Genomic DNA, 56,854 nt, shown 5'->3' with positions numbered 1-56,854 from the left:
GTTGATAAGGAAATGAAAAAAAAAATGGACACCATTCAATAGTTGAAATTTTGAAGGGTAGATGGGGAAAAAGGAAGGATGGTGGTTTCTTATAATTGAATTTTTTTTATTTGTCTTTTTGCTAATCTATTTTTAAATTAAGGGCTGTATTTTAAATGGTGGGAGACCCACAAAAAATTTAAAAGAGAGAATGAAACAAGAATTAAGCTTCTATAAATATATAATAAAATATTTATGGAAATAAACCACCCAATAATGTTTTCCATACTAATCTATCATAGATGCTTTTTCAAAAGCCCCTTAGAAAGCATACTAGTAATTTTTCAAGGTTCATAATATTAAACCTTTTAATATATTTTAAAATTTTATATAATATTTTGAACACTCATGTTGTTAAATTTATTGTAAAATCATAATTCACAAGCCACAAACAAAAAAAACTCAAACTTAAGACTTATATAATGTAAATTTAGATTAATTTCATGCAATATTTTGAACATATATACTAATAAACTAACGAGTAATGATAAATAAAAAATCACATATCACATTGTTTTGTACATGCATATTATTAAATCATTGATTAACTCGAAAACATAAGGTTTGTTTTATAATTGTTTTTTAAAATGATTTTTTTTTAAAACAAAAAAATGGGAAAACATATTTAATAACTAAAAAATGTTTTATATTTTTTTTCTTAAAAATATAAAATATTCAATTTTATAAGAATATGTTTTAATTATTTGTAATTATTTTCATTTTTTTTAGGGTTGATTTAAAAAATAAATATATAAATATGTAGAATAATTAAAAATTAAGCAGTAAATATAAAAAAAATTAAACATATTTAAAAATATTAAAAACATTTTAAATAGATTTTGTTTCACAAAACATCAAAAAATAATTTTCAAATATTATTCTTAAAAATTATTTTTTAGAATTTTTTTAAAAAAACAATTATCAAACATTATCTTAATCTTTATCATGAAGTACAAATCATGAGTTAAAGAGACTCAAACTTGAATCAAACTCAAAACCCTAATATGATATTAAACTAAGAATGTAACTCAAAAGATAAACCAACCTAGCAACTAGATAATAAACCCACAAGGAGAATAAAACCAGCACACACATAATAATATCTAATAATGGGGCTAAAGAAAAGGGTTGTCTTTTTGTAAAATTGAATAAGACATGTAAAGGCTTATCCTCAACAAAAACGGTAGGCTTGTAGTATTCATGGAAAAGGAGTAGTTGGGTCAGTGGGTGACCTCCACACTCAGTACTTCTTGTCCCATTTCTAATGTGTGGTCAAGCTTGTTGGGACATTGAATATCTGCGACACTACATATGAATATATATATTTTTACATGCAGCTAGCACCCATGTTTAATGCTCTTCACAAGCTGTCTCTGCCACTCAGTCTATATGTATGGCAGTTCTCCATGCTGGTTTCTTTCTATGGTTGAGAATAAGATTCTATTATCTTTTATTTTTTTATTTTTTGTGGTGGATGGATGAGTAAAAATTGTTTCATGTACCTGTTTGAGAAGGAATAGACAAGTTTTTACAAGGGTTAACCTAGGTTTTAACCATCATATAAAAAAATGGAGAATATTGTATGGATGTTTAGTGTTTACTATAAAACAAGATAGTAGATGCCAAAGTTTGTTTGGATATATTTAATGTTGTTTATTTTTAAAAATAGAAACTTTTGTAAATAATATAAACTTATTTTATTTTTATAACAATTCACACCAATCAAATCATATGGATATTGTCTCGGTTGGATCTAAAAGGGTCCTTATGACTTTAAAATATGTTTACAAAGTTCCCTATTCAATGTAAAATCGTTGTCTCCCCACTAAATTATGAGACCAAACAGATAGATGTTCTTATTTGAGTCAAATAAACCTCAACACTGGAATCATTTGTAATGATTCACTACCAATTTTGTAGATATTATCCGTTTTCGACTAAAAAAAATCTTCATAGCTTTAAAACAAATTTACAAATTTAAGAGGAACTCATATTTATAAAGTACCATAATTTTTCTTCTATCTCTAATGTGGGATGTGGGACATCACAATTTCTTTAAAAAGTATTTTCAAAATTTTTTAAATTTGTGATAGGAAAAAAATTTTAATTGGTCATTTTTTAAAATTTAGTTTTTAAAAATTGTTATATTTTCAATGCAATTTTTTAAAAAGTTTTTATATTTTAGATAAAAATTACTATTATTTTTTATTTTTAAAATAGAAATAGAAAATATATCCAAATGGATACTAAATTTGTCGGGAATGTCTTTGTTATTAAGTTCGAGCATGAGGTTTTATGAAATAAATTATTTCTTTGTATTGCCATTGTTAGTTTAATTTAGAATATTTAAAAAATTATTGTTAACTAAGTTTCTATTATTATAAACATATTTTGAGAGAATATAAGATATTACAAGTGTAGTTTATGCTTATTTTTTTTGTATAAAAGTAAAGTTTTATTAGATTTATACAAATATTTGGGCACATCTTTAAACCATTAATATACGATAGATAAAATATGTTCATCTTTAAAAAGTTGGAATAAGAAATGAATGAATTTTTTATTAATTATTGCATAAAACAAGAGTAAAATATTTATCTTTCAAAAAAAAAATCTTACATTTATAAGAATTTTAATTCTTTTTAATAGAAGATTTTATACCACGACTCCATTCATTTTCACTCACATACTCCCACTTCCTTTTTTTTTTTTGCATGAATACAATATTAAGGTGTTAGTTATTTTTTTAACTTTTTATTGAAAGTAATTTCTTTCAGATTTAAAATAGTTTTTTTTTTTTTTTTACTTTTTGCTAATATATTATTTATTTTTAAAAATTTTTAATTGAATAAAAAATATCAAAATATTTTTATTTTTTAAAAATATTAAAAATAATATATTAATTTTTTTATTACTTAATATTTAATAAAAAAAAAACTTAATACTTAATACTCATAAGGACTAAGTTAAAAAGATAAACAACTCCAAATTCTTTAAACACAATTAAATTTGATATGATATTTTGTACAATAATATTGACCCTACACATTTATTTATTTAAAGTGTCATTCAAATGATTAGAGGGCATAATTGCTTACCCAATGGCCTTACAAAATGCCACAAACTGGCCTCCAACCCACCTACAAAGATACCAATCAATAAAATCCAAACTATAATACATAGGGGGGGAAAAAGGAAAAAAGAATTCAAACAAGAAAGTTAAATCTAGGTTTTAACAACCCAATTAGATATCAGCACATACCACAAAACTCCAATACTTGTGGCACTCCCATGTTACTCTCGATGCACTAAACATTATAATATAGACAAAGAAAGTGACAAATGCCTAACAACTCATGAAGGAAAGAGAATAGAGAGAGATAAGGAGCTTGTAATTGGAGAGGTAGACGGACCATAATTTTGATTTGTCAAAAGGGGTGGTTTTTGAAATGAGTAGATGGAGAATAGGAAGGATAGGTACAGAAGTTTAGGTTTTTGTTTTGATGTGTTGGGAGTGACAACAACATCATTTTGTAATTTGGATTTCATGACATGTGGATTTGTGATCCAATGGAGCATAGGGGGTTTCTTTATCTTTTCATTTTTTTTTTTATATATTTTTTTTTATTATTTGGGGTTGATTGGGACTCTCATATGAGTCAATGGGTGGCTTAAAAAGGACAATTTGGTGCCATGATTTTGTGAGATGTGTCAAATGCATGGCTTGAATAAGGTCAAGATTGAGCCCCTTCAAATGGGTTTGGCTCACTTTTGATGAAGATATTTTTTCTAAATTTAGCATTTTAAGGGTAAAAGGCCTTTTGTAATAGTTTCCCGGTCAAGAGCTAAATTAATATTAATAATATAAAAATTATGTTAAACATAGATAGCTTCTAACATAAGTCAAACAAAATAGGGATTTGTCTTTTAATTCTTGTATTAAATTCTTTGATTAAAAATATTCCGATTATTATATTAAATTCATTTTTAAATCATAAACTCTTTTAATAAAATTATTATGTTTTTTATATAAACTCTTTTTAAAATGATAAACTCTTTCAACAAAATTAATTAACCAAATATAAGAATTAAATTTTTTTCTAAAAAAAAACAATTCATTCTATTAAGAGTCAATCCAAATATAATCTGGATATCTTGCATTCAAGTAGAAGAATATAATGTTGAAGTAGATATAATTCAAAAAAATTAATTTTCTAATTTCTTCTTATTTAAAAAAATAATAATATACCCCTTAAGGATTTGGCCTTTTTTTTTTAATTTTGGAAATGCAAATAAAGTAGAGAATTTATTCTATTTTTATTTTCTATTTAAATTACGTAAATATACATTTTTTAAAAAAATAATTTTGAAGATTAGAATAAAATTTTATCAAAATTTTTATATTACTAAGTTTACCCAAATATTAAAACGAAAATCTTATATCCATTTCATTCCTAGAATTAATTATAGAATACATGATATTTGTTTCTAAATCTAGATGTAGACAAGCCATATGGGCTTGGTTTTATTAATATATTTAAGAGAATTTAAAAATTCAAAGATCTATGTATTTACTTAATATATTTAATTAACAAAAAACTATTATTTCCTACATTTTAAGAAAATTTAACATTTAAAAATTTTAGCACTAAAATTTCAATTTTAGAAAATATTCTCAATTTGTTTTTTGGAAGTGTTTTGATGATTTTATTTCAAGAGACAAAATATCCATGCATGAAAAGCCTGAACATGAGCTAAAATACAAACAAAATTAAAATCAAACTTGTCCAAAGGATGGGGTTGAGGTAACTTCCTTGAAAAGTCATATGAAAAGTATCCAAGATATTATGCACAAAAAAAAAATTAAAAACTAAAACATTATATTAAGACCTTTTGCCACATATTTGTATTTATTTAAATTAATAAATATTTATTGAATTACAATTATTTTTAATAATCATAAGACGTGATTTCATTTTTTCCATAGGTCTCGATAAAAATCCTAGATCTTGAAAGATTATGATAAGAAAGTATCGTTGATTTCTTGATGTTATATTTGAATTTAAAGTATCATTTCTAACAATGATGACGTATTTGTTAACACTAAAAGAAAGTAGAAGCATTAATATTTAATTACATTTTGTTTTGTGATAATGGTCATTTCAATATAAAAGTAATAATGTGACCAAATGATTTAGACTTAAGTGATGTGACCTAACTAATCAAAGTTATCTTGTCCATAAGATTTTGAGCATCTTCCTTGCTCCTTCCATTCTAAACAAAATCTTCTTCACTTTTATCTTTAGACCGAAGATTTTTCTCATTATAATCTTCATAGTATGCTCTATTTCTTCTCCTCTTTTTTCTTTTTCCTTTTTTTTTTTTTTATAAATAAATTAAAACTTTCCACTATGATTATAATTTGTAAAATTGTTTGTTGATTTTATATGATTTGTAATATTATGCATGAATTGAAAATCTTACCAGACATGAGAAAAAGATATTTTATAAAGTTATCATATTATTATCTTTAATCTTATACCAATCTTATATATTTATTATGATGAATGGACTATAAAAAATTTACATTCATATTTTTAATGTGAAGGGAGTTAGATTTCTTATTTTCATTCACAATAATTATTCTAAATCAAAATTTAGGGCTACTTGAATTGAATAATTAAACTCAATATTTTTAGTATACTTGGAGATCTATGTTGCACATGGTAAATTATCTTGCAAAATATTTTTTTATCCCCTTCTCCAATATATTTAGTGTATAATAAATTTTCTATCTTAGTGATATGACGCTTTAAAGATTGTAAGTAAAAATTGGTATTATAATGTTGTTGGATAATAAAATTTATGCTTTCTAGCCTTATGCTTTATAAGGAGACACTTTTAGTCCTCTATTAATCTCCACAATCCTTCTTGGAGAGTGAATAATGTAAACACTCTTTCTTGAAGTCATCTTATATAGCTCAAAAGTATTTTCTATTACATTGATGATACTAATTATCTACATTACAACTTATTAGTTCTTTTTTGTAATAATCCTTAAACTAGAAAAAAAAAAAAAAAACTCAAAATGAATCTTATTTTCCTTAAATGCTTATAATATCTTTCATGGATCCATTTTCTTGCATTTTGAGAAAAACAATTCAAAAAAATGAAAAACCTAAAAAAAAACCATCTTTGTAACTACTTCAATTAAATGAGGTAAATTTATTTTTATTCTTCCATTAAAGAATTGTTCAATACTTTTGAACTCCTTATTTTCTATGGGTTTTTGTGGTTCGTGAGATTCTAATTCTCGTAAATGTGATGGAGGAGATTAATCCCACTTAATAAACATTAAAACATGTAGCTTAGACCGATAAATATCACATGAAATAATCTAGTTTGTCCATCTAGTCTATTTCATTGAGTGTGTTCTTACTCATTCACCTATCTTAAGATAATATTTTCTAAAAAATTCTCATAAAAGCAAGAGAATGGATTTAGGAAAAATATTATGATAAGTACACAAGGGAAAATAAGATTCACATTTATTGGTGCATGGAGGATGCGAGTCCTTTTAGATAGGATCCTAGACGGTTATCTCTGCTCGTCTTGCACAAAGGTATGTCCATATGGGAATCCGAGCATGTCTCTTCGAAGATTAAGTCAAAGAGTTGGTTTGAGCAAGAGAAGAATTTTTCTAGAAAGAAAGCAAAATACATTTCTTAGGATTATGCATAGCTATGTATTCTTGTTCATGTGTAACGTCTATGTGGATGTTTAATGGTGTCTTAACTACGATTGATTACACGTTAATTGTCGCAATAATTGATGGCTTATAATGGCTATTTCGCCTTAACTACTAATGTTTTCCACAATAACTACTTTTTAGCACTCAATTAGTACTTCGAGGTAACTCAAGAGCCACTCTTAGGATCCAACTATTGGGATTATCACCGTCTTAAGCCCCAAACGAACTAGACATTCGCCTTCATGTTTCTATCCAGGCAAGGGAGTCATGGAAGCAAACAACAATGGACACATACGATTAAAGGGTACGAAACCCATAACATTAAGTTTTCTCCTAGTTTTAGGATTACTATTAAAAAAAACCAAATAAAATATTATGAAGATAATATCATCAATGTGATAAAGAACACCTTCCAAAAATATAAGATGACTTCAAAAAAGTATGTTCATGGTATTCACCCTCAAGAAGGAATTATGGAGGCTAGTAAAGGAGAAAAAACCTTCTCCTTATGAAGTAGAAGGGTTAAGGATGGAGCAACCAACCAATCTAGAAAGCATAAATCATATTATCCCGTAACAACTAGGATAAAAAATTTATTAGCCAAAAGGAATTAGTTTCTTCCTTCCTTATTCCTAGAGGAAAGGAAAAGGTTACGTTTTAAAGCTTTTCCTACTCTAATAAAAGATAACTACAAAAATTAAGATATTAGTTTCTCACTTTTGATATGGACAATTTTAATTTTTCCTTTCTTTCTAATTCACATAAATATTATTATCTTTTTCCAAAGGTTCCTTTACTTGAAATTCTAGTTTTCTTTGTATTTCAATTCACAAAATTACTATTTTTTTTTTTTTTGAAAATTTTTATTTACCTGAAAAATCTCATTTTCCTTTTTTTTTAAAAAAAAATCTTATCTTTGAATATTTTTATTTTTTAAAGAGAATAATATTCATATGTAAAATAAGTATTGGTAATTTTATTGACTTTGTTTTGACCTTTAATTTTTTTTCTTTATTTTTTTTTCAACTTTCTATTCATTCATTGACTTGTAAGGGTCCTAAGATTTGCAAGTTAGAACATGGGAGGTTAAAATGTCTTCCTTTTGGGGGCAGGATAGGTATGAGGATGTCACGATAGCTTTAAAAATAGACCTAAATTTAAAAACTTTTCAAAAATGTAAGACATAAATTATAATTATATTTTTTTTTTTACCATGTTGTCATTAAATAAAATTTGTTCTGAAGATAATTTTTGGTCATAGTATAATATTCATTGCAAAAGATTATCTTTTTACAAAAAAAAATAATAATAAAAAGAAACCACAAAACTTATTCATGGTAGAGAGATACCTTGCCATGAATATTATTAGCACTAAAAAGTTCACTTTTTGTGAATTTTTTACTTATGGCTAAAATTAGTTAGTCATAAACTTGTTATAATAGTTAAAAATGACAATGAGATGGGTTTAATTTGTAGGTCTCCTTCTACCACTAATAAGACAAGTATGGGCTGAATATAAATTATCTTAAGTGAATTTGATCATTTTTTTTAAAACCCTAAGTGAATTTGATCATTTTTTTTAAAACCCGAAATGGGTTTGGGAAAGGTTTAAGTTTAACTTTATCTAGTCTCATCCAAATTATATATAATATTAAATAAAAATATTTGAATTGAACTTGTTTCATTTTTTAACCTTTTTAATATATATAAAAAATTTCTTTTCATAATAATAAATTATTAATATTTATTAATTTATAAATTATATTTATTTTTAACACAATTTAAGAGGTGGATTGTGTATAGGAATTTTCTATGTCGGTCCCACTTTATTATAATTAATTTTTTGTTTGGTAGAATGGTAATAGATATATAAGTAAACAGAACGGCGCCGTTAGGATGGATTGACCCATCTCGAATCACACTCTCTTTTGAGACGAAGATGAGAATAGATATAAATGAAAGTGATAAAATTGGGATGGGGTGCCCCGTCCCAAACCAATAGCCTCCTTTTTTTTTCTAATTTTTTTTTATTCAAGTTACTTCTTGATAATCACATAATTATGTGAAATAGAAAATTTTCGATACCGTAAGATTTCTTCTTTTATTTGATTCTTTAATAAAACTATTATTCCTCCATAGGTATTACATTTTTCACGTCAAAGTTTCCAGCTTAAGAAAGAAAACAAAGTAGAAAGAAACAAATTTTTGAACCATATATGCAACTTTTTAACAATTACATCATTTCATTTGAATTTAATTTTAGTCTAAATTACTTTTTCGGATCTTGATTTCTTGAAAAGGGTTGGATTGTAAATATCCATGAATAACCTAAAATCCAATACAAGTTGTAAAATAAATTGTATAATATATATTTTTATTTTTAACCTAGATTCCTTCATATATATATATATATATATATATATATATATATATATATATATATATATATATATATTTTTTTTTTTTTTTTTTTTTTTTTTTTTTTCTTCTCTTTTCCTACTACTTACATTCAAAATCTTATAACCCTTCTATTAGTTAAAATAGTTTTAGGGTTCTAGTTAAACTTATCTTTACCCGCATGAGGACATTAAAAATGAGTATTCATTACAAAATTTATATTTTCATTTTTGTTGTATGACCAAGTGGTCCATGGTACCCCTTCATTAATAATTAGATTTTTTTTTAAGAGTCTTTTAATACTTATTAATATGATGTTTATTTTTTTATTGAATAAAAAATATCAAAATATCTGACTTTTTTCATTCAATTAAATGTAATCTATTGATATCAACCAATATAATTAAAGTGAATTTATTATCAATATTTAGTTTAGTTATATTGATTAATATCAATGAATTACTTTCAGTTAAATAGAAAATGTCAAAATGTTTAACTTTTTTTATTCAACTAAAAAATAAATGTGATCTTAATTTTTAAAAACAATATTTTATATGGTGTAACATTTAATTGAAATATTAGTTTGATATAGCCAAAATACAATATGGCTTTCTGTAGGACATGAGAGTCCATGCCCTGTCTTCATTAAACTTTATACTAAAAAAACCTTCTTTATTCCAAAAATAGTGGTGAATTTCTTCTTTTCTTTTGAATATTGCAACTTGGATGAATAAAAAATATCCTCTTTTAATTTTTATGTAACTTTGTTCCACAAATTGCTTTTTTTTTATTCCAAAAATAGTGGTGAATCTCCTTTTTTTTTTCTTTTGAATATTGCAACTTGCAATAATATATAGCTTTCTTTATTCTAAAAATAGCAATAAATCTTCTTCCTTTTTTAATATTGCAACTTGGATGAATAAAAAAAGCCATATTTTCATTTAATAATAATTATTATTGTTGTTGTTGTTATTACCATATGAGATTATTATTTAACTCAAACATCTAATAATAGTACTCAAGCTAGTCTAAAATATTTATAATCTTCCAAGGTATTAAAATAAATTTTAAAAGAAAAAAAAATCAAGGTTTTATTTTATTTATGGAAATGGGAAAAAAATTCTAGGAAAATATGTTTATATCTTCTTTCTATGAAGAAATTTTTTTTAAAAAAAAATTGTCAATCTAATGTATAACATAGCTACTATTCATAAAATAGCTAGTGCTCATACCTAACAAAGAAAAAAATTTATTAAATAATTAATTAATTAAAATTAAAAAAAAAAAAAAAAAAAAAAAAAGGCATATGAGCATATGCCACTTGCTATTGAAGGAAATGATTCCATGTTCCCCAAGGGCTTTTGTCAAGCTTCAATATTTCCATGTCACTTCATAACAATCCCAAGAAAGCTTTTGAAGTTGTGAGTGCAATCATGCACTTTCTTTGTGCCTTTCATTTTGAGTGTATTTCATGATGGTGTAATGAGTGTCAATCCATATCAAATTAATGAACTTTCAATCCCCTCAAAAATAAACAAATTAGTGATTTTTATTTTATGCTTTCTATCTTTAGAAATATTTTTTTGAATATTTGTAAAAATATATTTTTTATTTTTTAAAGAATAAAAATTTGGAAAAAAAATATATATTGAAATAAGAATTGACAAAGTACTAGGTACCAAACACAAAGAGGTCTATTATATGTATGAATATTTGGATGGCTTATAATAGAGTGAAGGGAGTCGTTCTTTCCCAAGACACATGCTTCTCAAAATAAAATATACTTAGGAAAAAAATGCCGACTTAAAATATTTTGTATCATATTTGAACTAAAATTTTATATGGGCCATGTGGGAAGCTCCCACATCTAGATATGGCAGATATAAAATAGAATTTATACATAAAGTAAAGGAAAATAAAATATTAAAATGCTAGCTGTCTCTCTGTTGTCATTTTTTTTCTTTAAAGATTAAAGATATGTAAGTTGTTGACCTAAATAAGGCTTGCCCATTTGTATTACTTAATGAAAATAAATGCTTTAAGTTGGCAAGGAAGATCAAGGGTTGTTTGGTAATTGTTCTTATTAAAGAATAAAAAAAATTAAATTTAAAAAACATGTTTGATAAATTTTTGATAAAAAAAATATATTACTTTTAGAATTTATTCTAGATGTAATAACTTGTACTCAATTGAGCTCTCATGACTTTAAAACGTATTTATAAGATTAAGTACTTACATAGTGTTAAAAATGTTTTCTCTTATCCAATATAGGATATCACAATTACTCACATGTAAATACAATATCCCCATAAATCGAAAATTTGCTCTATATCATTTGTAATAATTCACACTCAATTGTGTAAATATTATCCATTCTGCACTCAAAGGAACTATCATGGTTTTAAAATATGTTTATATGGTTAAAAGAAGTTTATACTTATATGGTCTTATAAACTTTTTTCTCTATCCAATGTGAGACCTCACAATAACACAAGTTCTCCTTAACCCTATAGATTTTCTTTAAAGTCGTGAATTCCCCTTTAAACTCAGCGCGGATAATGTCTATATGATTAAATGTGAATCATTACACTAAAAATACACTATTTTTACAAAAAAAAATTGAAGTATTTTCAATTGTTTTTTTATGGAGTATTTAATAATTGTAAAGATGAAAATATTTTATAAAGGGTTATATCTTATTATATGTAAGTGTTAAGTAGCTTAATGAAAAAAAAAATTGTTTGGAAATTATTTTTTAAAATAATTTTCTATTCTCCAAAAGCAAACAGATAAAAAAAAAACACATTTGGAAAAAAAAAAGTTTTTTGTTTTTAAAAATAGAAAATATTGTGTTTTTACATAACATTTTTTAAATTATTTTTATTATTTTTTTCATGATTATTTTTAAAAAGTAATTATAAAAATATAAAAAAAAAATTGTTTAAAATAAACCATTACATATAAAAGTTATTTTAAAAACATATAAAGTGGGTTAATGAGGTTCTCAAACAAAATTTTATTATATAAAACAGGTTTCAAAAACTATTCTTAAAAACTATTTTGTAAAATTATTTTTGAGAATACTTCTCAAATAGAGCATAAGTATTAAAAAACCATTTTTTATATTTAAGTTTTCAAATTGAACTTTGTTCTAAAAAAAAATTGAAAACTATTTTTAAGAATCATTTTTTTTTTTAAATAACTTATCACTTTTTCCAAGGCAATTTTGTAATAATTTTTTTAACTTTTATAATGATGAAGGGATTTTTCTCTTTTCAACATTTGAATAATCTCATTTCTCATGCAAAATAAAATAAAATTTATTTTTGAAACCTTAAGTAATTCTTGACTTAAAAAGAAATCAAACCACCTTCCAATTTTGGATGAAAAATAAATTTATTCTAAATTAACAAAGTTTTCAAATTTTTTGAAATAGTTTTATTTTGTCCATTTTCTCTTTATCTCTCAACAAAATTTTGATGTAAAATTTTCTTTTGAATTGTTTAAAATAAATCTAAAAAATTCTTAAACCAAAACGGGAATTCAACCACATGCAATCACTATTTTTGCATCATATTATAAAATACAAACAACACTAAAATCCTAAAATTTAATTAAAAATAAATTTACTATAACTTTTCATAATTCCAACTCTTGTAGTACAACAAAACCAAAATAAACTAACTATTATTACTTGCAAGTTTGCAACAACTTTTTTTCAATTAAATAGCTAAATCATAATTCATAATCTAAATATCCACTACAATCAATAATTTTTATTAGTTTTAAAAAATAAAAGTTTAGGATTTGATGTTATTTTCAAAATTAAGAATCTAAAAGTTAATAAATTAATCCAAATAATTGAACACAAATTCCAATCATAAATCAATAAATTGGAAAACACCCTATATAAAAACTAGTAACAAATCAATGAAACTTACATAAATAAAAATAAATAAATAAATAAAAATTCTAATTTTTTTTAGCAACCAAATATAATTAGGAGCTCTAATTATTACCCAATTGCCAATTTATTAATTAATTAAAAATTAATCATTATAGAAATTTTATTATTGTAATAAAAATTTCTATTTTAGGATATTTGGAAATAAGTTAAATCAATTATTAATTTTTAAGTATTTTTTATCTTAATTATATAAAATAAGAAAAATATATAAATAAGAATTAATTTCACAAATGTTTTTAATATATAAAAACACATAGATTTAATATCACAAATGTTTATGATTTTTTTATTAGTGGAAATGGCATTTTGGTGTAATTGACATAGGAGCTATGATTTTAATTATGGAAAATGCCATAACAAAAGGGATTTGCCAAACCAAATCAATTTGGACTTGGACAGGTCAAATATAGCCTTTGAAATTGGATTTTATCTTACTCCATTTAATAGAATCTTCGATTGAAGTCAAACCCAAGAGAAGGTAATAAAAAAAATCATAATTTAAAGTAATAAACTAATATTAATCACACAATTAAAGAATTTGAACTTAATGTCTTTTAAAACATTTCTAAAAATAAATAAATAAATAAACTACATTTGGGAACTCAAATAAGAAAACTAATTTTCTCGTTATGGTATTATATGCTAGTAAATTTTCAAAATATTCTTTCTTTTTTTTAATTGTTATTTAGAACATGCTAAAAAATTTTAAAACATCTTAAATTTATTTTTAGAACAAATTCTTAAACAACGGTTGTAAATCAAAAGTTTACAAAACATATTTTTAAAATTAGACTATTTTTCATTCTAAAAAAATTAAAATTACTCTTAAAAACAGTTTCAAACAAGTCCTTCATCATTGCTTATCTTCGGGTTAAGGTTGACTTGAGACAAATTTAAGAAATGGGCACCAAAAGACTCATTAATTTCAGCAAGATTGGTAGCTCGAACATCCCTTCTCCATACTTACGGAACAATTACTAAGATATCTATGGATCTTCAATGCCATTGACATGCACAATATGGTGACCCTACTTATCAAATTTCCTTACCAAGTGGGTTGGTGGGAATTTAAGTTTAATTTTGATGATTAACAATTAATTAAATAAAAATATTTTAATGATATTAATTATTAAGTCATGAACAAGAAAGCATGATGATAGGATGTGTGTCAATACAAAATTTACAATTACCTTTTTCCATTTTTTAAAAAAAATATATATATATGATTGGAGATGTGTTTTTTCCTTGTTAGTTTGGTAGCTACTAAGACTTTTCAGGGTACCACACCTTAGGGTGGATGCTGCATTCTTTTTTTAAGTTGACGACTCGTGGTTGCTTTGCTTCATAGAATTGGCCTCCCGGAGGGAATGCAAAGAGTGTTTTGGTGCTTTGCATGAATTTTTTAAAGCAGAGTTTCATTTAAATTGATTTTTGAAAAAATAAAATCATAACACCAACATCGAAAATATGACTTTAACTTCAACTTCAACATACAATTAAAGTCAGAAAATAGCCTTAACCACTTACCTTCACGCTAGGGTTGGACTTGAGAAGAGTCCAAGAAATGGACACTCAAAAACCCATTAATTTCGGTCAGATTGGTTAGGTCCAGAGACCCTTTCTCTACATTTACGGAGCAATAACCAGGACATCTAAGAATCTTCAATGCCATTGACATGTACAAGAAGTTGACCCTACTTTTCAAATTTGTTCAACAACAAGTGGGTTGATGGAATTTTTAGTTTAATTTTGATTATAAAGATATTTTAACTATATTGACTAGGTCATGGATATATTGGAACGATGATTAAATAAGTATACAAAAATTTAGGAACGAATATTTTTTTTTTTTTTTTGATGGCTGAAAGGTGTGCATTTTCCTTGTGAGTTTGGTACATATTGGGACTTTTTATGGTACAATACCTTATAGTGGGTGCTGCAATTTTTTGAAAATTGACAACTTATTCTAACTTTACTTCATAGAATCGTTCTCCTTGAGGGCATGCAAAGAGTGTAATTTAAGGCAAAGTTTTGTCTTTTTGGAGCAATGTTCTTGCCCTCTTTGGACTGATTGTTGAAAAGTCTTTTTTCTTTTTTAACTAAGCTAAATAAAAAGTTTGTATAATTTAACTTATTTTGTTAAAAGAACTTATGACTTAAATAATGATAATATAAAAACTAAAAAAATGTTACTTATCGACAAATTTTATTTTGATTTATGCAAGAAGATGCTTTATATTAAACAAAAAACATAAAATTATCTTAAATGAACGTTTAATAAGCTTAACAATCCCGAAATGTTTAGGGTTGTTGATATATGTCTTATTGTGATTGGTTTAGATTTTATGTACTTATCTAATTTTGTCATGATTGTTGTAATGAAAATATTTGAATTGATAAACGACATGTGTTTAGGGTTGTAGGTGTAGACTTGGTCCATGCCTTTGATGAACCATCAATTTAATCCCAAAAGTCATGCAAAGTTTGGCACCATTTTTTTCAAGTTCAAGGCCTCAATAATTAATGGGGATGCCACCCAATCAACTTTAGTCATATTCTATATTTAGCCATAAAGTTTTACCATTTCTCATCTCATCATTTCTTTCCATTTGTCCTCTTTTAGACTTCATTATGTATTTTTTATATTATAGATACTTATCTCATGCTAGATTGAAGTTGGAAATTTGAAATTTTTGTCAATTTATCTTTAAGATTTTTTCGAAAATTAATGTAAATTCACATAAAAGTCCTTTTAAGTGACATTTATAAAATTAAAAAAAAAAAAACAACTTATTTATAAATAGAGAAAGAAATTAAAAAAAAATTATTCTATTTTATTTTTATTTCCTCGAAAATAAAATAAAAAATATTTAACTTATACATTCATATCAAAACTTTCAAAATTATATGCATCGAAATATAGTTATTTTATATTTTCAAATTAGATTACTTTAATGTGAAAGAAATGGAGTTAATTTTCTTATCTTCTTGAATGTCAGTGGGCCAAGCCGAAACCCCTCCATTTTCCAACCCAAAACCAGCCCAATTCTACAAGAAATCAGTTGGGCCCATTAAAGTGGGTTGGGTTGTTTCAATTGGGTCACAATTTGGACAGGCCCAAGTTCATTCCTCCATGGACCAACAAGCTATGTATATACAATGTAATGAAAATTAAATGAAGATAAAATCTCCATATAATCAATATCATAAATAAGACTAAAAAATTTACATATATTAGTACCTCTTAAGAAAATCATGTGTAAAGCAAATTATAAATTTGACTCAATTATTCTATTTAACGAGACTCGTTATATGCAGGTCGCAAATTTTTTCTTCTACGATTTTTTTAGATGATCAAAAACTCAGAAAAAAAAAAAACTTTTTCCAATTAAGAAATAAATATTTTTGAAAATTCTAAAAGTAAATAATTTATTCATTAAAATAATTATTAAAATTTTAAAATGCTCTTATATATCTTACAAGTAAGTAGGAGAAGGCCCCGGGCAAACTCGCAACCTCCATTATCAAACCCATCTTGATTTAGATTCCAAAATAAATGGATTTTTATGAAATCGAAAATAAGTTAATCTCAACTTATTAGAGTTGATAAAATGAATTCTAATTTTTCATTATTCAACTTTATCATGAGCTGTATTTCCACCAAATTTTATCAATATAAGATTTTTCTAATAAACACAAATTATAAAACCCCAGTACCACCAAGCTTGAGAAAGCTTTTTGAATGCTGAGTAGCATTTTAAGATTAGCAATTTTCAAACATATTTAGTTTTCTATGCTTTTGAAAAGTAGGAAACCCTAATTTTCTTCAATTTTAATGCAAGAAGTAGATTTTTTTTTTAAAAAAATTAAAAATGTCAAAATTATCTTTAATTGTAGTAAACCGTTTTTAAAATATAATTCCCAAGCATAAAACCAACCTCGAAGAAAGTAATTACTTTTGCATTCGATATTATTTCTTCAGAAAAAACTAATTTTTAAAAATATTTTCTAAATTCTACCAAATGTTTAATTTTTTTTTTCCAAAACACTTGTAAGCTAGAAGTGGTAGAAACACAGACAAATGGGCTCTGATAATAATAGCAGCCAATGGACCATTTATCTACTTAGTGACTTTGCTAGCTGGCATTTCCAAATTATATTTTATCAGAATATATTTGTACTAGTTAAACTTCACTTGGGCCAGAAGATTTGACCCAAACCACATTGGTTTGGGCCTAGTTCAAGGCTAGCACATCTAGTCTTGTTTCAAATAAGCCCAACCCCGAGCCCAGCTCATTGCACACCCAAAATGAATCTATTAGGAATGTGATTTTATCAACCTTATGAAAAATTCAAGATTGATCCAACCAAGCTTAATCATCAATTAATTAATTTTAAATATTATCAACTAAAATATGTTTTATTTGTCTTGGTGGGTTGATATGGGCCTAAAATGAACCACATGGCCTGGATCTGAAATGGGCCAGCACTAACTAATCATTGTATTGCTCAACTCAACTTGGACCAATGTGACAAACCAAGTGGCAGCCAAATGCCCAACTTGGGATGAGAGTTGGCCCAATTTTGAATTTTGGAAGAAAAGTGTGATGTCTCATATCAATTAAAGGAAAAAGTTCCAAAAGCTATATATGTGTGGATTCCTCTTAATCTTGTAAATATATTTTAAAGCAATGAGGGTCTTTTATGATCAAATTAGACAATATCTACAAAATTAAGAACAGATTGTTATAAATTATATCAATAATCTCATAAAACACAATAAAGACGTTGTATTACGTTGTATTTGTATAGGAGATGATTGTAATATTATATATTGAATAAGGAAAAAAATTCATGAAACTATATACATATGAGTTCCTTTTAACCTTGTGGAGCGTTTTAAAGTAAAGACCTTTTAGGCTTAAAATGAATAATATCTATACAACTGGTAGTGTCATTACAAAAAGTAAAAATGGTAATAAAATGGTAGATTACCTAATACGATAACAAAGATAAAAAGTAACTAAGTTCCTATTTGGATTGACTTTTTCGAAACCAAAATCAATTATTTAAGCTCAAGAAGAGCTTCTAATTGTATTTAGGCTATTTTAATAAAACTTCTTTTTATTTCCAAAATAACTAAAACACAAAAATAGGTTCGCATTTCCTTATTTTAGTAATTTATATGGAAAGTTGTCACATCTATTTATTTGAAATCATAATTTCTACTTCTACTTCTCTGTGATAAATAGAATATTATTTTCAAGTTTTTCATAACATTTCTTATTCTACTCTAATCACATTCCATATAATTCTTTAACTTTTACCTTTTACCATGATTAAAATATGGCTAAGAGCGCAAAGAAATTTTAATATGTTCTTTCTTTAATATTATTACGCTATTTAAAATACATTAATAAATTTTTAGTTACTTTTTAAATAGAATTATATCCCATTTGGATTAACTTATGAAAATGAGAAGTGCCCTTTTAAGGTTAATAAAAAATTTTACATATAGTTTATTTGGAGTAATTTTTTCTTTCATCTTGTAGTAATAAAAGAAATGGAAGTGGAAGTAACTACTTTTGTAGTTTCAGTGATTTTATTTTTGGAAATTGTAATTGTAAAAATATTTTTATAAAAAATAAGGACAAATTTGAAATTAATTAAAAATCGATAGGAAATTCAACTCTCTTGTACTAAGTATATATACATCATTTTTAATAGAAAAGTGCACGTGAAATGGTCATATTACCTTCTTGTATAAACTTCACTCATCTTATCTAAAACTCTATGTCATTATTGCGTTTTTCTCCTAATCTCAGTAAGAGTCTGTTTGATAGCAATTCTAAAAAGTAAAAAATTTTATATGTTAAAACTATTAAAAATATTTATTATAATCACTATCAAATATACTTTAAATTACAATTGAAAAAAAAATACAATAACACTCTCACAATAAGTAGATATACACTTTTGATAATCAAGTATGAGCATTTTAAATGAGGGTTACACTATAGTATCAAATTATTCTTGAATGAGGTGATTTTCAATGCTAAATCTCTATTAAATGTGGGTAAAGCATTGTATGGATAGCTTTTGAAGTTAAATTAGTTGTCAAACACAGTTTTCCGGAGTTGGATGTTTGCAGAACCGTCCATCAACACATGGAAAAGAGTCTTTATAGGCTTAAAAAAGTACATGCAGACATCCATCTAGACAACCTCATAACCATGTGGACGTCCACCTAGACATTCGCATGTTAGACTATAGTTAAAGCGTCCATTTTTCAAAATTCAACAAAAGGAACAGGACAAGTGGACGTCCACCTGGATGACCACGTGTATTCCCTCTTGCATTTCGATGCTCCAATCATTGATATTAAGGTCCTTAACGATGTTTTAATATTGGTTATAAAATTATAAATAAAATTTTAAAACATTTTTAACCGAGTGTTATAAGTACTTTTCAAGTGTAAAGCATGTCCATTAAGTTATTAAGATTTTTAAATAACCTTAAAGGATTTTTACGTAAAATTTAAGGTTTAAGTGTAATATAAAAATATCTAAAGTTACAAATAATAAAATAAAAATCTAATATCGTACCTCTAGTCATGATAATCAAATTCACACAAAATAGGGATTAATTGGCTAGTCCTTATAAGACCTTATGTTCATGCATTGATGGAACTCACATACTTATTTTTATAGACCAAAGACTTTTTTTCAACTTTTGGAATTAATACTATATATCTATATTTTCTTTTCTCTTCTTCCCATAAAAAAAACTTAAGATAGTTTTCAACCGAGTAATATATCTCACGTCTGTAGACATGGGTGGTTACTCCATAAGAGCACGTTTTATTTATTTTAAGAAAAATAAAATTTAAATGGGCCACAATTAAAAAAAAAACTTTTTTATTTTATTTTATTAAAAATACAAAACGATTTCCAAACATTAAGGTGATATCCTAAGCTAAGTAAAATCTTGTCCTCCACATGAAAAGCATCTCGTTTAGCTTATATGCATAAAAACTGAAATTTACTGCAATTAAGACCTTCATCTCGATTTTTTTCAAATCTTTTTATTAAATATTATCTTGTTCTTAAATTACACTTTGACTTGCTTCTTTAGAAATATAAGATCACTTAAACTTTGGCATATGAGATGCTATCATTGTTTGAGTTAATGCGCACTTAAATAAGAAGATAATTTATATTTTTAATTTTTATTGCGTTATCATTAAAATAAAAAGTTAAACCGTTTCTTTTTTATATGAAGCAAAACGAACAAACAAACACCCTTAATTTATTAAGATAATCATCATTCTTTAAATGATTAAATACTCTCACGTTCGATCAGTAGTGATCATGATATCATTTATATACATATCGTCTATTTTAAGTTTAAAATTTGTATGATTATCTTTAACATACATTTACACATCTAAGAAAATCCAACTCTCGGATCAAACGTGGGAGCTCACATGATTGGGGAGACCACTTTCGAGTCCTCCTTTGAGTAAGAGGACACTTCCTTCCAACTCCTACATTCAACCACACGTTTCCCCCACCACCATACTCAGCCACAACATGTGAGCTTATTGCTAAATCATTATATTAATTCCAACCATAACACTTACCCACATAAATCAAAACCCTAAAATAATTTATTTTTTTTTAAAGAAAATTACAAACATGAAACATGGAGTGTCCTTGATTTACGATTCCTTGTTTACATCCCACAAGACCCATCATTAACAACCAAAAAATTAACTTTATTTTTTATTTTTCTTTGGTGGGTTGCTAGGATACTACTAGTAATTAACCACTGAGTCTTTAAAATAAAGTTAGTCGTCAGTCAAAGGAAAGGGGAATTGATGTGGCCGACATGCATTTTTATTATAAGGGGGGTGAGCAAAGGAAAAGTGAGGGAACATGGATTAGGACTCAACTGTATCTCACAAAAGAAGAAAGAAAAGACGATGAGAGGGGGTCCCCACAAGTTTTAAAAGAGACTAAAGAAAAGGAAAAGGGTTGAGCTTTTGCAGCATTACATTTGACTAATACTAGCTCCATTTCATTTTAAATGTTGGCCTTTTTTGGAGAGTAGCATGTGGTTGGGACCTTTATGTTTTGTAGCCCAAAAAAAAAAAAATACAAAAAATGGGAAAAAAAATCACTTTGTTTTATAAGTGTTAAATATTCGATAATTATACCTAAAACGGACATTATAGTGAATATAATCAACTATAAACTAGTCATCTTGAAAGATTGATAAGTCGTGTTTTCAAGAACATGATCAGGAGTTCATGTTTTAAAAATACAATCATTAGATGGTATTCATAAAAATGCGAATATAAAGTCATATTCTTATGAATAAGTCAATATAGTTATAAAGAATATTATTTTATAACTTTGATCAATCAATAAATGACACATAGACCTATGATAAAAGATAAAGCTTTGTGAATGTTTTAGAACAATCTAAGTGAAAATTCAATTTGACAACATTACCTATCTTCTAAAATTATATATATATATATACATATTATTTTAATTATCATATAATCATATTTTAAAGACATGAACATTGGTGGGTTTAAATCAATAACTATTATAATATTATGTAATGAAGAAATTAAAATTTTAAAAGTTTATAATATCTATAAAAGGTGAATTATTTAAAATTTATACACATACTTAAAGTTATAAATGTTCGATATGTAAGTATATAATAATATATGTCATAATTATATATTATATTAGAATTCAAGTGATCAACTTAGTCTAAAAGTAATCAACCTATTAGAAAATAGACCAATAGTAAATGTCAAGACCATACACTAAACAAATATATAACCTTAATATCCCATTACACGTGAGTCAATAAATGGAAATTTTGACATATTAAGTTAATAATTTAACTTAAAATATTAATTAGTTAGGTGTATGAGATAAAGACAATTAGGAGGCTCAATAGGGTGGCTAGTGGATGAAGACCCACATGGAGATAAGGCATCACATGGATCAACTACATGTGCATGGATATATCTTCCTGAGCCCCTTTTGCATTACATTAATTTTTACATTATTCATCTAAGCTTACATGTTTCAATTAAGTAATATAATTCTTCAATAATTTTATGGTATATTAATATTCATCTTTGAAAAAATAAAAATAAATTAGCTCACTAAAATCTTCTCTTTTAGAAAAAAAAAAAAAAAAAAAAACAAATCCTTTTTAAAGAAGATGGTAGAATTGTCTAAACTTAATTTTACAGCAATAAAATGATTGGTCAATCTCCATTAAACAAATTTCCTAATTCTGCCGTTAATCTTAGATATTTTCTTATTAAACTTAAATTGAAAAGAAAAATTTATTAAATATGAAAATATTATTTATTAAAAGTGCTTTTTCATAAGAAGGTAGCATTATAATTAAGGCAAAATGAATTAAATTACATATTAAAATAGTTTAAAGTAGAAAAGATTCAAAGCTTAAAGCTCTTTTTAGTCAACTTCATGAATAAAAAGTTCTTTTGTCATAACCACAACTTCTACCAAAGCTTAGGAAGCACGATATAAAGCATAAAGTTCAACTAAACATATTATAAAAAATTAAAATTAAAATTCTAAAATCTTTTCTTCATCTTTAGGTCGTATATGAAACCATGTCAATTTTAGGTAGTGTCCAAATAACCTTTTTTTTTTGTTGTTAAGATTTTTTTATTGAAAATTGAAGAAAAATTGATAAAAAATTCATGTGATTTAGACAAATAAATATTACAACATCAAATAAAACACTTCTATATCATGCTTAATGTCACAATAATTTTAATATTTTTTTATGAAAAACAATATGTGAACTAGGATTATATTAAAGATCCCTGCATCACAAAATCAAGTGTTTCTTAAATAATTCAAAACAAATAGAGATCATATCTTTCAACCTAAAGATCTGCACATGCAACTTAAAGAGATGTTTCCAAAGTAACTCATGCAACACTTCAACAACTCAAGAGACAAGCTAAAAGATAATTTATTTTGAGTTGGGCATCACACATCTCTTCCCCTTGATAGTCAAAACTTGTGGCCATTTAAGTATAGCTAGCGAGCAAAAATAGCAAATAGTGGTGGTGGAGGTGGTGGTGGTGGTTTTGATGTAGTGAATATGCGCCGAAAGGTAGAAGGGAACAGCCATCATCCAACAAGACAAGAAAAGACAGCATTTCACTTGAACCTCTCGAGTTTGAAAAGGACACCCCCCATATCATAATAATAAAAATAAAAACCCCCAATTTTACAGCAACATGGTTTTTGTTTCTGTCCCATTCTAATTTTCATTTTAATAGGACCACTCACATGCCCCTTTCTTATCTTACTTTCTTCTTTGGCTTGGTCAAAGGAGTCTGCCACTGGCCCCCCCACCCCTTCCCTCTCTTTGTTAGTTAAGAGTGTCTACCGCATCTTTTGTTTTGGTGTAGGCTACTGTTGATGAAGATTTTTAGCCTAGTCATTTTCCAAATGTGAATGTGTGCATTATTACTGTGCTTTTTTTCCTTCATCATTTTGCTTTTGCTTTTTTTTTTTTTTGGTTTTTATTTTAAGTTGATGAGTTCATCAATGGTAGTCAAAGAAAGATAGTGAAAAAAAATAATGAAGTGATCCCTATTAATTTTAGTATAGTTTTAAATATACTAAAAAAATAATTTAAAAATGCATATATGTCTCATATATAATTTATTGTCTCATTATTTGTAGTCAAATTCCATTTATTTGTATCTTTATGTCTTAATTTCATTCATTTGTATATTTATTTAATGATTTAAATTTCATCATACATATTTCAATAGTCAGATCTCATGTTTAATGGATACAATTTTGGTATCTCAATATTTTCCTAATTTTTATCCCATGAAAAGTAATAATTTAATATTAATAAACTTTTACATTTAATAAATGGAGCCTACCTTTTATTACATCCTCCATCTACACTTATAATATAACTAGATAGTAAAATTGATGGTAGAAGTGTTAGTGCATGTATTATGATTTAAAAAAAAAATGGGCACATAAAAGTACACAAATTTACATCTCTTTCTTTATTTATTTCAATCATTTTTCCATTAATTTTTTTTTTAAAATAATTTCAAATTCATTTTAATTTTCTACATATATATATATTCATAGTTTTTTTTAAAATTAATTCTAATTTATCCATTCAAAAAGTCATTATTGAATAAAAAAAATGATTGAAAATCCTTGTTAACAAGTATTAAGTTAGAAAATTATTTACTAGGGAAAAAGGAAAAAAAAGAAATAGAAAAGAAAGAAAAGGTAAGAAAACTTTATTTTATGCATAAATAATAAGCTTTTGAAACTTTTTATTAAATTTTAATCATTCTTTTCATATATACGAACGACTTAATTTAACTAAAAAGTTATATTATGTCAGCATCTTGACATGGTAAAATGGAGAAACCGAATAATTACTCGATGAGAAGATTAACATTAATTTTATTATATTTTTAATATCTATTTATAAGTTATAGAATGTTTGATGTCATAAAAAGCAGTTAGTATTTATTAAATACAAAAAAATTCCAAATGATTAACTACCTAAGCAAGGTGTATAAAGTGAGCAAAAAATGATAGTGTAATTAGCATTTTTCTTTTTGCTACTTACAAAGGTGGCATATTGTATTTAGAAGAAATTTAAAATGAAAAATTTTTATATAACCATTTCATTTAACAAATGGTAAAAATGATAATCATGAGTAATAGGCGATCCTGTCACTGATGGCAAAAAAACCGATACCAAGGTGTCAAATTTTCTCATCAATGTGAGCTCTTATAAAAGATCAACCAATGATATTTTATTCATGAAATGGGTTGGAATGATATTAGTATAAATACGGAAAAATCCTTCTATTAAAAAATATAAAAAGATTATATATATAATATTATTTTCATTATTGGTATCAATTTAACATGCAATTATTTAATTCAAATGGGCTTTTTGGTCAATGACTTAAAGTAATATTATATAATAATTTGAAGTTATATCTTGATTACCCGTAACAGAGAAGCTCCTTTTAGTTTCCTCTCAAACTCAAATTCAAATGACAAAGAGCTAGTTTGGATATTCTCTCTCTCTCTCTCTCTCTCTCTCTCTCTCTCTCTTTTTACAGCTCAAATAATTCAAAGGCAGAAGGGTTTGAAGCTCATCTTTTTTTCTCCCTTAATGCTTTTATGGGTGTTGCTTTTCATCAGTACTCAGGATTGGGTCCATGCAATTTTGGAAAGAAAAATTGTCTGAGAGTTGGGGAGCTATGACAGAAAATGATCACCACTATTTTCATCATAACTAAATGTACTCTTTGTGTCCTTTAGTAAAACTTGGCACAATAATTCATTCAAGAGGGAGGTTTAACATTCTACTGCACCATACATAAAGATATGTTATTATTTTTATTATTATTATTATTGAATGAGATTAAAATTAAATCTTAATAGATAAATTTGGAAGGATAATACTTGAAAATATCAAAATAATTTAAGACTTGTTTGAGAAACGTTTTCGATAACAATTTTTTATTTTTCAGAATAAAAAAATTAGAAAACAAGTTTGATAATTAGAAAATTATTTTCTATAGAGAATATTTTTTTTAGTTATTTTTACTTATTTTTTAAAATCAATTTTTAAAAATAATTATACAAACATGTATAATGATTAAAAATAAAGCTCTAAATATTTTAAAACATATTTTAAAATATTTAAAACATGTTAAAAATATTCAGGTTCCTAAATAGATTTTTGTTCTATAAAATATCAAAGAATAATTTTCAAAAATTATTTTTTAAAATTGTTTTAAAAAACAATTACTAAATATAGCCTTAGGGTCCAAACGATATATTTCCTATTTTTATTTTTAAAATTAGAAGTATTTATATAAAAGTAGAACATCATGTATAACAATACAAATTTAATTTTATGTCTTTAGAAATTTCTTTCAAACATTTCAAAATTTGGGATATTAAAAATTTGTTATGCTTTAATTTTTTTTAAAAAAATTGTATTTTATATAAAAATTAACTTTTATTTTAAAAATAGAAAACAAAAAATATATTTAAACAAACACTTAATAATTTACATTTCAAAATTATTTATATTACTCCTAAATGTATTTAAGAGCTCATTTGGTACTATTTTTAATATAAGTATTTTTATTATAAGTATTTTTACAGTACTTATATGAAAAACACTTTTATGATAATTTAAAAAGGTGATTCTAATATTGTTTTTGATAATATATTGTATAAGTACAAAAATGCTTTTAATAATAGTAAATTACTAAAAATGACATTTATTAAAAAAAATATTATAATAAATTGAAAACTTGTATTACAAATATATATAAACATTTATATGTTTTTAAAATTATTTTTATGAAAGGGAGTAAAAGAGAAATAGGAAAGTGAGAAGGAAGCAAAGAGTGAAAAGAAAATAGAGGATAGTGGGAAAAAGTATTTTAGGAATATATGAAATTTTTTGAAAAGTTTTTTAAGAAAACATCTTTCAAGTGCTTCTCTAAAAAACACTTCAAGTGTTTTTCTAATAGTGCATTTATAGTAATTTTATGAAATATTTTTAGTCTTTGTAAGACTTGAAAATTTGTATCTTTAAAGTATTAAAAAAAACTAAAAATACTTCTTAAAATTACTATCAAACGCACTCTAAATTTTCAAAAGCATTTTTCAAATATTACCAAATACCTATTTTTTTAACTTAAAAACGTTTTTAAGACTAAAAACACTTTTGAAAAGCACTATTAAACGGGCTCGAAGAAGTTAACAATTGGAGGACAAACACTTTTGATAACTTATTTCTTGGATATAATCAAATTACTTTTTCATGAGATTAATTTAATTGTCTATGGTATGAAAGTACCTTAAACAAACTTTTTCGAATACTAAACAAGTTACTACCTAAATGTGACTACTTCTTAATGTGATTTAAGTTAATTAATTCTCGATAATGTAATATCTCTAAATGTAGTATGAAAATTTCTACCTTACATGCAATCTTAAGAGTAGAGTATCTCTCTTAACTTGCAACTTATTTCAAAATAATTATACAAGTCCCGTTCAAAAGAGTTTCTTAAACGCTAAAAGCAACTATTAAAGATTAAATATAATTTCTAAATTATTGAGTATTATTTAAAATATGTCAAAGTAATTCGTATTTTTAATAAAAATATTTTGATAATATAGTTTTTAAATATAAAATTATTTAAAAAATAGTAATAGTTTACTTCTCTACGAAAAAGTAAAGTTTGGAAACATTTTAAAAATAATTTTTGAAAATAGTACTTGTAAAAAATGTCGATTTAAGAACTCAAATAAAAACAATTGTCTTGCCTGAATAATATCAAAATTTTGAAAGGATTCAGATTCTCCCTATTTTCAAATACTGTTCATAATATTGTAAAAGAAAAAAATACAATTAAAACATCAAAATTTTATTTTTTTAAAAAATAACATATTTTCATAACAATTCTTTAAAAAAAAAAATTGTTTTACATAAAATAAAAATAAAATTGGATTATTTGATTAAAAGGGTCATCGGCACCCAATTTTAAAAATACATTTCATCTTTTATTATCACATTTTAATAAAAATGTTCTAATTCTTTTCTTTCAAAAATAATATTTTATTTTAAAATTTATACGTAAATTTTAAAAACATTTATATAAAAAATAGATTACTTTTCAAGAAAAAAACATGAAATAAGTTAAATTCACGAATATAAAATTATTTCATCATTTTTAACTAATTAATTCTAAAAAATTTCTCAAATATCTTTTCTAAATTAAAAACCAATTTTTTATTCTTAAAAAAAAAAATCACTTTCAAGAACATCAAGAACAATTCCCAAATAAGGCCTTAATAACTATTTTGAAGATGGGGTCGTGCGGATTTGTTAAGGATGGTAAGCAATAATGGACTAAGGATGATAAAAATACTCACATACTAGTTCAATAATGAATAAACAAAAAATTATGTTTAAAAAAGGGATATACCATATATTTATTTTCCATTTGTAGTGAAGATGTCTCCAAATATAAAATTGTGCCACAAAGCATCAATGAGTACATTATGATCTTCCATATATATATATATATATAAACTCTCGATCTTAGCCACAAGATGGTGAGAAAGGCGTATGAAAAGGGCATAGAATATTAGATATATGATGTAGAGGAAGAGTACTATTCACATTCATACTGAGAAAAATATATGAAGGATTACAAAAGGATTTTGTTTCCCATTATACCCATTTTGTAAATCATGTCAGTCAAGATGAGTAGAAGAAGACAAAAGAAAACAAAGCATGAACTCCACAAAAAACCTCAGTTAGTACTACTCTCTCTCTCCAGTCAGCTCTGGTAGCTAGCTACCTCATCTGTGAAACCATTGTCAGTCCATCTCTCCTCTGTCCAAAACTATATGTTTTACCAACTTCATGATTTGCCCTTCAATACCCTGTTCCAGGACCCTCATTCCATGCCAAATATCGGGGTTTGGAACACTGAGAGACTGGGCTTTGCAGCTTGGAATGAATGAAGAGATGGTGCAGCAGCAGCAGCAGCAGCGGCAGCAGTCGCAGCAGCCCAGCTGTTGTACCCAGAGACCTCATAGCTAGTACTGCTGTTTAAACCATTAACGGGTGTTGCATATGGGATTGAGTTTGAACTTGAAGCAGTGCTGCTGCTACTGTTGCTCTGTTGTTGTTGAATGTACCCACCACCAGTGCAGAGGAAGCCTGCGGAAGCTGTGGAGAAATCCATGGTCAAGTTGCTAGAAGTCTGAAATGGAAAGGAGGATTCCAATATGGGGTTCTTCACAACACTGTTCAATGTGGAGGCCTGGTACCCCAGTACGGACCAGTAATCAAACGATTGATGGTGATCTTGCTTGAGGGGTTTGGAAAAAATGAGCGTATTTGGTGCGCCAGAGAGAACCTGAACCCGCTCCTCGGACCGGCGACTTCCATTATCGGAAGCAGAATCAGAGGGAGATGTTTTTGGTTTGCTGGTGGTTATTGCTCCTCCGATGGGGAGATTGCTGTTGGCAATGCTTTTGACATCGTATCGGCTCATGTCGAAGTTGGTTACTGCATTTAGGCCTCTGAATTTGATTGCAGCAATGTCATAGGCTTCGGCTGCTTCTTCTTGAGTGCCTTGAAAAACATCGACAACTCATTCATTCACGTCTACGAAACCACATCATAAGAAAACTAGAATTTGATGAATGTTTGGAACAAAAACTCACTGAATGTTCCAAGATAGAGATCTTTGTTCCCAGCAACTCTTCCTATTCTGGCTTGCCATCTCCCATGCTGATGGTGTCTGGTACAGCAAAAATAAAAATTTTAAGAGTATTTATTCATGGTGTCTCGGGATGTTTGTGGGTTGGAGGTTAGAAACCTACCTGGTGACTCCTCTGTAAATAGAGGCTCCTCTCGAGAATCCAGAGCTTTTCCTGGAGAGAGAAAAAAAAGCAGAAAAAATTTTGAATGCATGCCTTCACATAAAAAGGAAGAGAATGCAAAAATTTGAATTGAGTGATTGTTTACCTTCTGAGTGAAGCAACAAACTCTTGCCTAGTCATGTTCTTCATATTCTCAAGTTCTTTCTCATAGTTAGAAACCTTTTTCAAAAAAAATTATAAAAAAAAAAAACCCAAAAGAAAAAAAAGGTTAATGTCTCTAAAACTTTGACGAAAATGAAGCATTAGCGTCTAAATTTCATAGAACAATCCAAACTTACAGGGAAGTTAGTGGTGGTGGTCGGACCCCAGTACTTAAGAGCGGCGAGATCATAAGCTCTAGCTGCTTTCTCTTCCTTATCATACCCACCTGCAAACAATAAATAAATAAATAAATAAAAATTGATCCAAAATGAGAATCTAAAACTTGAAGGAATATCAGAATCTTTGATTCAACAGTGAAAAATCATGATTCAGGACAAGACCACGAGATGAGATCCTACTCACCCAAATAAACTGAAAAGAAAACAATGGTGATCATTTGTTTATCCATGGCAGCAATCATTCCCACGTACATGCCACAAAAAGAAACCACCCAAAAAAAATTAGAATCTTCCTCTTAAGCTGATAAAATGCGCATGGTAGCAAAAAGAGTGGGCGAAATCTAAATCGCGCTGGTGGCGCAAGTGACCAGAAGATCCAAGGTGCTGAGATTCTCATGGAGAAGGACAGAAACCCGGATATTCTGGTGCAGGTTAAGCCACAACGCCGTGGGTGCACACGTTAGAAATCTATCGTCTCTCTTACCTTGTCGTCCCTTCCGGCTCTGTCCTTCTCTTCTGCAGCTGTTGTCCCAGAGATGGGCTTCATATCTCCCTGTCCATCTATGTCTGAAAATATAAATTTGAGATAATTTATTATTATTATTATTTTCGGAAGAAAAATAATAATACAAAATTTTCCCCGAGGTTTTCAGGGAAGGAGATCATCATTTTTCACATCACCGTGTAACTCCTCTGTAAATGGAGGTCCGTTGGCCGAAGGTGTCGACGGACTTCTTCGGCGACGGCTCCGGCGTCAGCGCCAGCTGCTTCTGAGCCTCGCTTTGCTCTGAAGAAAACCCACGTAAGAAGCTCGCAGCTATGGTCTTCAGCTCGGACTCGTATATCTCAGCATCAGACAAACCCGCCGGAGTTTTAGCCGAGAACTGATCGAGACCTGCACCCGCTCCACCTCCACCGAGGAAGTCCTCCAGCTTGGGGCCGCCGACGAGGTCACTGCCTCCACGATCCGGAAAACCCTGCTCTCTATCAACACCCCCATCTAAAAAACCCAAAAAAAGAAAACAATAAGATAAAAAAAGACGATGGAATTCAAGCTGTTGAGCTTATTTAGGTGTAGAAGAAGATCGTACTGTGATGGGTTGAGGCGGAGAGGGCTTCGAAAAGGCAGAGTTGGGAGGAGTCGGAAGGGAGAGAGTTGTTGGAGAGAGAGAAGGCGAGCCAGTTGTGATTAGAAGCCATGGTGAAAAGCAAGAGAGGTGATTCCTACTTGGGAAGTAGTGCTGGGAAACAATGAGAAGAAAAGGAGATGTGAAGATGACACAAATATAGAGGCAGGGAGAGAGAGAGAGAGAGAGAGAAGAGAGGTGTTGTGCACAAGGGCCAAGGTGGTGATAGCTAGCTAGCATGGGAAAATACTACTTTAAAAAAAAAATTCAAAATATATTAATTGAAGAGAAGGAGGGAGAGAGGCAAGTGGAAGGTTTTGATGGGATGAGTGGGCGGTCGTGGGTTGAAATCCTTGACCAAAATGGGTAGAGAAAGAGAGGAGACAGAGAGATAGAGATGGTGTGAGCGTGTGAATTGAGTTTGGGTGTATGTTTGTGGGGAAGCAGGAGGGTGGCGGAGGAGACACCCTGACCCACTTAGAGGACTTTGAAATCATTCTGCTGGCCCATCCATCTGCCGCGTGTCATTTCTTTTGCCCCAATTCTACGTTTTTATTTTATTTTATTTTATTTAGAAAATGCTAAGTTTACCGATGTACTACAAAATAAAATTCCCAAAAATATTTATTATGACGTTTAAATGAGATGATAGAAACGAAACTATAAAAATATTATTAATGGATATCTTAAAATCATTTGATTAATGGTTCTTCTTTTATAAATATTTTTTTTTATATTATAGTTCGAACTTTGTTTTTAGTAGAAAAAGAGTAATTTGAATTTCATTATGCAAACCTTATAACAAATGTGATAAAAGTATAAATACACGGATAATAAAACTTGAAAATACATACTTGATATCATTTGATTAATGGCTATATTTTTTATATATATTGAAAAAAAATATATTTTTATATCAGAGTCAAACTCTTGTATTTATTGAATTGTGAAACTTGAATTAGTATGACTGTGCTTCGCTTAAGATGTTGGGGTCAAGTTGTAGGAGTTAAAAAGGATAGTGTCCTGAAAATTTTATTTTAATTTATTTTTTTTATGTGATGATCGATAAGTTTGTCCATATTATATATTTAACCCTTTTTATTATTAGGGTTTTATTTTTTATAGAGTGAGCGACCGTAATTGAGAGATTTTTCTCAAAAGTTTCATTATTGTTACTTTTCTTATTCCTTTTGATTAGTCGATTGTTGAGTGTTAGTATATTATGTGAACGTAAAGATCAATATGATCATATTGATCATCCAACCATATTAAAAACCTTAGAACAAATGTGATAAAAGTATAAATATACGAATAATAAAACTTGAAAATATATACTTGATATCATTTAATTAATAGCTATATTTTTTATATGTACTAAAACAATATATTTTTATATTAGAGTCAAACTCTTATATTTATTGGATTATGAAGTTTGAATTAGTATGATTGCACTTCACTCGGGATGTTGTGGTCAAATTGTCTAGTAAACTTGTAGGAGTTGAAAGGATCGGTGTTCCTTATTTATTTATTTTTTTTATGTGATGATTGACAAATTTGTCTATATTACATATTTAACCATTTTATATTTAAGGTTTTATTTTTTATACAATGAGCAACCGTAATCGAGAGGTTTTTCTCATTGTTACTCTTCTTATTTCTTTTGATTAGTACATTGTTGAGTGTTGATGTACCTTGTGAATATAAGGACCATATTAATCAACAAACCATATTAAAAATTTTGTCTTTTTTTATATTTTTATTTTATAGAAGGGTAGTCCATCACATAGGGTTGATTTTTAAGGAGTATATATAAAGAAGGATTGTGGTTTGAAAATTTTGATAATCAATTTTATGAGTTCATTTTTCCTTTCTTTGTCTATGCTTTGTAGCCTATTAAAATTGAATTAAACTTGTATTCTAAAATGTTTATATTTTTTATTTGATTTTAATAAAAAAAAAATTTGTATATTCATTATTAATTTTTGAATACATTTATTTTAAACTAAAAATTTTAAATGTATTTTAAAACTTAAATTTAAATTGATTTTATTGTCTTTAAAAATAAATTAGATTTAAGATTTAAATTAATTTACATCCAATCAATCAATACATATAATTTATTCAATTTAAACCTTAATAAAAAATTTTTTAAAATCATGACTCTAATTACATAGAAAATAATATAAACAAATTGTGTGAAATAGATTCAATGCATTTGAGATGAATAATGAATTTATATTTTCTTATATGATGAAGATAAACACAGAGGTAGAGAAGTTGATGAACCCAGGGGTGAGATTAGAGTAGGAGGCATGGAGAGAGGGTGCTGCATTAGATTTGGTAAGAGTAATGGGCACCCACGTGCATAGAAGACACGTGCACCATGCAGTATAATTGTACTTTTTTTAATAATTATTAGTAAACCCATGCCCACGTGGCAGTAGATGCTGTGGATACCATGTTGTGCTGTCACAACCCCTTCATAAATATATTATTCTTTCGCCACCCCGTCCATGCCACGTGTACTACAAGATATTTTTTTTAAATATTGTCCGTACATTCGTTATGTAGAGTATCTTTTTGTACAACATGATTTCCCATTAAATTAATCTAGTTATGTTGAATTGTAGGAAAGTAACCCAAAAAAAATAAAAACGGGTTATCCTAAAAAATGTAAAAATAAATAATTATTAAAAACTGATTTATCTTCAAATTATTTAATCGAAAAATGAAATAAAATAAATTTGAAATAGTATAAAAATATTGATTTTAAATCTATCTTAATTTTAAAATTTTTTATTTTTCTCAAATGTGCTGAAAATCAAATATAATGTTAGAAAACAAAGATAGGAAGAAAATAGTTTGTTCATGCATGTGATTTAATAATAGAAAACTGTTTTTAATTTTTTTTTAATATTATTTTATCGTAATTCTTTATAAATAATTTTTAAAAACAAAACAAAATAAATAACAATTTTTAGAAAATAAATAAAAGTTATTTTTATCATTTAAAAAAAAAAAACATAGACTCATTAGTTATGTTTCCTTAAACTTATTTTTAAAAACTATTTTCAAACTGAAAAATAATTTTAGAAGAGAATATATTTTATGAATATTTTCTTTCAAATAAATTGTTTTTGCACAAAACTGGGGAAATAAGAAACCCAACTTCACCGACAAGAAAGGCAGATGAGAAAAGTTAGGTACAGTGACTCAGTGACTCAGAAGTAGTCCCAATATCAAAGCAAAGTGCACATGAAAATAGCTACAAAAATAAAAAATAAAAAATAAATAAAATAAAAGAGTTAGGCAGCAGGCAGAGGCTTGAGAGGCGGATAGGGCTAAAAACCCTTTTACACTAAGCGACCTCAAAAGCCTGAAACCCAAAAGAAATTTGGATAAAAGAGATTGGCAGAGAAATCGGCGGGAGTGTGTTTGCATTTGATTCCCTCACTTTTCTTTCTCTCTTGCTTGCTTTATGGTTAAAAATAAATAAATAAAATAAAGTTGGAAAATGGGTGGCTTTTTGTGTGGGCATTCCACGGTCAAACTAGGGTTTAAAAGCAATGGGGGGATTTGCAGTCAGTGAAAGGAATCATTCCTCACGTTCATCTCTCTTGTCTTTTTTCTCCTTTATTTATTATTATTATTATTATTATTATTATTACTTATTAATTATTAATTATTATTACTCCATCATCCTTTCCTCCCTCACATGACCGCCTCTTTTATTTATTTATATATATATTTTAAAATTTATCCACATTCTGTGTATGTCAATTGAGTTGAAAACTTGAATGTGATCTTCTCTGACCTATACATGTGCTCTTTGCTTGCTTCCTTCCATTTCTATACATCCACTTTTCTAAAAAAATTTATATTTATTTGAATAATTTTATTTAAAAAATTTATTTCTTAGTTAAATTATTTTTAAATTATTGAATTAAAATTTATTACTTAGTTTTTATTTAAATATTAAATTTATTTGTTAAACATTCATATAATAAATTTCTTAAATATTCATACTTAAAAGTATTATAAATTTCTTAAATAGAGTTGTTAATGTACTTTTATTAAACATGGGTAAATGGGTTAAAAAGATTTGATATTAACAATAAAATAATTATTTCGACTTAATACTTAAAGTTATTTTACCAAACATATTTTCTATTTGATGACTTAAATCAAAAATCAAAGTCAAAATGATTTAATTAGACCTAAACCCCAAATTATCAAAAATTACAAATTTAAAGAATTGAATTGTTTTCAAAAATTGCCTTAAAACTATAATCTATAATCAGTCGATGTGGTTCCAAATAATTTTATGATGGTGGTTTTAAGGCAATTTTCAAACAAATTAAAACCACATTCTAACAAGTTGAAAAACAAATAGTGGTTGGTTTTACAATTTCACTCAATCAATGACTTGTTTGGTGTATCGATGGAACTCTTTATGCTATCTATCAGAATCAAGTCCAAATTTGATCCATTTTTCAATGGAACTGTATACTATTTATGGGCATGGTCAAACATTCGAATGAAAATCTCGGTATCAAATCTGACTCTTAACAATCATAGATTGAATTTAAATGCCTTAAATCAGTTATGAACCTAAACTAGTTTTCAGACTTAATACCATCTGCAAAAAACAGATCCATAGAGCAAGTAACTAGTATAATGTGAATTCATGCAGAAAAAGTTTTGATCTAAGGCAAGAAAACAGATGAAAAAAGATCAATATTGGGAGGCACCGAGAAAAGGAATATACGATGACCTGGTTGCTGAGTAGAATTCCATGTACCAGGTTGATGTCACCTTGAGCATCGGAAATATTGAACCCATTTTAATGGAGACGTCAACCATTGCCAGTTGACTTGTAATGCCATTCATCAATTGTTGAGTAAATCAAGCCTTCCTCTTCGAGTGATCTAATAGATTCCCTGTCAAACCCAGATCAAATAATAATAATGAGTAATAAGTCCTGGATGTAAATATAAATCTGACTAGATTGCTAGTAAAGGAGATACATGATTTTATCGACTGGAACGTTTAGCTGTTGGGCAAGCTCATCCCGGCCTACCCCCTGGTCTCGAGCCCTGAAACATGAGATAATCTCAAGATATCACTAAGCAAGAATGAAGCAGGGCATGAAGTTAAAAGTTCAGTCAGAAACAAAACAAAGACAAAGGGGCCAAAAGAGGTAAGAATGGAACGTGCCTAAATGTAAAGCAGGAATAATTAAAACCGATCATAGATTTTCCTGTGTTCATAATGATTGCATCAAAAGTTTCACCATTTTAAAAATAAAATAAACAAATAGACAAAATCTAACAATTTTGGGCAAATGCCACAATGCAGATATTCTTGAACTTTATATAAAGACGAATCTTCTGATATTGCTGAATGAATATAGGATTATCAGCTAAAGATGAAACACCCTGACCAAATTATTACAACTTCCTAAAAATAATAGAAAAAACCTAGAACTTGATGAAAAGAATATAGCCAGCATGCATACATGGCTATGATAGTATGATAGGTGTCTCAGCATACTTCTCCATGAACAAAGGTTCTGATCAGCTATATGGCATTGTGGGAACAGTGCATACAATTTAGATCCTACTTGCTTTGATAAAATAGCTAGATAAACTAATATAGACACTGGATATTTTCATTGTGAAAAAAGATATTTCACATCATTCATCCGTTTTCTTGGTAACATCTATTTGATTAGACACTATATATGTGATCTAAATCGTCATTGCAGAAAAAAATTATCAACATCGCCCACCCACCCACAGGAAGATCATATTTTCCTGTAAACATTAAGTCCCAAAGTCATGGAAATCAATCCCTTCTCTAAAATGAGTTCCTCAATGAGACAAGATAGTCTTGTACTTTGACTCTCATATTAACATGTAAACTGTTCATAAATAAATGATTTGATTCGGAACTCTTATATGTCCATCCAAGGTCCAATATTTCTTGTCCTTCGGCAACAATGGTGCCATATCCCAAAATGTGAAGTTCAAAGCAGTAATCTTTCTAATTCCACATGATTTTGTCTTTCCTTTTCCTTTTTCTTTTTTTTCTGTTTTTTATATTTTGTCATCCACAATGTCCACATGCAAAGAACTTGGCCCTCTACAAGCATAAAAAGGAATATAATTGAAAAGGGAAAATATAGCAAGAGAGGAAAAGGAAAAAAGAAATGGAAGAAGAAAATATGAATATTTATATAAAATGCATGATTATAAAGTATCTATGTTATATGAACTTGAGTAAAATTATTGGGTGCTAGTGTACATCTAGGTCACATCATTTCATCCTCAGACCTTAGGACACTAGAACAAAGTCTAAATAACCTTTTTTTTTTTTTTTCTCATGCCATACCTTAAAACGAAATTGAAGTATACATCTAAAATACAAAGCTAAATATAGGTTCTTCACTCATCCATGCAACAAAGAAACAGATTCTAAGTCTCGGGTAACTTAGAAATAAACTAGCAACTTGTTCATTCCCTTTATTGGACACACATCTGCCAGACCAATAGGCATGCTAGACATATATATAACACAAACTCTTGCTATATCATGTCTGACACATGTACATAACATATTTTGGAGTGTCCATTGTTAGATAGTGTACAGTTATTTCAGTTATTTACTTTTCCTTTTCTTTCATTATTGTATTGTGGGTTCCACTAACATGTATATATATACCCCAAGTCCAATGTATATTATTAACAATTTTTCAATAACAAAAATTAGGGATTCTCTCTTTTCTCTCTTTTCACATGGTATCAGAGCTTAGGAAGAAAAAAAAAAAAAACTAATTATTTCTGGTTTATCCGTGAATCAATTATGGGAAACCTTTCACTGACCGTATTTCATTCCGGTCACTTTTCCCATCTCCTAAAGCTTTCCGATCAACCGTATCGCCGTTAGAGAACCCTCACCGCTGTAAAGAAACCCTCACCGTCAACGACTTTTCCAACGACTTTTTCCGACGAAGTCCTTTTCCGACACCGACCATACCATCAAGTGCGCAAGGAGGAGATCTTCAAGTTTTGTCAAAGCACCGGAGGGAGATTCTCAGCCACGCACCGGCCACGCGCGTTTCTTCTTCGACGGCCTGAACCTCACACGCCGGTGTGTGAGGGCGCGTGGAGCACTTTCCGGCCACGTGCTTCCACCTCCAGCCTCACCTGACATCGTCTAACCACCCTTCATCTGTGCTTGTGCCATTCGAGCCCTGCAAGTGCATTTTTTTGGGTTTTTTGTCTCCGCCAGCCCTCTAAACAGCCTTTCCGGCGACCTCCGGTGACTTTCTCTCCACCCCGAGCCCTGCACGTGTCTTAGGAAGTGTTCTTCTACCCTTCCAGTGGTGTCACATTTGTTTTTCTTTACTATTTGGTCTCTCACAGCCGCGAATCCTCAGTTTTTCTTCTTTCAGACGCAATCTGAAGCTATATTAGAGCTCTCTTCAATCCAAACATATTTCGTTCTCCAGATAAGTAGATATGACTACTAAAAGTTCCATTTTTTCCTTTGTCATATCTGGATCTCCTATGATTATTTCGAAGAAATTGGTTGGCAATGAAAATTATTTGTCCTGGTCTGCGTTTGTGGAGCTTTGGTTTACGAGTCAAAGTTATAAGGATCACCTTGTTACGCAGGAGGTGGATATCCCGGAGATTGACAGAGTACAATGGAGGAAGATAGATGCACAGTTATGTAGTGTGTTATGACAATCAGTTGATCCTAAGATTCTGCTTCATCTTCGGGCCTACAAAACATGCTTTAAGTTTTGGAATCAGACAAAAGGGCTATACACGAATGATATCCAACGTCTTTATAAGGTGGTTTCTTCTATTGTCAATGTCAGACAACAAGACATGGATTTATCTACTTATATTCGCCAGATTGCCTCTCTTAAGGAGGAATTCTTCCAAATCTCAACTCTTGAAGAAGATGTTTCAGCCATATGAGTTCACATGTTGCCAGAGTCATAGCTCGATACTCGGCCTCAGCACTAGATCTGACCACTACATCTTGTTTCTTACTCTTCCAGGATATTAGGTTACCTCCAATAAAAACACAATACCCGGAAGTGGAACGTCTATCTGCAGGTTACGCCGTTCTCTATATGGCTTGAAACAATCTCCTTGAGCATGGTTTAGCCGTTTTAGTTCTGTTATTCAGGAGTTTGGCATGTTCCGCAGTACAGCAGACCATTCCGTTTTCTATCATCATAACTCTTCGGAGCAGTGTATTTATCTGGTAGTTTATGTGGACGACATCGTCATTACAGACAATTATCAGAGTGGTATTTAGAAACTAAAGCAACACCTTTTCACCCACTTTCAGACTAAAGACTTAGAGAAACTCAAGTATTTCTTAGGGATTGAGATAGCTCAATCCAGTTCCGGTGTGGTTCTTTCCCAAAGGAAGTATGCTTTAGACATCTTGGAAAAAACCGGTATGTTAGAGTGTAAACCCGTAGACACTCTTATGGATTCAAATGTCAAACTTATACCAGAACAGGGGAAGCCTTTAGGAGATCCTGGGAGATATCGGCGACTTGTAGGTAAACTAAACTACCTCACTATTACTCGTCCAGACATTTCTTTTCCTGTAAGTGTTGTTAGTCAATTCCTACAATCACCATGTGATAGTCATTGGGATGCTGTAATCCGCATTCTTCGATATATTAAAAGCCTACCAGGCCAAGGTGTATTGTACGAGAACAGAGGTCATACACAGGTTGTTGGTTACACAGATGCAGATTGGGCCGGCTCACCCACAGATAGACGTTCCACTTCCGGGTATTGTGTTTTTATTGGAGGTAACCTAATATCCTGGAAGAGTAAGAAACAAGATGTAGTGGTCAGATCTAGTGCTGAAGCCGAGTATCGAGCTATGGCTCTGGCAACGTGAACTCATATGGCTGAAACATCTTCTTCGGGAGTTGAGATTTGGAAAGGATGAACAGATGAAGCTCATATGTGACAACCAAACCGCTTTGCATATTGCATCCAATCCAGTCTTCCATGAAAGGACCAAACACATTGAAGTTGACTGTCACTTCATTAGAGAGAAGATCGCATCACGATGTGTGGCGACTAGTTTTGTTAATTCAAATAATCAACTAGCAAATATTTTTACTAAATCTCTCAGAGGTCCTAGAATTAAATACATTTGTAACAAACTTGATGCATATAACATATATGCTCCAGCTTGAGGGGGAGTGTTAGATAGTGTACAGTTATTTCAGTTATTTACTTTTCCTTTTCTTTCCTTATTGTATTATGGGTCCCACTAACATGTATATATATATCCAAGTCCAATGTGTATTATTAACAGTTTTTCAATAACAAAAATTAGGGATTCTCCCTTTTCTCTCTTTTCACATCCATATTACATAGACATCAATATATATCTATGGGTGCTTCTTGGCAACATCTCTTCATCTTTCTTAGAAGTTTGCTATCAGTGTTCCATGTTGGGTCATACTGGTTAGAAGGAAATAAAAGAGATGGACGAGAAAAACACACTAAATATTTTAAAGGGTTGAAGTTATGATAACTCACAGGGACTGAGGTTGCTGCAAATAATCTATGACCAGTTGATCAACGCCCTTAAGTCCAGCACCATATTGCCCAGAGAACTGGAAAGGTAAAACTCAGAAGGCCAGCAAACAAATCAATCAAGAGATTACCGGGTATTGAATTCCAACAGTAAAGTTTCTTACTTGATTTGGTTGAGAAGCTTGGTAACCCTTTAAAGGGGTACCAATGGCCGGATTTGTAACATGGGACTGAGTAGGGCCACCAGCCTGTACCTTTTATCAGCATAAACACAAATCCATTGGCAAACCAGAAAAGAGTATATGAATATGCATATTAGAGCACACTGGCAATAGTTTTAGAATGCTACCCGTGATTTAGTGTTGTAGACATGCACATAGATACACTCAATGAAGTGGCTGGCAATCTCATTAAAGTCAGTCACAGGCCTGAAAACCACAGCCAAGTTTGAGGTTTTGATACTATGATTTAGAATCATCACAAGAAACTCACATGAGTTGTTAGCATGCTTTTGAGAGAGCAAATATAGAATAGGGTAATATATCCAGCACAGCATCCACCATATACATTTCTAATTGGTGTCAACATTACAAATCTTTCACCATCATGCAGATAAATTCAGCTAAAGTTTGTAATAAATAAAATAAATTCACACCAGGAACCTCTACATCTTCACATGACATGGTATTAAATTACCACCTTCACATCCTGGTGGTTGTTGCATGACGACATTGTGAAAATTCTCCAAGATTGCCAGTGTCATAACTGACTAATGCAATTAAGGAGATATAGATTGCCAAAGAAACAAGTATACGCTATCATCACCCAGAATATATATTGCAGTAATGCATGCAGCACAGAAGTTTTAATTCTAGCTTCATTCATACATGCAATCCAGAACTGGGATGTAACTTGATTTGATTTAGAAGCAGAACTTCACCAAAGCAGTTCCTTGGATTTTCCAACCTAGAAACTTAGCTCAATGAGATGAATTGTGACGTAGGACTGCCCTATGGTCGTTGTCTACAATCAAACAGGGTGGGCTATAGCCAAACTCTTGTCTTATCATATTCATGTAATGTAGCCAACAAGAAATCTAGGAACCTTTTAATGGGCAACCTTGTGCAGCGCTTCAGAGCTGTCATGGGTTCACTAACACCACAGATACCCCAAATAAATCTGCCACAACCTTAAAAATGTCTTTGCAACCCTGATGAACAGGCACACCAATTAACCTGATCTAATCTTTCTTTGGCAGAAAACATCGTCTAATACATCATGCCCCAAGAAAATCATCAATTGAAAGTTTAGAGTTCCTACATTGAAGAAAGGAAGGTGCTTCCTTAAGAACCCTAACACTTCCACCTCTGAAGAAAAATTAAATGAGTAGGGCCACACCTGACATATGCAACTAAATGCCACTTCACAGCATTCAAAAGTCATTCTACGTTGAAGATGCTATGAAAAATTCTCTCAATTGTATCTAGATATTGGTTTGAAACTTCCCTATAGAGACAAATAACACATCATCATTCACCTGTATGATCACTTCAAAATTCAACGGCACACTTTCTCAGCAGTTCAAATGAAACACAAATGATTCTAACAAAAGTGGTTTGATTGATGTAATATTTGGAAGACCCAATATCATAATCCATATCAAATTGACTTGCTACCCAGCTGTATTGATTCAAACTATAAATGAAAATTTAGAACAGCAACCACAAGATACAGAACACTAGTAAAAGCATCGTGTGAGGCTTATTCATGCTTCAGTAATGGTTTATAATGAAACTTGTTATATGTCTTCCCATGGCACACTAAAACCATAAATGAATTCAAAGAAAAACAATTACAACCTGGAAGTGGTTTGGAGAATTGCATCATTGCAAGTATGAAAAATATTTGATCCAAAATTTCCTAATCAATATCATGAACCTATCAAATAAAACCAAACTGCCCCACAAATCACAAGACAAAAAGATTGCAAAAATAATAAAGAAAGAAAAAGGTGAACCCATGTTAAGGATTATATAAAGTAGAAAAATTCATTTCAAGGATATAGAAAGCACCCAATCTCAAAATGATCCAACAATAATTAAAATTTAAAAGATTATATTAATTTATACCTAATAGAGAAGACATTTAAATGCCTTTTACCCTGAAAACCCTTCAAGTGTCCATGAACTCGAACATACATGCCATCTCTAAGATAAAGGAAAAAACAAATAGACAAATGAGAACCATGATAAAAATAAAAAGGTTTCCTTAAAAACAAAATTTAGGGAACATGATATTTAGGTTACAATAACGAGCAAAGAGCTGTGACTAAAGCATATTGGGAACATACAAAATTCCTTCCATTTCCTTTGTGTCTACAGCTTCATTGACCCTAAATACACAGGAATGTGCAAAATTAGAGTGGAATCAGCAATTAAAATAACAGATACCTACTTGAGTCATAATTAAGCGACCAATAGAGGAAATTTACCATCTGTTACAGTCAATACGCCCTGTTCCATCATCCAGCATAAAACCAACATCAGTAACCCTTTCAGCTTTGTTGAATACCATCCCCACAAGTGTGACCTAAACACTTTCCAAACTCAAAAACCAAAATTGAAGCAAACAAGGACCAGAAAAATCAAATTGCAAGAACTCTACATTGTTCACTTCGACACCATCAATGAGAAAATTGGATTTATCATCGCTTGAGAGAAAAGCTTCACTTATCTGCTTCACGGTCAAGGGAAGCAACGCTTGTGTATCCCGATTCTGCAATCAAATACAAGAAAACCCTAAAACACTGGTTGGAGAGAAACTGTAGGCAAAACACAATCTAACCAGCCTGAACAACAAAATGAGCTAAAATTTCCAGAATTTAATTTTCTATTTTTTTTCCTCTGTATTCCGTGAACTCCATTTGGTCTATGAGAAAAATGAAAGACAATAAACGCACGAACTCAACCAAGCATAATACAACTACCTAACCTTATTCGCTCCAGTTCTTTTCATTTATTATAAACATAAACGACAGAGAACATAGATTTTCAGAACTCGTTATCTTTTCAGCTCCTCGTTTTTTTCTCGGGAACCTAACAGAGGGTAAAAGACAAATGAAAAAAAAAAAAAAAAAAAGCCCGCTGCAACGCTGTCTGGTTGATGAGAAATTTTACGAGAATAAACATCAACATAACCGAGCCTAGTTCAACTATCTGACCTCATGCACTCCAGTATTTTTCCCCCCTTTCTCCATTCTAGGTTTTAAATTGTCGTTTCCTTTCTACTCCGCAGTTTTTCCAGGAACCAAACAGAGAGTAAAATAAACAAAACCCTAAATGGAGAACGATGATGATAGGAAACCATACTCTGGCAGGAGAAAAACCAGGTTCGGCGGCCTGAGTGGCCTGTGAGGGCATGAATCCCCCGCCAGAGAAGGCGGCGTTGCCGTCGAATTGACTGTGGGAATACATCTGTAATGAAGCGTGAGATCAGATTCCGATGGATCGGAGTCACTCTGTTTGCATAAAAGAACGGTTCCCGTCAAATTCCCTTTCCTCCTGTTTGGCGCCTAGGAAAATTAGAAAAAGGAAAATGAACCGCCAGCGGGGATTCGGAGAAACAGAGTTGGAACTTAGAACCTAGAACCTGAGAAGGGCATTTTCGGAAATATGCCTTATAAATATTAAATAACCTTTAATATTTTTAATATTAAACAGTGCTTTGTAAACATGATAAATGTTTACACAAGACTACTCAAATGTAAAATTGATTTTAGATTAAATTGAAAAATTAATTTTTCAAGAACAAAAATTAAACAATAATAAATTTATTTTCAGAAAATGAAGAAAATATCCATGTTATATTTTTAATGTTTTTATTAAAATATCTATTATACTGAAAGAGGGAATTCTATAATATATCACTATTGTATTTGGTAGGTATCCTATAAATCTATAATTCTTGATAAATTATTTTTTTTTTAAATCAAAATATTTATATATACATATATAATTTAATATTATATTATTATTATTTCATCATTTTTATCCTATTTTTATATTTTTAATTATTTTTTTATTTTTCCTTTTTATTTTTTGATGAATATATATATAAATAAATTTTTTATAATCAAATTAAGGGTATGTTTAGTGACTATTTTCAATAATAGTTTTTTGTTCTTTATAATAAAAAACTAAAAAAAAAACATGTTTGACAAATAAAAATTATTTTTTATTTTTAAAAACAAAAAAATATGATGTTTTTAGATAATCTAGTCAATTTGACAATTGTTTTCAAAAATAGTTTTTTGTTTTCCAAAAAGAAAAAAAAAACACAAAAAACATGTTTAATAACCAAAAAAAAAACTGTTTTCTTTTCTCGTTCTTAAATAACAAAAAACATGGGTCTATTTGAAAGTATTTTTTATAACTATTTTTTTAAGAATAAAAGAATTCATTGAATGGGGCTCCGTGGAGTAGTAGTTTATTTATGCTACCATGATTTACATTTTAGGCTAACTAATTATTGAGGTGTAAATATATAGTAAAAATAAATGCATTTTTTTTAATTTAATAAAATGTAAATCTAATTTATTTATTTATTTACAACATCAAGTTAATGGTAGAAAACATTTAATTCTAAAAAACAATTTCTTAATAAGTTTTTTATTTTTAGTTGTTTTATCAATTTATTTTTATTAACTCAACAAAACATGTTTTCATTTTTTTATTTGTTTTAAAGAAAAAAAAGTATTTTTAAAAATTAAATCATCAAATAAAAATTTGCTTATAAAAACACAAAAAAATTGTTATTAAAAACTATTCTAAAAAACTATTTTTTAGGATTGTTTTTAAAAAAAAAATACTTCCCAAATAGACTATCTATTTGTGTTGATATTCATTGTGTTAGCATACATATAATTTGGATTATTTTTTAAAAATAAAAACATGTATTAATATGATGCATCTATGATTAAAATAAATGTTTTCAAAATGATTAAGGGTTTTATCATTTGTACCAATAAAAATGTTATTGAAATTAAATATAATTACACATATTTAAAAAATAATCATTTAAAAAAAATTATAACTGATGTAAAAATTTTAAAATAGAATAATTTTTTAATTTAAATGATGTGTTAATTCAAAAATTATTTATATATTTATAATATAAAACACTTGTTAATTACAAATAAAAAAAAATTATTGTTTATTTTACTTGTTTTAAAAACTTTTTTATTAATTAAACCAAACATGTTTTTTTTTCTTGAACAAAATTGTTTTCCAAATTAGTTTACAAACAATTTTTTTTTTCTTTTATCTAAAAACATAAAATACTATTCTTAAAAAATGTTTTTCATAATAGTTTTAAGAAGTAGCAACCAAAAATGGCCATGATGTTTTTAAATAATATTTTTCGTAGTTTTATATATTAATTCAACTAAACAGACTTTTTGTAGACCCCTTTTGAAGTGAGGGGGCCGGGAGAATGATTTGGGCTCCTTTTCATTACATTTGTCGAAGAAGGGGGGGCCACCCCATGCATGAGCTGAGACGTGGGCAACTGGCCAAAGGTATGGCTGCCCATGAGGGTAGTTAGAGGAAGCCATGCTGGCTGATGAAGGAATAGGAAGGTGGGTGATAGCCGAGAGGAAAAAGGGGTGATTTCGGGAGCTAGACAAAGAAAAGGGGAAAAACAGCAAGCCAAATGGGGCAGATTTATTGGAGGCGAAGGAGGCAGCTGCTTGAGGAAAACAGAGAGAGGAAGCTTCCTTGAGCTTGGTAAGTTTCCGTCTTTTAACGCTCTGCTTCACCACCTGATAATATATATATATATATATGCGTGTTATTTCATTGTTTGCTGTGAACATCAATGGCCACTGACTTGGTTTTGGTTGAACATGGTTATATGCACAAGATGCTCTGTTTTTTTTTTTTTTTTCATTTCTCTTTGGTGCATATCTCTATACATGCATGGCCGCCATCATCCTCATGCTCCTCATACCGGTTTCCATACATGCCTTTACTCCATGCTCCCTTTGCGTACTGCACTTTCTTTTTCTAAATTTCAGGTGTCTTTCACGTCACAGGCCTCCACCACCACCTTTTCTCTCACTACCATTTTCCTATCACATTCATACCCATTATACCTAGGATGTTTCACCAGCTACCCCACTCATGCTCACCACGTCCATTATCACTCATCCTTGCCATTCTTTCAAGCCACCTCACCAAACCCATTTCTCTACTTCCCCATATCCCCCATGCAGTTCACCCTCTCTTTAAATCCCGAAAATCTCTCCACACCCCGACATGCATCCATTCCACTATCCGCGAATACATCTCTCTTCTCAGCACAACAACGCCGGGAAAACCATGGACCGAGAAGCTTCACGAGCTGCCACGTTCTCTCACTAAGCCGAAATACCTCCGGTTCTTGACAGAACAGCTACGGCTGTTAGCCAACTCGTTCTCTTTGGAGGGAAAAAGAGTGAGAGCCGCCGTGATGGTGGCGGGGTTTTCGGGGTGCATGTCGGTTTTGCAACGCTTCGACACCAAAGGACAACGATAGATGAGGAAGGTGTCGATGATGTTTCCTTGCAGAAGAGCTATAGTTAGATGAAAAAGTGGTCGTGGGAGAGGTGGTCGGCTGAGATTCTTGGCGGCGCAGGTGATTGGAGCCAAAATATGTGCTCTAATGGCACATATTCGATATGATTTGTGCACCAAAGGACATTCAAATCACCCAACTTGACCTAAATAATTGCTAAGGCCCTAGCCATGAGTTTAATCTATACTTTGGAGATTTATCTCAGGTTCAAGGGAAGAAAATTGTGCAAATTGAATGACTTTAGATTTTGAAAGATCAAGAAAGGGCTAAATGAAGAAATAAGTGAGTCAAGACTCATTGAATGCAAGGAAAGGCAAAACAAGGATATCATGAGGTTGGAGGATGATAAATGACCATTATGGAGTAAGAAATAAGGCAAGAAAGCATGGGAAATGAGGCATAAAGCAAGATTGAGCTGCATGGAAATTTAGAACTCAAAAATCTGATGGCATTATATATTCTGACTTTGAGGACAAATTTGGAGCACTTTTTGGAGTCCATTATATACATACTATATATCGTTTCGAAGCTCGGGAAGTCAGGAGTCCAACGCTTCAAACAGTTTGCAAATCGGAGCTGAAATGAAGAAGTTATGGCCATTTGAAGACAACTGCACCAAGCTGGAGGGTCATTTCGAAATGATTTCGAAATTCAACTTATGATTTCGAAATTCAACTTATGAATTCGAAATCCACTTCGAAATGACACCAATTTCGAATTCACCCACTGCCACTTTGATGTTCCGCCTCCTCTATCTCGGGAATTGCATCTAAAGCACTCCATCCGCCCTAGGTGGACCCCACACGACTAGAAATCACCATTTTATTGTTTTTTAATCATTTTTAGGAAATTATTTTGTAATAAGTGGCCAATGAGAGTGTGCCACATGTTAGGTAATTGAGGATATTATATAAACTCTCTCAATTCTAGGTTTTAGGAATCTTGGATTTTTTTTCTGGAGAGTTGGACATTGAAGGTGGAAGAAGACGAGAACTTGGGTTTGTTTTCTTTTTCTTCTTTATTGAATATATTGTTTTTAGTTTCTTTTGATTCAAATTATGGATTTTTGCCCTATTATGGATTGTGAATGTGACATCACCCCCATGAGAGGCTAAGAGCCATCTTGGGGCTTGAAGCATGAAAACCTAAGGGCTAGGAAACCTATAGGGACAATGGGTAAATTACTATAACAATGAGATTGATTATCAATTTAAGATTTGGCTTTTTAACCCTTCCTACTCCTTGTAGCTTTGTTTAGGGTCAAATAACGTTAGGTAAGGCGAGGATAACTAATGATCAAGAATTATCAAGAATCACTAGTATCAAGTAATAACCTACCGTATCATTCCCGAAACGAACTCACAAGGATAGGATAAAAATAATAATAAATTGTCACCCAACCAATAATTAATCTCATTGTTATAGTAATTTACCCATTGTCCCTATAGGTTTCCTAGCCCTTAGGTTTTCATGCTTCAAGCCCCAAGATGGCTCTTAGCCTCTCATGGGGGTGATGTCACATTCACAATCCATAATAGGGCAAAAATCCATAATTTGAATCAAAAGAAACTAAAAACAATATATTCAATAAAGAAGAAAAAGAAAACAAACCCAAGTTCTCGTCTTCTTCCACCTTCAATGTCCAACTCTCCAGAAAAAAAATCCAAGATTCCTAAAACCTAGAATTGAGAGAGTTTATATAATATCCTCAATTACTTAACATGTGACACACTCTCATTGGCCACTTATTACAAAATAATTTCCTAAAAATGATTAAAAAAACAATAAAATGGTGATTTCTAGTCGTGTGGGGTCCACCTAGGGCGGATGGAGTGCTTTAGATGCAATTCCCGAGGTAGAGGAGGCGGAACATCAAAGTGGCAGTGGGTGAATTCGAAATTGGTGTCATTTCGAAGTGGATTTCGAATTCATAAGTTGAATTTCGAAATCATAAGTTGAATTTCGAAATCATTTCGAAATGACCCTCCAACTTGGTGCAGTTGTCTTCAAATGGCCATAACTTCTTCATTTCAGCTCCGATTTGCAAACCGTTTAAAGCGTTGGACTCCTGACTTCCCGAGCTTCGAAACGATATATAGTATGTATATAATGGACTCCAGAAAGTGCTCCAAATTTGTCCTCAAAGTCAGAGTATATAATGCCATCAGATTTTTGAGTTCTAAATCCTCACAAGACATGTTTGGCTACCGAGAAAATAAGAGAAACTGAAGGAAAATAGGGAATTATATAGAGAGAAGAAGAATGAAAATTACTACAATTAGAAAATGTATCAAAAAAAATTACTATAATGCAAGCTAGGTAGATTCATCAAATTCTTAATGTTAGATTTGATGAGATTGAATAGTTGCATTGTGTGAATCATTGGAAGATAATTTAAGATGAATTGAATATATGATTTGAATTGATCTCTTGGATTAGATTATCTAATTTGAAGATAAATCAGATCTAGACCTAAAGCTAAATAAAAAATCGGTTTAGAGGAAAATTTAGGTTTTCAATCTAACTTGATGAAAATTAGATCTCAACATCTATTCACCATGGAAATTGCTTTCTAGAAAATCCTAACTCCGAGAATCTCACATCTTATTAATTTTCTTCTCTTTTACACTTCATTTTCCTCTCAATTTGAATACATTGTTATTTTGAAATTTTATCATGCATTTTCAAATCAAAGGCAGTGGCAGGGCAAGTTCGACACGGCGAAGGGGCAGCACGTACGCGCGAGGCGGCGCGGAGGATCGGAAGCTTCGACTAACTTCGAGGACCCCGGCGATGCCTCTTTCACCTCCATCTCCTCCTTCGTCATCATCTGAGGCGAAGAGGAACATGAGATGAAAGGCCCAAAGAGAGATGAGAAATGATTTGGGCTTTAGTGGGTTAGACCCAGATGAAAAGTCCAAGTTTGTCATGAAGGTGATGGGTGCCTTGGGCTTGCCCATGGTAAGGATATTAGGCTTGAGCAAGAGCCCAGGCCCAAGCATGTTGATGGAAGGCCTCATGCTCCCTACGCTAGCCACCCTCATGGCCAAAGTCCATGTTCAGTTAGCCCATTTGGCCACTTCATTTCTAAATAAGTTTTAAACCTCTAATCTTAGTAATTTATTAATTTATTCACTCATTTTTATTTTTTTAATTTTATTTTGTTTTATTTTATTTTTAGCAATTTAGTTAACTGATTACTACTCAAAAAGTGCTATTTGATAGCTTCTAATTAATCTTTTTAAACACTTTTGAGTAGTAGTTAGTGCCTTTTAACCCAATTAGCATGTTAAGGCTCCTTGCAATCAATTATAATCAAATTGCCTTAAGTTTTGGTGTTTTGATAGTATTTTGATCACCAAAGCATTATATGATTGAGGAGAGTTTTATGGAATCCTTGAAAAGAATGGGAAGCTTAGAGGAATGAAGAATCAAAGCCTTGAAGCACTTTTGCCATAAACAAGTCTGGAATGCAAAAGAGAAGCAAAGAGGAAAACAGAGTGAAGAAAACAGAGGACAGCAGCTGCAGTCTTCTTTCGCACTTTTGGAGCACTTCCCGAAGTCCATTTTCTACATGCTATATACCATTTCAAAGCTCAGGAAGTCAAGAATCCAATGCTTCAAACCGTGTACGATTTGGAGCTGAAATGAGGAAGTTACAGCCGTTGGAAGCCGATCACTCCAAGCTGAAGGAAGGATTCAGCAAAGTGTTGCGAAATCACCCTTTTGTTGCGAGATATTTCGCAACACTTTTGCACAGTGCTATGGATTTCCCCTGAAGCTTCACGCCGCGATGGAAGCCCAGCACCACCAGATGGAAGTCAACTTTGTGAAGGTGTTGAATCAGCTGGTTGCTATGAAGAAATTTCGCAGCCCCTCTTGTACATCTGCAAAATCTCGCAGACCTCATTTTCACCTGCGAAATGGTCCTGAAGCTTCCCGATAGCTGTGCACCGACTCTTTCAGATTTTTTCTTCTGATATTTTTGTGTCTAAATTTCCATTTTCTCCTTGTATTCAGCCACTCATGTAATTCCTTAGTTAGGAAGTATGCAAGGAAGGGTAAATTACCTTCCTATATAAACTCTCAGGAGGTGACTCTCGGGAGGGGGTTCGAGTTGTTCCAGGAGAATCCATCATATAATATATGTAAGCAACAAACAGAGCACTTGCTCTGTTTTTCCTATATATTTTTTTGTTTTCTCTTCCATTTTCAATTTTCTTGCTAGCCAAACATTCTCTGAGATGTTTTCTCAGAGGATGAGAGGCTAGGCTCTTTGTCTCTTGGAGCTAAGGTAACCGGGTAAGTTTCCACATGCATAAATTGGAAGTTTTGTTGTTTTAGTTTTTAATGAAGAGAAAGTGTGACCCGTTGATGGTTTTTATCTTTTTAGTTAGCTTAAAACACCTTGGAATCACCTGGGCCAACACTTGGTAAGGCAAGTGATCTCCGTCCATGGAGATTCACTAGTTTACCCCTTGCGAGCCTCTAGTAGGTGACTTGAAGGTAGGATTTTCTAGAATAGCCAACACTTGGTAAGCTTTTGGACTCTTAGGAGACATCCATTAGTTACCTCTTGCGAGCTTTAGACGGGTAATCCAAGGTTAAAGATCACCTTGAATGGCAAGTGCTAGGTGAGAGGTATGAGCCATTGCAAAGTGCATCAGTGAGAGGGATTTAGTGTTTGAACCCATTAATGGGAAGCATTTGTACAACACCGGTTGGAGAAGGAACTATATGTTAATTCTCTAATGCGAGGAAAAGAAGCAAGTGACCGGAACTCCCTTTTTGTATGAGGAATCTGAGCCTAGTGATCTGAAACTCCAAGAAACGCTTTTCTTTGTAAGTAAAACAGTTACTACTTTTGGTTAGCTTAAAACCAAACCTTTTTCATTCAAACGTCTTTATGTTTTCTTTTAAAGCTAACCTTGAAATGAAAAGCCACCAATTCAGCTTTGAATTAATATCATTTGTGAAGTGAAAACCCATCCCAGTGAACGATCCTAGAGCCACTATGCTATAGTAGCTTTGTCTTTGCTACCCTAGTATATGGTGTAATAGGTTATAAATTTTGTTGATTAATCCCTCAATCAAGGAACACCAGCTGGACATGAATCAGCTGAGACACCAATTAGGCATGAATCATTAACTCAACATAAAGACAATTAAAAGACAAATTATTAAGGTTGAATATCCTTTTCAAAACTTAAAATAATTTGTATCTTATCTTCCCTTTTTTTAGTTATGTCTAATCACCATATATGAAAATTTTTATATAATTAACTTATATTGGTCTAGATGAATTTACTACATTCTAAACTTTAAATCCTATTTTCAAAACCTAGGTCCTTAAGCAAATTTTCAAAAATCTCATGTCCTAATTTAATTTTACAATCCTAATTTAAATCCTATTTTCATCAATTATAATTATTATCCTATATTTATCTTTTTATTTAAAGTCCAATCCTTCAAAAATCTCATGTCCTAATTTAATTTTTCAATCACAATTTAAATCTTATTTTCATCAATTATAATTATTATCTCACATTTATTTATTTATTTAAAGTCAAATCCTTCAAAAATTTCATGTCCTAATTTAATTTTTCCATCATAATTTAAATCTTATTTTCATCAATTAGAATTACTATTTCGTACTTATCTATTTATTTACTTAAAGTCCAATCCTTCAAAAATCTCATTCCCATATTTATCTTTTTATTTAAAGTCCAATCCTTAAAAAAATCTCATGTCCTAATTTAAATTTTCAATCCTAAAAATTCTACAATTCGTTTAAATCTAATTTTCATTAATTAGAATTATTATCCCATGTTTATTTATTTATTTAAAGTCCAATCCTTCAAAAATCTCATGTCCTAATTTAATTTTTCAATCCTAATTTAAATCTTAAAGTCCAATCCTTCAAAAATCTCATGTCCTAATTTAATTTTTCCATCCTAATTTAAATCTTATTTTCATCAATTATAATTATTATCCCATACTTATCTATTTATTTAAAGTCCAATACTTCAAAAATCTCATATCCTAATTTTTCAATCATAATTTAAATCTTATTTTCATCAATTATAATTATTATCCCATATTTATCTTTTTATTTAAAGTCCAATCCTTAAAAAAATCTCATGTCCTAATTTAAATTTTCAATCCTAAAAATTCTACAATTCGTTTAAATCTTATTTTCATCAATTAGAATTATTATCCTATATTTATTTATTTATTTAAAGTCCAATCCTTCAAAAATCTCATATCCTAATTTAAGTTTTCAATCCTAATTTAAATCTTATTTTCATCAATTATAATTATTATCTCATACTTATCTATTTATTTAAAGTCTAATCCTTCAAAAATCTCATATCCTAATTTAATTTTCAATCCTAAAAATTCCATTATTCATCTAAATGTTATTTTCGTCAATTAGAATTACTATCCCACGTTTATTTATTCATTTAAAGTCCAATCCTCCAAAAATCCAACGTCCTAATTTGATGTTCAATCCTAAAAGTTTCATTATTCGTCTAAATGTCATTTTCGTTAATTATAATTATTATCCCATATTTATTTATTTATTTAAAGGTCCAATTCCTTGAAAATCCAACGTCCTAATTTAATTTTCAATTTCAAAAATTCCACTACTCATTTTCTATTCGTTTAAAATGTTATTTCCATTAATTAGCGTTATTATTTCATATTTATTTATTTATTCTAATCGTTAAAGTTTAATTCTTTAGAACCCGACTTCCAAATCTAATTTCCAATCTCAAAAGCTCCAGCGTTCATATACCGTTGTCTAATGATTATTCTCGTTATTAATATTATCCCATCCATTTATTTATTCAGTTATTCATATACTAAATATCTTATTTTAAAATAAATTCCTAAGTTTTCAATCTCTAAATTCAAATCTCCAATCTCTAAAATTCCATATTTCGCAATTATTTACCTAATCTATATTATTTCACCATCCTTATTATTTCATTTATTTACTTATTCACTCATCCACTTATCCACTCATTTAAAATCCCAAACTCTCAAGTCATTTTCAAAATTTCAATCTCGTTCAAATTTAATTTCTAAAATTCTCATTCTCACATTTAATCTCTAAAAGTCTGATCTTCAAATAAACTCTAAAACTCCAATTTTCCAATAATCTTCGAGATTCCGATTTTTCAAATAAATTTCAAAAATCCAATTTTCTCTCAAATAGTTTTAATTCCGCTCTGATTTTCAAATGATCTTTTGCTCCTCTTGATTTCAATAAGCATGAATAAATTTTTCATAATTTCAGAATAATGGAATTTGTGACATTAAGTCATGCAAGATAAACGGGCTTTGGTGGGGGCCCAACATGGGTGACTTCATGATTGATCGATTGATTGTTTGATTGGATTATCATACATGATTGATTTATCCTACTCTCTAACATGTATGAGATTATTCATAACTTATGCATTAACCTTCTCTATTGATAGCACATGGTGGCTCGTTGCCCAGGTATGTACCCATTTTCCCTCTAATCGTTGTCTATGCATGTCTCGATTCTCACATGTGCATGATTTATTCTGGGTATTTATTGATTTACTCATCCATTGTCATGATTGCTTCAATTTTTTTAGTAGAGACCTGACTTGGGGACTTAGAGGGGTGCTACAATTTTTGCCGTACCTTTCCGATAAGTAACCGAACCCCCGAACCCGACTCGGTTTTCCGTAGAGCACATTTTCCAAAATAAGGAGTTACACTTAGGGTTTTTATTTATTATTTTGTTTATCCTTTTAAAATAAAACAAAAATAAGTGGCGACTCCAAATCATTTTTCTTAATCAATAAAATCATTTTTTAAAATAAAAATTGAGTTCACCATCGAGTGGGAAATCGCATGAGCCGAAATGCGGGGTCCACACTTTTATTTTATAAAACGATTTTAAAAAACAATTACCAAACAAAGGTTTTATTGTTTAATTGTTTTCATTTGTTTTTTTTAAGAGTTGTTTTTAAAAATAATTATATAAATATATAGAATGATTAAAAATAAAATACTAAGAATAAAATTTATTTATAAAACATATTAAAATATTTCAAAATTTCAAACGGATATAACTGTTGTTAAGAACTGTTTTCCAAATTGTAACCAAACGTGCCCTAAGTATTTTATTTGTATTTGGTTTTAATAATTTAAAAACATCTGAAAGCGCTTGTCATACCGTCGAGGAAATCGTGGATGCTTGGGATCAGAATCCCAATTGGAGTTTGGAGAAACGCTACACCTTTTCGTCCTCCAACCCTCAGATTCCGGGCGATCGCTTTCTCCATGGCACCCAAAAGTTCAATCTCTCATATCATCTTCGACATGGACGGCCTCTTGCTCGGTAACATTTCTCATTCTTTCCGTCTGTGTCCTTTTATATATATATATATATATTTTTATATTTTTTATATTTTCTATTTTTAAGCTCCGTTTGGTTGCGGAGAAAATAGAGGAAAGTAAAGAAGATAAAATTTGGAAGCCTTTAATTTGATTTCTTTTGTACGGATTCAATTTGAGGAGTGATGAGATATTCGAAGAGGAATGGTGAGGTTTCATTGTTGAAGGAGCGTCGATTGCGTCACCTATGTGGGATTTAGCTGGGCCTATGGTGGAATGTGATTGGTAGAAATGGTTCTGTTGTTTTACTTGTTACATTTGTTTTGGAAGATGCTATTACCAAATCCGTTTCCCAATATTTTGTCTCCTGTCACCACAACGGTAGCAATTGGGATTTCCACATAGGATCCGAATAAGCAATCAGCATTGCTGCATTGGATTTATGGCGTTGCAGGATAGGAGTGATAGATAATACTGATCGTTGCCCTAGTCATCTTACTTTTGTTGTAGGAGTTTTAGTGATTTATGGATAAATTTATGCTGGTTCACTGGGAATCTAAGTCTGCAATTTTGAGGCATTTCGAAAGCACTTTTGGGGAATTTTTATCCATTGGCCAAATAACAATGTTACAATGGTGGATGGTACTGATGTAAAAACCTTATCTTCTTTTCAGTTTAGTCTTGTCCCTAGATCCAGGAGTTAGTGAGTGATCCTTGATGTTTCATGGTCTTCCATTAGGTTGAGTCAAAAAGGCCCTGAGTTCGTGGAGTTCTCTTTTTAGGTGGTACAATTCCCCTATCTAGCCCCATTTGTTCACATCCTTATTTTTTTTTTTTCATGTCCATCTTTTGAATTCCAGTTAAAGTTAACCTCAACAATTGAGATGATCAGGGGGAAACCTTCCTTGGTTGGATTTGGATGCATTCAGGAGAGGCCAATTACTTAGGTGCAATTTTTTTTTGATTGGCTACTTAAGTCCAACATCGTTTGTTGATGTACTTGTGGGGTCCTAGGGGATCTAGTGTTTGGTAATGCAAATCATACAAAGAGAGGCTAAATAGTTGTGGAGGTTTCCAAGAGATGAATGTATGTCAAGTGGCAATGGATTGGGGTGG

General features: G+C 29.7%; 3 protein-coding genes across 4 annotated transcripts in view; 1 reads left to right on the top strand and 2 right to left on the bottom strand.

The window, feature by feature from the left end:
* Positions 1 to 28,399: 28,399 nt before the first annotated feature.
* LOC117925751 (AP2-like ethylene-responsive transcription factor AIL5) lies at positions 28,400 to 31,344 on the bottom strand. The gene is made up of 9 exons (XM_034844856.1): positions 31,122 to 31,344; positions 30,712 to 31,030; positions 30,515 to 30,597; positions 30,215 to 30,223; positions 29,989 to 30,077; positions 29,796 to 29,869; positions 29,651 to 29,701; positions 29,492 to 29,568; positions 28,400 to 29,399 (listed from the first exon to the last, which is right to left on the bottom strand). Exons 1-9 carry the CDS (start codon positions 31,228 to 31,230, stop codon positions 28,717 to 28,719), a joined length of 1,494 nt encoding a protein of 497 aa, XP_034700747.1. The 5' UTR covers positions 31,231 to 31,344; the 3' UTR covers positions 28,400 to 28,716.
* A 4,359-nt stretch (positions 31,345 to 35,703) lies between these two features.
* LOC117924549 (replication protein A 32 kDa subunit B-like) lies at positions 35,704 to 44,353 on the bottom strand. 2 transcript variants are annotated; one of them, XM_034843195.1, is made up of 10 exons: positions 44,116 to 44,353; positions 43,412 to 43,522; positions 43,239 to 43,336; positions 43,098 to 43,139; positions 42,877 to 42,954; positions 41,097 to 41,175; positions 40,912 to 41,001; positions 40,751 to 40,827; positions 36,185 to 36,253; positions 35,704 to 36,097 (listed from the first exon to the last, which is right to left on the bottom strand). In XM_034843195.1, exons 1-10 carry the CDS (start codon positions 44,218 to 44,220, stop codon positions 36,013 to 36,015), a joined length of 834 nt encoding a protein of 277 aa, XP_034699086.1. In that variant the 5' UTR covers positions 44,221 to 44,353; the 3' UTR covers positions 35,704 to 36,012. The 2 variants fall into 2 exon arrangements, with proteins under 2 accessions (XP_034699086.1, XP_034699087.1); XM_034843196.1 differs by having other exon boundaries at positions 40,912 to 40,995.
* An 11,207-nt stretch (positions 44,354 to 55,560) lies between these two features.
* LOC117924580 ((DL)-glycerol-3-phosphatase 2) overlaps positions 55,561 to 56,854 on the top strand; it is a 10,027-nt gene continuing 8,733 nt past the window's right edge. Inside the window, exon 1 of the mRNA XM_034843238.1 lies at positions 55,561 to 55,742. Within this exon, the coding sequence (XP_034699129.1) occupies positions 55,595 to 55,742 (148 nt within the window). The 5' untranslated portion in view covers positions 55,561 to 55,594. The remainder of the gene's footprint in view (positions 55,743 to 56,854) is intronic.

Source organism: Vitis riparia, chromosome 11 (genome assembly GCF_004353265.1).
Source record: "Vitis riparia cultivar Riparia Gloire de Montpellier isolate 1030 chromosome 11, EGFV_Vit.rip_1.0, whole genome shotgun sequence".
NCBI classification, from domain to species: domain Eukaryota; kingdom Viridiplantae; phylum Streptophyta; class Magnoliopsida; order Vitales; family Vitaceae; genus Vitis; species Vitis riparia.
Note: the sequence above shows the minus strand (reverse complement) of the source record. Positions and strands in the feature narration are given on the sequence as shown.

Excerpts from the sequence above, each read along its gene's own strand:
- LOC117925751 (XM_034844856.1), bottom strand. The coding sequence starts at position 31,230 with ATGGCTTCTAATCACAACTGGCTCGCCTTCTCTCTCTCCAACAACTCT. Across the intron at positions 29,870-29,988 it reads CCACCACCACTAACTTCCCT|GTTTCTAACTATGAGAAAGA; the intron begins GTAAGTTTGGAT and ends TTTTTGAAAAAG. Across the intron at positions 29,569-29,650 it reads ATTTACAGAGGAGTCACCAG|ACACCATCAGCATGGGAGAT; the intron begins GTAGGTTTCTAA and ends TTGCTGTACCAG.
- LOC117924549 (XM_034843195.1), bottom strand. The coding sequence starts at position 44,220 with ATGTATTCCCACAGTCAATTCGACGGCAACGCCGCCTTCTCTGGCGGG. Across the intron at positions 43,337-43,411 it reads ATGGTGTCGAAGTGAACAAT|GTCACACTTGTGGGGATGGT; the intron begins GTAGAGTTCTTG and ends GAAAGTGTTTAG. Across the intron at positions 43,140-43,238 it reads CGTATTGACTGTAACAGATG|GGTCAATGAAGCTGTAGACA; the intron begins GTAAATTTCCTC and ends CTGTGTATTTAG.